Here is a 55340-nt window from a genome sequence, read left to right on the forward strand (position 1 = left end):
TGTTCTTTCATTCTACTAGTATACATTACAGAGTAGAGAAGTATTCGAAAAGGTGCAATAATGTATTCGTGCATTGTGAATTATGAAAAACTTTGTGCAATATTCTGCTTAAATCGTTATATCTCTTCAAAGAATAAACTAACACTTTGAATAATAACACGTGCAACATTCTGTTTATTCTCATACAAATGATAGCAAACTGACCTAGTATGAGATAAACTAAACCATGGGAAAATGAAAATAAGATGCATGGATTAATTACCAGGCCAGTCGCTTTCGAACAAACCTACAATTCAGAAGAAGACATGTTTCTGATTTGTTGAGGCTGATGTAAAATTTTTAAATCCGGACAGACATAGGTCTGTAAAAGCACAGTCAAAGTAGGGGAGGTTTTTTCTTCCTTTGTAGGTATTCAGATGACAAAGGAACGTGACAAATATCATAGGCCCTAAGTCCAATGGCCCCAGACTTCATTCACAAGATGAAATATTGAACTAGAAAAACACTTGTAGAGCGCAGAAATCCAGCTAAACAGCTCATTTACACCCATTATTAGAAACGCATGCTGAAAATCGCCCAATTTCCTGATATAGAAGCCTTTTGTTTACGTCATCAGCTGCTTGGCGAGGCGCCGCTTTGGCGCCTCGCCCGAGCAGAGCGCGTGTACATGCAAATCTCAAATGCTCGCAGCTTGAACTCCCATGTTCATTGACCTTATCTGCAAATGAAAAAATAGAAATAAAAAGGAATCCTTCAAAAACTCATATTATTCACAGATTACTACCGAAATTGAATCATCTGTTCCATGTGTACTTATCGAATTTTCTTGCATTTTCATTCAAATAGGTTCTCATCTTCTTGAGTTATTATGCAAAAAGTAAAACTAACGCCGATGATCACTTAACCGCCTCCTTCCTGGGCGGAGGTAATAAACCCGTCGTCTGCATCAATGCTCAAGTACACACGAACATATCAGAGAAATACAGTAACGCTTAAGTGCTCGAATTGCTGCTGTATCAGATATCGTCGCTCCAACAAGTTTGAAAATATCACCTAGCTCTTTTAACATTGTAAAAAATGATTTATGAGCATAAAAGAGTCATTAAAATGGTAATAATACAAACGTGTTTCTGTTTTAAGCCGGCTGGAGCATTGTTATAACGTCAATATGGAATAAGGTATTCAACCATGTTTGCGCTTTGAAATTAACCTCAGCAAAAGACATGAAGATAATTTGAATAAAAACTAAACTGCAATTTTGACGCCATTGCACTATCGTATACAAAACTTGTACCGTCATAGAGCTATTGTTTCAGCCTAATGGGAGGTATATTTAAGAGCAAAAGGAAGTAGAAAAGACAATTAATGGTGGAGAGATAGCATAAAGCAGTATTCCCTCCTTTCCTAATTCTTCAGGGCAACAGAGATGAGAAAAGGACAATATTCTTGAGTACAATGTCACTGCAAATAATCAAAAATGCAAAGATATGAACAACAAAAACAAGTGTGGTAAACAAGAATGTACAAGGCAAGGAGATGAATTTAACAAGAGACCCCGGCATCTTCGCTATGGCTGCAGTTCTCATCGAGGTACGCATTGTGACTGCAAGCTCCGATGTCGATTTCAGAGCCGGTGCACTGGACGTCGTCGAGCACGGTGGCTTGCGACGAGGAGCCGGCCCCGTAGTAAGCATTCGAGTACGCCGTGCCCCCGCTGTAACCCAGCATTCGGCATACCACGGCCGCGTCGTTGTTGTCCCAGTAATCGTCGCATACCGTGCCCCAAGCCCCCTGGTAGTATATCTCCACCCTACCGTAGGAGCCAGAGGTAAGCCGGATTTGAGTACCTAATCGTTCAGTGAAAAAGAAAAAATTCTCGATGTTAGGCATATCGCATTTATGTATAAAATAATTCGCGCTTACTACATGTTATGGGAAGTCCCCTTTTGTAATACTCGGCTTCCAAGTTGAATTACGATAAAGATTGACGTTAATCAAGTGAAATATTGAAACATAACCTGGATGTCTCATTAAATCTTTTGGAGTCTTATGATTATGGTACATTTAGTACATTATTCGTATCAGGCAAGTACTGGCGATTTACAATTTCTCAGTTATTTCATACAAATGGGATACACAAAACAAACAAACTTACAAACTTTTTGTCATCGATTCAGTAGTTGCAAAGACATACATGCAAATATGTCAGAATGAGTACATAATCAAGTAGGAGACATAACTGCTTCTGGAATACATGTAAGAAGCGAAATGAGATTATAAAGTTTGTTTTTGCTTTATCTAATCCCACAATATAGATTTAAATGCCAGAAGTGAATATTATTCATTTTCCGAAGGACAATTAAACACTGTTCGAATAACTTCCCTACCCTTCCCCATTTCTCTCCACCTCTCTTTCTCCTGGAAAGCAGAGAGGGCGATATTAGACTTCGCCACTCTCGTGACTCTCTCTTTCTCAATTTCTTCTACTGAAGCTTCTTTCCATTTGATTGCCACATGAATTGCCACAATGTCGCAGAGCGAAACAGACCATAGTCGCGCTGAAATATCATAAACTAATACAAGTATAATTGTGACCCTGCACCACAAAACAAACACAAAGTCGCCAGATATGGATTTTTAGTTAACAGCAGATTCTGAAAGAGCAGACTCTAAGCTTTAAAATGATGTATAACTCAATCCAAATTGACTCTCCTAACCTACCTAAATACTGGAAAGAAAGCACACACTCTGGAAAAGTGTAAACTGAGAAAAAAAGGCTCTGAATGGCAGGGTGTATTCAAGCGCTTAATCCTTTGACACCAAGCTGTGCTAGCTGTGCCATGAAATAGACAAAACACAGGATGTAAACCACTGGAGCAACAACAATTAAGAAATTATCAGATTAAGCTGAAATTAAGCCTGTTCTATTAGCACATTCTGCTTATGATTGATGCTAACTTTCAAAGCAGTAGCGTTATGCTTTCAAAAGGTATTAGACTTGAAAGTGAAGAACTTGCAAAGGATTTCAAGACATGAAAAGCGGCCCCTAGGTTACACCTGATCATTCTACTCTTCCCCCAAAAAGGGTCGTAGAAAAACTGCTAAAAACACACTTTCCCATTCATGTTAAGATACCAAATTGAAGAGTAATGTAGAAGAAGGATAACTCTTTCAGAAAATATGAAAAACTTAAGATTGACTTGGTTGAACCATTTCACTTTTTTTGAGTCTTCACTTAAAACCAAGAGGTGCGACTTTTTGTTTGTTTTGTGGTGCACGGTCACAATTATGTAGGCTTACTTGCGCAAGTGACCCCTATGTCCTCGCCGTGTCCGCAGTTTTCGACGAGGTACCCCGCGTGGCCACACTGAGCGAGGTTGCTCTCCGATCCTGTGCAGGCGAGATCGTCCATGACTATGTCGCCCGTCCCAGCGGAAACAAAGCCGTAGGTGCTGTAGCCAGTGAAACCCAGCTGTCGACATACCACGGCCGCGTCGTTGCCGTCGAAGAGGTCGTCACACACGGTGCCCCAGGCGCCATTCCAGTAGACCTCCAGGCGGCCGTTGAGGACGCTAGACCCACCCGCCAGACGTATTGTCACACTTGAAACTTTAAGGAAAATGGGGAAGATCGGAGGCAGCTGATTCCACGTAAATCATTTCTTATTGTTAAAGAGTTTCGAGAGCCTTGTTTAGCTAACGTATAACATAATGTGACTGATTGTACTGTCACATTATCCGTGCAACCATTATCACGGCTGCACAGAGATTTGGTGGGCTTCAATAAAAGTGAAATAACGAATGAAAGGAGTTATTACATAGCTGTTATGAGAAACTACTTTTGTCGCAAAGGAACTAATTACTAAGGAATAAATCTGGATTATTACATCCATTTAGCTGCTCAAAGTTAAACCGACTTCGACCTTCTTCCTTCTTCGATGGAAGCTGTGAAATAATGGTTTAGGCTTTAAAGGTACGCTTTACCTTTGGGAGCAGTGATTTTTTAAAACAGTTTTCGAGATATCTTGTGACCGTGCACCTCAAAACGAACATAAAGTCGCACGCACTGATTTTGCGTGAGGACTGAAAATAAGTGAAATGGGTCAACCTAGCCGAACTTGACTTTTTCATATTTTCTGAAAGAGCGGGTCTTCGTTTACATTATGCTAAAATTTGGTATCATAAAACGGGCAGGAAAGTGTTTTTTTTTTTTTTTTTTTAGCAGTTTATCTTGAACATTTTTGGTAGGATAGTGTGATTACATTGTAGGTGTGTTTTTAGAATCCCTTTTCATTTCTGAAAAACCTTGTCCACACTCTTCACTTTCAACTCTAATAACTTTTGAAAGGATAGCGCTACTGCTTTGAAAGTTAGCATTAATTATGGACATAATGTGTTAATAAGGCTTGTTTAATTTCCATTTAATCTGATAATCCCTTCATTGTTGTTACTCTGGTAGTTTACTTCCTGTTTTTTATGCCATTCATCGCACAGCCAACACGGTTTGGTAAAGATTAAGCGCTTGAATAGACACTGTACTTCAGAGCCTCTTTTCTCGGTTCACACTTTTCCTGAGTTTGTGTATTCTTTCCAATATTTAGATAGGTTAGGAGAGTCCATTTGATTTGAGTTATACATCAACATAAAGCTTAAAGTCTGCTCTTTCAGAATATGGTCATAACTAAAAATTCATGTCTGGCGACTTTTTGTTTGTTTTGAGGTGCAGGGTCACATTTGCAGCATATGTGTATGTCATTTCTTTGACAAAACATCCTATCATGTCAAAAAATTGCAATAAAGCATAAAATATAAAATAAATGTCACTATATTTCTCAATTTCCCATAACCGTAGACGGTTTAGTTTGGAAACATTGTTATAACTATTTTTCCCATTTTGTATAATTCAACAATATTTGACATTATGTTGATTCAAAATTTTACATTGGTTGTTTCTATCCATAACTCTCATTTAGAACTATCTTGAAGCAGTAAAGCTGGGTTTTTGTTTCCTTTGCAAATTACATATCTTGCCTTCGAATTTCGAGGAGAGCGTATATCGGCGACAAAGATGTTTTAATCCTTTATTGCCACCACCCCACCCCCCCCCCCCCCCAACCCCTCATCACTGAGCTGGCATGGGCGGCGTTTACGCTTCAAAAACACTATATACAGTGAAGGGTGAAGCTGTGTAAGAGAAAGCAGCCCCATCTACTTTATGTCTCCCGACCTGATGTACAATCATGATAACTGATATAGGCTTCACTTACCTGTCTCACAGTTCGTACCACCCACTCCGGCTTGGCATGAACACGAATAGTAGTTCACGTGGTCTGTACAAGCTCCACCATGCTGACAGGGGCTGCTTGCACACTCGTTGTTGTCTTAGTCCAGGCTAGGCTCCATAGAAAGTGCACCCAACCTTGTTTTTTGATATATACAATGTTTTTTGATGGTTTCTTGTCAATTCGAGGGTGCTGATTCCAAATCCGATTGATGCCACTCGCGTAACCTTGAGCATTTTCGGCAAAACGCAAAAATCCAAAATGGCCGCCAGATATGCTAATTTGACCATGATAATCCCAGTTATGTCAAGTTTATGACAAATTATTCCACCAATTTTTTTTTTCAATTTTTGTTCCTTGAGTAATTCTACTTGCACATGCAAGAAAATTTTCATTTGAAGAGGTACATTTAGTATTTAAAGCTTATTTTCAATTCAAAATGGCCGCCACTGCTATACTCATGTACTATATGAATGGCAAAAAATATGCATAGCAATAGAAGACGAATTTTCAGTCACATACCTACGCTTATATCAAGTTTTGCATGTGCAATGCAAATCTGACGAGTGCCACTAGCAAAAAACAAGCAAACAAACAAGCAAACAAACAGAAAGTTTATTGTTTTAGGCTTATTATTCTTCTTAATACAAAACTTCAAAATGGATGACACTCATATACCCCTGCACAATATGAACGGCAAAGCGTGTGAAATAAACATTTTTTTTTCTGTCACTCAGGTACACTGTTTACCAATTTGTGTGCTGATTATAAATCAGAAGGTTGTTACTAACAAAAGCTGTTTTATTTTTTGATGCAAACAACCAAATTTGCTACCTCAATCTGAAATTTTCCGTAGGTATTTGGAAAAATCCACCAAAACTGAAATTGACGCCAACATCAAGATCGTTTATCAGGAATTATTAGATAATTATGAACATTTGATACTTACTTGCCTTGAGATGTTCAACATCAAAATATTCACTCTGATTTACTGAATTAAGGTTGAATCCTAGATGATGACACAAATGAAATTTCCAATTAACTGTCCTGTTCTACATTACCGTATCTAAAAGCGATATTATACAAACTTTTCAGTCCCCTCATCTGAGAAAAACATGAGGCAGGGGAAAGTGGAAAAAAAGGGACCACCTCACTTCCTGTTGTCAAATCTCTGAAATGAAAACAATGCCCCAAAGTTTTTAATGTTAACCCAGATGAATTATAAGTAGTAGATGAATTTTACCACCGTTTTTTTCGGAGTGAATGTGTTTGAGTATAGGCCTATGATGTCGGAGGAGACTCTGAGATCTGTACAGTGCTGCCTCATTCTGAAAGCAGTGTTATAACAACTTCACACTGCTTTACTTTAATCTTCAGCATTTGCAGATTCAGGATTGCTCTCGGTAACCAGACCAGCAGTGTTAGGACTCTGAATGATGGCCTCCTTAATGGTGGCTGTAAACTAACTCCACTAGAGCCCTTTTTAACATATATGTGGTGACATTACATTCACTTCACGTAGGAAGTTTGCAGATGATCTTGCCTTTACGTCTCATAGAAAGTCCTTGGATGACATGAGCCGAGTACTGATCCATCTCAAGACAATAGTGGAGTACTTCATCTTCTGGAGACTTTGCCCCAACCTTTATTAGATTATCATCAGACCCATGCCTTCCATCTTAGTAACCATCTTGCCAACGCTATGTTCAAGGTAGCCCTCTGTGGCAAGCCTTCCAAGCATAGGCTAAGGAAGTCCACCCTCCTTCACTGGCACTCGATCACTCTCCCTCACACTGGAAGGAAAGGATGGCAAGTGTCACCAGTGCCGTCAACGCATACCGTGACCTTCCAAACACAATAGCATGGGGGGGGGGGGCATTTCATGAAGCGTTTTGTCTGACAAATTTGTCTGACAAATTTGCTCTCAGCCAATTAGATGCAAGGAGTTTAAAGGCTTATTACAGTTTATCAAAAAGAAAAGATCTGACAAAACACTTCATGAAATGCCCCCTTGAACAACCTGCCATCAATGCGCCTGAAATCCCACAAGCCTAAATTTCCCTCCCGTAACTTGAAAGCTTTGACCCCAAAACAGGTTGGTGCAGATGCTCGTCTGATGTCATCTCTGATACCACCCAAGTTACCTACAACACTGTCTCTGGCCTGGCAACAAAGCCATAGGGCTTCAACGGGTGGTGATCAAGCAAGTCTTCATGTCTTCATCCTGTTTCTATAGCAAATAATCGCCCTCTGACCCCTGAGGAAGTGCTGAACATCACCAGATGTGGTTGCAATTAAAACAATTGCAGGACTAATATGCATTTTTAGCCTGAGAAAATGAGCCTGAACAAATTTGGGGCTGATGTCGCCTGCTGCTAAACATACAATTAAAGGGTTCTTTAAAGACAATAAAAATGACAGTTTTTAGCTTTAAGACAAGACTGAATGAGATCATGATGTCAAAGTGTATATCATCAACACCTGGGAACTGTGAGAGAACTGAAAGAGTTATCTAACATTGCTCCTTGGTTGATGTTTAATGAACAGTTTGTACTGTATTGCGTTTGGACAGTTTCGTTTATGCCTTCAACAGTTTTTGTTGTTGTTTTAATTCAAGAAGAAAATCAGGTTTGGTCGATAATATCAAGGCGGCACTTCTACATTATATCATATCAAAGTGATGGAGGTTATGATCCATTTCGAACTCGCCTCAGGGCTGCTCCCCCCCCCCCTCCCAATTCCTTGCTGGAAAAAAAAATCTACAATGTAAAGGGTTTTTAGTTGTGTCATTAATGTCCGATGTGTTTTTGTCTGCAACCATGTATCTCTGCACTTACTGTATAGGATTTTTCTGTACTTTGTTAATATGGTTTTAGGGGAATGCATATTACATAGAAGCTTTGCTTTCTACCGTCCCCTCCATATTCAACATTATTTGATAAATACCATGTATCTAAGCTCCTTAATATATTGTGTTAGTATTACATTTTTATATTCAACCTGCATGTAGAATATGATGGTATATTGATTCCTTGCGAGACGTTTAGTGAACTTATATTGTTGAGACTTTTGTTGAGACAAAATGAAATATATAAGAAATTGTGTTCAACATCGTAAGGTTTATGAATATTAAATACTCATATATGTAGGCCCCCTATATATTGTAAGTGACACCCAACATATTGCACATGCAACCCTTTATGATAGCGTAGGTACGGGACTGGAAATACAGTAAATTTGTTCTATATTTCCATGCATATGTTTTGCCATTCATATACAGTAGTGCATAAGCATAGGAATGGCGGCCATTTTGAATAAAAAGATGAGCGTTAAATGCTAAATGAACCTATATAAAATGAAAATTCGCTTGCAAATGCAGATGGAGTAACTCTAGGAACAGAAATGTACAAAGTTTGGTGGAATAATTAGTCATATAATGCACATTATTGTGTTTATCATGGCCGAATTAGTATATCTGGCGGCCATTTTGGATTTTTGCATTTTGCCGAAAATGCTCAAGGTTACGCGAGTGGCATCAATCGGATTTGGAATCAGCACCCTCGAATTGACAAGAAACCATCAAAAAACATTGTATATATCAAAAAACAAGGTTGGGTGCCTTCTAGCCTGGACTATCTGTGTATTCAACAAATTGGATATCAGTGTGAATGATTGAAGCGGATTACAACTGGCATTTTATCAAATCAGTGTAACATTACAATGATAACGAAGAAGAAGTTTAGACATGATAACTCTGTTGAACATAACGTCCACACTGTAATCTCCAGGTAATTCTGGCACTTTCTATGATCCTCATCACACCTGACCATTTTTCTGACTGAAAAATCCACTTACTGACTGAATTCTTACCGATTTCTATTATGATCATATATGAGACAACTGCATTGTATCGTTTGACAATTTCCTAAAAAGAGATGAAATAAAAACTCTACTTGTTTCGCAGTGGGTTCCGACATATCCAGCTGCACATGAGCATGTGTATCCGTTGACGCCATCAGCACAGTTCCCGCCATTTTGACACGGACCACTGGAGCACTCGTTGGAGTCTGCATGCACACGCAAAGTTTAAAGGAGAAAATATACAAAAAGACCTGCAAACTGGACCAAAAAAATAAATAAATAAATAAAAAATAGGAATGAATGCTATGCCACACTCCAATAGATCTTTACACTCGTCAGGTGATATTATGACGGTTTAGTCTGTGCGTTTCAACTTGCTCAGTAACCTTTAGCCCTTGACATTGTTTCCGTGATGCGAAAACACTCTGCACTTTTTTTTTTTCGAATTCAATAGTTTCATCATTATCACATGTCAACGTGTTTTCATTGCATTTTGATACTTCAATCTTGAATCATGTTTCAGTTATGTCATGTTCAACACTGTTTATCTTATATATGATTATATTGTTTCGGAAATGAAAAACAAACAAAAACAAACATTTATTTCCATCATCAAAAAAAAAAAAAGAAAAGAAAAAGCGAACATAATCCAAAGAGGTACAATTTTTCGATTTGTCTTTCATTCGTCTGATAAAGGTATTTTTTCTTTCAAATAAAATATAAATTATGTGCGCGAATGATCTCACAAAAAAAAAACAATGCACTTTGCCATGGCAACAAAAATAGTAAATAATCATAACGATGGAAAACAGTGTTCTACTAAAAAGCCAAGCTCGTAAGACGTGGAACACTGGAACAAAACAACAACAGCATCAACTTGTTATATCAATAAAACATATTCATTTTAAGTTCTTCTATAATTATACTATTGTACATTTTCTCATTGATTATGGTGCTGATACTATAAAAAATACTTACTGTGATTTTAGAATGCAAACATTTAAACTATATAACATATCACATTTATCTCATTTATGGCACAGACACTATAGGGCCAGGTATGCCAGGAAAATTGACCAGAAAGGAAGATATACAATCGGCCACACAAAACATAACGACAACAACAACAAAAAGGAAAGGGGAGCAGGGAAGAATGGAGAAGGAAAAGGAGAAGGAAAAAGAGAGGGATGGAAAAGGTCTGTGGACACATAACAAAATTTCAAGGACAAGTGAAACATAATGGGTTTTTCATTAAACAGAATTAACTGGTATATATGGAAAACAAATATTTTCTAAGTTTATACTTAAATGTAATTAACTTCACAGATTCTTTTTAATCGTTATTTAAGGTATTCCAAAATCTGGATCCGGTATAAACAAATGTATTTTGAGTGTATACAGTTCTCACTAAGGAAAGATGAAATTCGTTAGATTGTCTCGTGGGATAGTTATGTACGTGGCTGTTACGGTGAAATAGATAATGAAATATTTCGGGTAGGTGGTTGCAGTTGTAATTAAACATAAATTGACCAAGTTGAAATAAATACAACTCTTTTATTTTCAGGATTTTGCGTTCAAGGAAAAGCTTATCAATATGTGCTCGGATATAAAGGTTAAAAACTAGTCTGAGCGCCATCTTTTGCACACAAAAAAAGTTTGTCTAACAATGTCGAATGTGTAATTGAAGCGGGTTACAACAGGCAATTTATCAAAGCAGTGTAACATTGAAATGACAAGAAAGAAGAAGGTTAGACATGAAAACTTTGTTGAACATAATGTCCACACTGTAAACTCCTGGTAATTCTGGCACTTTCTATGATCTGCGTCACACATGAGCATCTTTTTTTTTTTCTGACTGAAAAATCCATTTACTGACGGGATTCTTACCGATTTATATTATGATTATATATGAGACAAATGCATAGTATCATTTGACAATTTCCTAAAATAAGATGAAATAAAAACTCTACTTGTTTCGCAGTGGGTTCCGACATATCCAGCTGCACATGAGCATGTGTATCCGTTGACGCCATCAGCACAGTTCCCGCCATTTTGACACGGACCACTGGAACACTCGTTGGAGTCTGCATGCACACGCAAAGTTTAAAGGAGAAAATATACAAAAAGACCTGCAAACTGGACCAAAAAAAAGAAATGAATGCTATGCCAGACTCCAATAGATCTTCACACTCCTCAGGTGATATTATGACGGTTTAGTCTGTGCGTTTCAACTTGCTCAGTAACCTTTAGCCCTTGACATTGTTTCCGTGATGCGAAAACACTCTGCACTTTTTTTTTTCGAATTCAATAGTTTCATCATTATCACATGTCAACTTGTTTTCATTGTATTTTGATACTTCAATCTTGACTCATGTTTCAGTTATGTCATGTTCAACACTGTTTATCTTATATATGATTTTATTGTTTCGGAAATAAAAAACAAACAAAAACAAACATTTATTTCCATCGTCAAAAAAAAAAAAAAAAGAAAAGAAAAAGCGAACATAATCCAAAGAGGTACAATTTTTCGATTTGTCTTTCATTCGTCTGATAAAGGTATTTTTTCTTTCAAATAAAATATAAATTATGTGCGCGAATGATCTCACAAAAAAAAACAATGCACTTTGCCATGGCAACAAAAATAGTAAATAATCATAACGATGGAAAACAGTGTTCTACTAAAAAGCCAAGCTCGTAAGACGTGGAACACTGGAACAAAACAACAACAGCATCAACTTGTTATATCAATAAAACATATTCATTTTAAGTTCTTCTATAATTATACTATTGTACATTTTCTCATTGATTATGGTGCTGATACTATAAAAAATACTTACTGTGATTTTAGAATGCAAACATTTAAACTATATAACATATCACATTTATCTCATTTATGGCACAGACACTATAGGGCCAGGTATGCCAGGAAAATTGACCAGAAAGGAAGATATACAATCGGCCACACAAAACATAACGACAACAACAACAAAAAGGAAAGGGGAGCAGGGAAGAATGGAGAAGGAAAAGGAGAAGGAAAAAGAGAGGGATGGAAAAGGTCTGTGGACACATAACAAAATTTCAAGGACAAGTGAAACATAATGGGTTTTTCATTAAACAGAATTAACTGGTATATATGGAAAACAAATATTTTCTAAGTTTATACTTAAATGTAATTAACTTCACAGATTCTTTTTAATCGTTATTTAAGGTATTCCAAAATCTGGATCCGGTATAAACAAATGTATTTTGAGTGTATACAGTTCTCACTAAGGAAAGATGAAATTCGTTAGATTGTCTCGTGGGATAGTTATGTACGTGGCTGTTACGGTGAAATAGATAATGAAATATTTCGGGTAGGTGGTTGCAGTTGTAATTAAACATAAATTGACCAAGTTGAAATAAATACAACTCTTTTATTTTCAGGATTTTGCGTTCAAGGAAAAGCTTATCAATATGTGCTCGGATATAAAGGTTAAAAACTAGTCTGAGCGCCATCTTTTGCACACAAAAAAAGTTTGTCTAACAATGTCGAATGTGTAATTGAAGCGGGTTACAACAGGCAATTTATCAAAGCAGTGTAACATTGAAATGACAAGAAAGAAGAAGGTTAGACATGAAAACTTTGTTGAACATAATGTCCACACTGTAAACTCCTGGTAATTCTGGCACTTTCTATGATCTGCGTCACACATGAGCATCTTTTTTTTTTCTGACTGAAAAATCCATTTACTGACGGGATTCTTACCGATTTATATTATGATTATATATGAGACAAATGCATAGTATCATTTGACAATTTCCTAAAATAAGATGAAATAAAAACTCTACTTGTTTCGCAGTGGGTTCCGACATATCCAGCTGCACATGAGCATGTGTATCCGTTGACGCCATCAGCACAGTTCCCGCCATTTTGACACGGACCACTGGAGCACTCGTTGGAGTCTGCATGCACACGCAAAGTTTAAAGGAGAAAATATACAAAAAGACCTGCAAACTGGACCAAAAAAAAAAGAAAGAATAGGAATGAATGCTATGCCAAACTCCAATAGATCTTCACACTCCTCAGGTGATATTAGGATGGTTTAATCTGTGCGTTTCAACTTGCTCAGTGACCTTTAGCCATTGACCTTGTTTCCGTGATGCGAAAACACTCTTTTTTATCAGGATTTTGTGTTCAAGGAAAAGCTTATCAGTATGTGCTCGGATATAAAGGTTAAAAACTAGTCTAAGCGCCATCTTTTGCACAAAAAAAAAAAGGTTGTCTAATATTGTCGAATGTGTAATTGAAGCGGATTACAACAGGCAATATCAAAGCAGTGTAACATTAAAATGACAAGGAAGAAGAAGGTTAGACATGAAAACTTTGTTGAACACAATGTCCACACTGTAAACTCCAGGTAATTCTGGCACTTTCTATGATCTGCGTCACACATGAGCATTTTTTTTTTCTGACTGAAAAATCCACTTACTGACTGGATTCTTACCGATTTCTATCATGATTATATATAAGGCAACTGCATTGTATCATTTGACAATTTCCTTTAAAAAAATGAAATAAAAACTCTACTTGTTTCGCAATGGGTTCCGACATATCCAGCTGCACATGAGCATGTGTATCCGTTGACGCCATCAGCACAGTTCCCGCCATTTTGACACGGACCACTGGAACACTCGTTGGAGTCTGCATGCACACGCAAAGTTTAAAGGAGAAAATATACAAAAAGACCTGCAAACTGGACCAAAAAAAAGAAATGAATGCTATGCCAGACTCCAATAGATCTTCACACTCCTCAGGTGATATTATGACGGTTTAGTCTGTGCGTTTCAACTTGCTCAGTAACCTTTAGCCCTTGACATTGTTTCCGTGATGCGAAAACACTCTGCACTTTTTTTTTTCGAATTCAATAGTTTCATCATTATCACATGTCAACTTGTTTTCATTGTATTTTGATACTTCAATCTTGACTCATGTTTCAGTTATGTCATGTTCAACACTGTTTATCTTATATATGATTTTATTGTTTCGGAAATAAAAAACAAACAAAAACAAACATTTATTTCCATCGTCAAAAAAAAAAAAAGAAAAGAAAAAGCGAACATAATCCAAAGAGGTACAATTTTTCGATTTGTCTTTCATTCGTCTGATAAAGGTATTTTTTCTTTCAAATAAAATATAAATTATGTGCGCGAATGATCTCACAAAAAAAAACAATGCACTTTGCCATGGCAACAAAAATAGTAAATAATCATAACGATGGAAAACAGTGTTCTACTAAAAAGCCAAGCTCGTAAGACGTGGAACACTGGAACAAAACAACAACAGCATCAACTTGTTATATCAATAAAACATATTCATTTTAAGTTCTTCTATAATTATACTATTGTACATTTTCTCATTGATTATGGTGCTGATACTATAAAAAATACTTACTGTGATTTTAGAATGCAAACATTTAAACTATATAACATATCACATTTATCTCATTTATGGCACAGACACTATAGGGCCAGGTATGCCAGGAAAATTGACCAGAAAGGAAGATATACAATCGGCCACACAAAACATAACGACAACAACAACAAAAAGGAAAGGGGAGCAGGGAAGAATGGAGAAGGAAAAGGAGAAGGAAAAAGAGAGGGATGGAAAAGGTCTGTGGACACATAACAAAATTTCAAGGACAAGTGAAACATAATGGGTTTTTCATTAAACAGAATTAACTGGTATATATGGAAAACAAATATTTTCTAAGTTTATACTTAAATGTAATTAACTTCACAGATTCTTTTTAATCGTTATTTAAGGTATTCCAAAATCTGGATCCGGTATAAACAAATGTATTTTGAGTGTATACAGTTCTCACTAAGGAAAGATGAAATTCGTTAGATTGTCTCGTGGGATAGTTATGTACGTGGCTGTTACGGTGAAATAGATAATGAAATATTTCGGGTAGGTGGTTGCAGTTGTAATTAAACATAAATTGACCAAGTTGAAATAAATACAACTCTTTTATTTTCAGGATTTTGCGTTCAAGGAAAAGCTTATCAATATGTGCTCGGATATAAAGGTTAAAAACTAGTCTGAGCGCCATCTTTTGCACACAAAAAAAGTTTGTCTAACAATGTCGAATGTGTAATTGAAGCGGGTTACAACAGGCAATTTATCAAAGCAGTGTAACATTGAAATGACAAGAAAGAAGAAGGTTAGACATGAAAACTTTGTTGAACATAATGTCCACACTGTAAACTCCTGGTAATTCTGGCACTTTCTATGATCTGCGTCACACATGAGCATCTTTTTTTTTTCTGACTGAAAAATCCATTTACTGACGGGATTCTTACCGATTTATATTATGATTATATATGAGACAAATGCATAGTATCATTTGACAATTTCCTAAAATAAGATGAAATAAAAACTCTACTTGTTTCGCAGTGGGTTCCGACATATCCAGCTGCACATGAGCATGTGTATCCGTTGACGCCATCAGCACAGTTCCCGCCATTTTGACACGGACCACTGGAGCACTCGTTGGAGTCTGCATGCACACGCAAAGTTTAAAGGAGAAAATATACAAAAAGACCTGCAAACTGGACCAAAAAAAAAGAAAGAATAGGAATGAATGCTATGCCAAACTCCAATAGATCTTCACACTCCTCAGGTGATATTAGGATGGTTTAATCTGTGCGTTTCAACTTGCTCAGTGACCTTTAGCCATTGACCTTGTTTCCGTGATGCGAAAACACTCTTTTTTATCAGGATTTTGTGTTCAAGGAAAAGCTTATCAGTATGTGCTCGGATATAAAGGTTAAAAACTAGTCTAAGCGCCATCTTTTGCACAAAAAAAAAAAAGGTTGTCTAATATTGTCGAATGTGTAATTGAAGCGGATTACAACAGGCAATATCAAAGCAGTGTAACATTAAAATGACAAGGAAGAAGAAGGTTAGACATGAAAACTTTGTTGAACACAATGTCCACACTGTAAACTCCAGGTAATTCTGGCACTTTCTATGATCTGCGTCACACATGAGCATTTTTTTTTCTGACTGAAAAATCCACTTACTGACTGGATTCTTACCGATTTCTATCATGATTATATATAAGGCAACTGCATTGTATCATTTGACAATTTCCTTTAAAAAAATGAAATAAAAACTCTACTTGTTTCGCAATGGGTTCCGACATATCCAGCTGCACATGAGCATGTGTATCCGTTGACGCCATCAGCACAGTTCCCGCCATTTTGACACGGACCACTGGAGCACTCGTTGGAGTCTGCATGCACACGCAAAGTTTAAAGGAGAAAATATACAAAAAGACCTGCAAACTGGACCAAAAAAAAAAAAGAAAGAATAGGAATGAATGCTATGCCAAACTCCAATAGATCTTCACACTCCTCAGGTGATATTAGGATGGTTTAATCTGTGCGTTTCAACTTGCTCAGTGACCTTTAGCCATTGACCTAGTTAACACTCTGCACTTTTTTCCCAATTCAATAGTTTATTTATTTCCATCATCAAAAAAAGAAAAAAAGAAAAGAAAAAGGGAATATAATCCAAAGTGGTACAATTTTTCGATTTGTCTTTCATTCGTCTGATAAACGCATTTTTTTCTTTCAAAAACAATATAAATTATATGCGCGAATGATGTCATAAAAAGAAACAATGCACTTTGCCATGGCAACAAAAATAGTAAATAATCATAACGATGGAAAACAGTGATCTACTAAAGAGCCAAGCTTGTAAGACGTGGAACACTGGAACAAAACAACAACAGCACTAATTTGTTATACCAATAAAACATATTCATTTTAAGTTCTTCTACAATTATACTATTGTACATTTTCTCATTGATATATGGTGCTGATACCATAAACAATACTTACTGTGATTTTAGAATGCAAACATTTGAACTATATAACATATCACATTTATCTCATTTATGGCACAGACACTATAGGGCCAGGTATGCCAGGAAAATTGACCAGAAAGGAAGATATACAATCGGCCACACAAAACATAACGACAACAACAACAACAATTGCAACACAAAACACAGAAATAACAGAAATTGAGGAAATACACACAGACAGCTACTGGACAACGAAGAACGAGGAAAGGGGAGCAGGGAAGAATGGAGAAGGAAAAGGAGAAGGAAAAAGAGAGGGATGGAAAAGGTCTGTGGACACATAACAAAATCTCAAGGACAAGTGAAACATAACGGGTTTTTCATTAAACAGAATTAACTGATATATATGGAAAACAAATATTTTCTAAGTTTATACTTAAATGTAATTAACTTCACAGATTCTTTTTAATCGTTATTTAAGGTATTCCAAAATCTGGGTCCGGTATAAACAAATGTATTTTGAGTGTATACAGTTCTCACTAAGGAAAGATGAAATTCGTTAGATTGTCTCGTGGGATAGTTATGTACGTGGCTGTTACGGTGAAATAGAATATGAAATATTTCGGGTAGGTGGTTGCAGTTGTAATTAAACATAAATTGACCAAGTTGAAATAAATACAACTCTTTTATTTTCAGGATTTTGCGTTCAAGGAAAAGCTTATCAATATGTGCTCGGATATAAAGGTTAAAAACTAGTCTGAGCGCCATCCTTTGCAAAAAAATAAGTTTGTCTAACAATGTCGAATGTGTAATTGAAGCGGGTTACAACAGGCAATTTATCAAAGCAGTGTAACATTGAAATGACAAGAAAGAAGAAGGTTAGACATGAAAACTTTGTTGAACATAATGTCCACACTGTAAACTCCTGGTAATTCTGGCACTTTCTATGATCTGCGTCACACATGAGCATCTTTTTTTTTTCTGACTGAAAAATCCATTTACTGACGGGATTCTTACCGATTTATATTATGATTATATATGAGACAAATGCATAGTATCATTTGACAATTTCCTAAAAAAAAGATGAAATAAAAACTCTACTTGTTTCGCAATGGGTTCCGACATATCCAGCTGCACATGAGCATGTGTATCCGTTGACGCCATCAGCACAGTTCCCGCCATTTTGACACGGACCACTGGAGCACTCGTTGGAGTCTGCATGCACACGCAAAGTTTAAAGGAGAAAATATACAAAAAGACCTGCAAACTGGACCAAAAAAAAGAAAGAATAGGAATGAATGCTATGCCAGACTCCAATAGATCTTCACACTCCTCAGGTGATATTAGGATGGTTTAATCTGTGCGTTTCAACTTGCTCAGTGACCTTTAGCCATTGACCTTGTTTCCGTGATGCGAAAACACTCTTTTTTATCAGGATTTTGTGTTCAAGGAAAAGCTTATCAGTATGTGCTCGGATATAAAGGTTAAAAACTAGTCTAAGCGCCATCTTTTGCACAAAAAAAAAGGTTGTCTAATATTGTCGAATGTGTAATTGAAGCGGATTACAACAGGCAATATCAAAGCAGTGTAACATTGAAATGACAAGGAAGAAGAAGGTTAGACATGAAAACTTTGTTGAACATAATGTCCACACTGTAAACTCCAGGTAATTCTGGCACTTTCTATGATCTGCGTCACACATGAGCATTTTTTTTTCTGACTGAAAAATCCACTTACTGACTGGATTCTTACCGATTTCTATCATGATTATATATAAGGCAACTGCATTGTATCATTTGACAATTTCCTTTAAAAAAATGAAATAAAAACTCTACTTGTTTCGCAATGGGTTCCGACATATCCAGCTGCACATGAGCATGTGTATCCGTTGACGCCATCAGCACAGTTCCCGCCATTTTGACACGGACCACTGGAACACTCGTTGGAGTCTGCATGCACACGCAAAGTTTAAAGGAGAAAATATACAAAAAGACCTGCAAACTGGACCAAAAAAAAGAAAGAATAGGAATGAATGCTATGCCAGACTCCAATAGATCTTCACACTCCTCAGGTGATATTAGGATGGTTTAATCTGTGCGTTTCAACTTGCTCAGTGACCTTTAGCCATTGACCTTGTTTCCGTGATGCGAAAACACTCTTTTTTATCAGGATTTTGTGTTCAAGGAAAAGCTTATCAGTATGTGCTCGGATATAAAGGTTAAAAACTAGTCTAAGCGCCATCTTTTGCACAAAAAAAAAAGGTTGTCTAATATTGTCGAATGTGTAATTGAAGCGGATTACAACAGGCAATATCAAAGCAGTGTAACATTGAAATGACAAGGAAGAAGAAGGTTAGACATGAAAACTTTGTTGAACATAATGTCCACACTGTAAACTCCAGGTAATTCTGGCACTTTCTATGATCTGCGTCACACATGAGCATTTTTTTTTCTGACTGAAAAATCCACTTACTGACTGGATTCTTACCGATTTCTATCATGATTATATATAAGGCAACTGCATTGTATCATTTGACAATTTCCTTTAAAAAAATGAAATAAAAACTCTACTTGTTTCGCAATGGGTTCCGACATATCCAGCTGCACATGAGCATGTGTATCCGTTGACGCCATCAGCACAGTTCCCGCCATTTTGACACGGACCACTGGAACACTCGTTGGAGTCTGCATGCACACGCAAAGTTTAAAGGAGAAAATATACAAAAAGACCTGCAAACTGGACCAAAAAAAAGAAAGAATAGGAATGAATGCTATGCCAGACTCCAATAGATCTTCACACTCCTCAGGTGATATTAGGATGGTTTTATCTGTGCGTTTCAACTTGCTCAGTGGCCTTTAGCCATTGACATTGTTTCCGTGATGCGAAAACACTCTGCACTTTTTTTTTTAATTCAATAGTTTATTTATTTCCATCATCAAAAAAAGAAAAGAAAAAGGGAACATGATCCAAAGTGGTACAATTTTTCTATTTGTCTTTCATTTGTCTGATAAAGGCATTTTTTTCAAATACAATATAAAGTATATGCGCGAATGATCTCACAAAAAGAAACAATGCACTTTGCCATGGCAACAAAAATAGTAAATAATCATAACGATGGAAAACAGTGATCTACTAAAAAGCCAAGCTTGTAAGACGTGGAACACTGGAACAAAACAACAACAGCACCAATTTGTTATTCCATTAAAACATATTTTAAATTCTTCTATAATTATACTATTGTACATTTTCTCATTGATATATGATGCTGATACTACAAACAATACTTACTATGATTTTAGAATGCAAATATATGTACTATACAGCATATCACATTTATCACATTTATGGCACAGACACTATAGGGCCAGGTATGCCAGGAAAATTGACCAGAAAGGAAGATATACAATCGTCCACACAAAACATAACGACAACAACAACAACAATAGCAACACAAAACAAAGAAATAACAGAAATTGAGAAAATGCACTCAGACAGCTACTGGACAACGAAGAACGAGGAAAGAGCAGGGAAGACTGGAGAAGGAAAAGGAGAAGGAAAAGGAGAGGGATGGAAAAGGTCTGTGGACACATAACAAAATCTCAAGGACAAGTGAAACATAACGGGGTTTTCATTAAACAGAGTTAACTGGTATATATGGAAAACAAATATTTTTTTACTTAAATATAATTAACTTCACAGATTCTTTTTAATCATTATCTAAGTTATTCCAAAATCTGGGTCCGGTATAAACAAATGTATTTCGAGTGTGTGCAGTTCTCACTAAGGGGAGATTGAAATTCTTTAGATTGTCTCGTGGGATAGTTACGTGGCTGTTACGGTGAAATAAAGAATGAAATATTTTGGGTAGGTGGTTGCAGTTGTGATTAAACATAAATTGACCAAGTTGAAATAAATACAACTCTTTTATTTTCAGGATTTTGTGTTCAAGGAACACCTTATCAGTATGTGCTCGGATATAAAGGTTAAAAACAATTCTGAGCGCCATCTTTTGCACAAAAAAAAAGTTTGTCTAACAATGTCGAATATGTATTCCCCCAAGCAAGAATTCCGTAATTGAAATACGGCACTACCAAACTTGAATAAAGCGTCATCAAAGCAGAAGAAGGAAGATGATATTGCAATCTACTCATTATGCCTATGTTAAGTGAAATTACATTACAAATATTACTTATATGACACTTCCATGATAACTTATTATCAACACAAACACCTAAAAATTTAATAGACGAAACCTCTTTTAGGGGAGTAGGGGAATTACTGAAAAACATATACTTTGTCTTTTCAATTTTCAGTGACAATTGATTTGTACATATCCATTGTGAGACATTCTTTAACTCATAATTCACTGTACTAATGAAAATATTAGGGTCAGGGTGGGAACAAAAAAGAATTGGAATCATCCGGAAATGATATAAAAGAGAGTCTAACTGAAGATCTAAAAAAATCATTAATCACTTGCAAAGGAAGGCACATAATATCCTTAATTCATATTTTGCATTCTACACCAAAGGAAACAGTATATCATAAATTATATAATTCTACATTAATATGAAACTCTAGAATGAAATTTCACGGTGTAAACTGGTAGGATTGGCATTCGTGTGTTCATTTACACGACAGAAAGAGCTGCATCAAATAATGAGCATTATGATCACTGCAAAAATGTTTTCACCCTAGCCACAAACTAATATAGAGATCTTGGCAAGGCTGATACGTTGCAAAGCACATGATGAAAGCATATAGTCTTAGGGCAGCTAGGGCAAAGAAATCTTTGTACTTTTCACAATGTCATTACGGTTTCATATACTATTGTTAAAAAAATAATAGTAATTAAATAAATGAATCAGAAAGTCAAGGAGCCATTACAGCACGACTAAAGCGCACAGACAAGGCAGTGGACAAAAACACAAATCTAAAGGATGAAAGGACAGATCACGTTTCGAACAAAAATAGACATAACACATTTTTAGTTCATTCACCAAAATGACAACGAAAGATCGCACGAAATAATTTCATGTGATCTTTTGTTGTCATTTTAGTTTATTCAATCAAAATGAACTAAAAAATGTGTTTAATGCCCCAGTCACATATAAACACGGATGCTCAAGGATCTACACGGTGATCCGGGGAGATCCGGGATATTGGTATGCCTGTACACACGGTATCAACACGGCAGCTACACGGATAAGGCCGGAAGAGCGCGGCGTCTACACGGACAAACAGTGCATCTGCACGGATCAACACGGCAGCTACACGGACCACCCCGGATTGCTCTGCCAACACGGCAATCCCCGGATGACGCCGGATGTTTTTGACCTCCAAAAGTGGCCGTGTTGGCCTCCCCGGATCAGATCCGGGGTGGTCCGGGATGATCCGGGATGTCTATGTGACTGGGGCATTATGTATATTATTTGTACCGGTGCAGCCGAATGTATTCGTATGTAATTCTCCTGTTTGTCTGGTCGTATAGTTACGGGGATTTTTTTTTAAATCTTTAACGAACGTAATCATCATTTATCCTTCTACCTCTTTTTTATATTTTTATATTCTTTCCTCTTTCATATGTTCTCATAAACGTTATTCCTTATACTTTGAAATCAAGCAATTTTATGATGTTGTTGTTGTAATCATCAAACTTTTGGTGTCTATGTAAGCATTTCTATATTCAACTTCATCTCAATCTGCTACAGAACAAAATTCAAGAAAGAAACATGCCGATGTCTACATCATATTTAAGACTAAATAATGCCATGGAATATGCTATGACAAACGTGGTAGACTTTTCCTGAAAATTCCTGTTTAAAAGATGTGATCAAGACTACGATTTTTCACTTTCCTGCCCTCACTTCCACTGACCCTACCGATTCAGCAAAAATAATAAATAATCTCGTGGTTTCGTTGCCCACCTTACTTGGCGGGGCCACTCTAATGTTAAGAATGTTTCCATGACTCCAATGAATATGTTGCATTATAATCTCGATAATGCCACTGGGAAAATAGTTAATTGACTTATGAGCTTCATAAGAACAAGACCCAACCAGTCGTATGAATCTAAACTTTTTCACTGTAACTGACCATACTAAATTACACACATGTGTATCTGCCTCATCATTATCTTCAGTTGCATTTGGGCACTTGCACTTATAGAAGTGTTCAACAAGAATACACTCAGTAAAGGGAACTTTCACTGTTTCACTCAACACTTCACGTCCACAAAAGTAGATTGGTCATACTCGTGCCACATGTTGTTCCTTCGAATCCCGCTGCGCATGAGCACGTGAATAAATTGAAACCGTCAGTGCAAACGCCACCATTATGGCACGGGTTGCTGTCGCACTCGTTCACTTTGAAGTGAATGGAATTAAATTTATTTACTTATTTTACCACGGTAAAAAGCCTGCTATCAGTTGTAAGCTGTTTTTCAGCAAGGCCGTGAAATGATAACAAAACATAGAAATCATACAATGAAGAGAATACACATAAAAAACACAAAATAATCATTACAAACGAACGCCAGAAAAAAAAGGAAAAAAGTCACAGAGTATACATTGTGTAAGTACAGACAAACAAAAAGAGGGAAAAATCAAACATGTGACAAGTTATTGGGAGATGGTAATTACATAAGCATTGTCTACTTTGATAAATTTGATATAATCAGTAGAATAATTGGCAAAGGAGATGTGCGAAATTGCTCTTGAGAATGCAGTAATTGAAGTTAAAGATCTTGTTTCTGTTGGTAATGTATTGAATAATCTCGATGCCGAATATAGAGTGTTATTTTAAAGAATTTTTTCACTTCTGCAGAGAGAAAGGGAAAACAGATAAGGCTACTTCATATTTTCAGTCTACAGAGATGAATTACATATAGACAAGAAACACACACACACACACACACACACACTCACACACACACAAACACACTCACACACACACACACACACACACACACACACACAGGCCCCTACATATCCTAATGATGAATGAACCATAAACGAGAAAGACGCTTGTGTTAATATTAGTTTGAGGTTCATAAGGAGAATGCTCTCAAGTCATAGAAAATACCAATTTGAAGGAAAAGAATAGCGTCTCCATGAACAGTATGTTATTGTTATTCCCCTAAGGTTTCATATTCACAAAAGGCTGGTTGGTTGTCATGATAATAACAGCGATAATAATGGTAATATTAATAATCATGACACATACACACACACATACACACACACACACACACACATATATATATATATATATATATATATATATATATATATATATATATAATGTATAAAAGGACATTTATGTAAATGATAAAAATATAATGGTATAATTCATAGAATAGAGTCTTGCCCTTTGTTTTTTTTTTTCAAGTCCTATTCCTGTGCCTGTTGCTGTTTTCTTTCTTTTCATCTTTTTATCATGTAATCGAAAATTGATATTGATAAAGGAAGGGAAAGAAGTAAGGAAGTTGATTATATCAATAAATGAATTAACTTTCACAATTGACAATCACCAAACGTCCAGAATAAGGACTTTTCAGGGCAGTAATCTGGAGCTCAAAGGTTAAAGAAATATTGCAATGCTTTAGAATTTAACTTGATTTGAACGGAAAGAAATGCATGCGTTTGCAGATGTTTGGATTTCTTCAAGTAAGATATTCCATATTTTGAATTCTTATCTGCGTGATACATGTATCATAGTTGAACTCACTCTACCTCTTGTGTAATATAACTTGAATTGTGTCACCAGTTTTGTACAACTAAATACGCCAACCTTACAGAATAATCATACAAACAGAACAAATGAATAGATAAGATAAATGACATGAATAAGTTCCCTTGTTTACCATTCGATTCCTACTAACAAACAAGAATAACTTTTTCTTTTCCAACTAGCTTTTTATACTTTTGTTGTTGTTTTTTCGTGCCTTTGTTAGGATGTCCCCGCCAGTGGGGCAACAATTTAATTCTTACCTCTTTGGCAGTGTAAGCCCACATATCCAGGCAGGCATGAACAGGTGTACATGTTAATGGCTTCATGACAAGTTCCTCCATGTTGACATGGGTTGCTGGCACACTCCAAGATTTCTGAAAGTAATATGAATATTGCAGTGTCAACATTATAGCTGTGAATAAGTTATGATACAAAAGAAACCACCAGCAATTACTAAATTTTGACGTCATAATCATTATACTGATTAGCATCATTATTCATTTATTATTTCATCAAAAGATACAAAACTAAAACTTCACCAAAAAAAAAAAGAAATGGTGGCGAAAAATAAGGCGAACTTAGTGTCCTTGACTAGCGCCTCCTATGCCACGTCAAAAACTAGCGACCCTACAAAATTTACAGCAGATCAAAGAATTGCTTCTTCAAAAAAAAAAATAACAGTGATGCAACATCAATGGACTTTGTACAATGAGAGAACGGTGGGAGTCGTATATAAGGGGGAAAGATCACACGACAGATTAAAATATGACTATACAAAATGATGCGGTAGCAAGTGCATTGGCAAAACGGAAACGGGACATAGAAAAGGAATCACCGCAAACCATCATTGAGGAGAATATGAGCCAATATACGTGTAAGGCCTATTCAAATAATGGAATCTGGAAGTATTCGATGACCAGTACATGTAGCATGCATTCAATATTTCATTTTTACCTATTTTCTGCGCCCATTGAACTCCACCCCATCACTGCACCATTCTCTATCTATCCATTTATCTACACGTATCTCTCACAAAAAAGAGCAAAAGATAGAGATAGAGAGAGAGAGAGAGAGAGAGAGAAAGAGAGAAGACTTGCTTGTCTTCTTAATCAAAGCGTCGGTAGTGTCACCTTTAAAAAGAAATGTTGTCTATGAAAAAAAAAAACAATTGACACATAATTTGACAAAATAGTTTGTATTTGAAATGTGCAGATCTATCGACTGACGTTAGCATTTTCACGGAGAAAACGATAGTTGTAATATTTGGACTGAAAATTTCCATTAAATATCACAATGATCTTTAGCGTATAGGCATTCCAGGGCATAAACGTCTAGTTACATCCTTTCCTACTACATGATATGAGATCGGCAGCAGGAATTATAGGATTAACAGAAGATACCTTTTCTGCCCTGACATCGGATACAAACAATACAAATTACCCTCAAAGTCCCTTAAAATGACACTTTCATTCATTCATTTGTTGGTTCCCCACGGCTCAGCGAATATTGCCTGCATCAGATTGTAACATAGTAATATTAGTCTGAACTTGTCAATTTTTTGGTACTTAATGATTACTCTTTATAACGATGTTGTTTAGCGACATAGATATTTTTCACACTCACATGAATTATTCACATTGCCATATGCATTTTCTTATTCAAACTGATCTCACAATGTGATGGTGAAATGTATGCTTTGTATTTTGTTGAACGTTTTGTTGATGTCGGATGGAAACAAAATGAAACTGAACTGAACTAAACTGAACGGTAGAGAAAAAAAAAAATAGCATGTCGAAGTCTAGACACCACATATCACTTTCACTGCATCCTTTACCGACGGAGCGGAAAAAAGTATACAACAATTAGCTATATTCCCTGGAACAACAACCAGAATTGTAAGGGAGACTTTTGCACTACTATGAGAAGCCCTTGACCAGATCTCCTGGTGAATTTATAACATGGTCTCAACATCAATTTGGCAAACTCCATGCCATGGTTAAATTTGGAACATTGGATGCTACAAAATTAATTCACTAATCTCTGACCCATGGAATCAATTAATAAACGCACCTGCTGGGAAGGACTTTAATCGCGCAATTCTGGCTACCAGCAAATCACTGGCTACGAAACGAATGCCTCTGGTTGTCGACTCGCGAGAGTTGGAATTGTAAAAATCACTATTACCGTAAATGATAGAGAACCGGGTACATGGACATGATCATGATCGTGATCATGGACATTAAAACGCAGCCACACCAGTACCCTCATTTCACACAATAAACAATGCACAGGTAGGCATTGCTTTGAAAACAACAAAAAGTGCATAGAGCATAATATAGAAAGAATTGTTGTCTTTGACTTGCTTACTGTTTGCTTGTTTTTGTTTCTATTACTTGTGCTTGCTTTAATCTGTTTACCTGTTTCACAGTGCGTGTCTTCATATCCACGTACGCATGCGCAGATATATCGATTCACTGCGTCGATACACGTCGCACCGTTTTGACATGGCTGACTATTGCATTCATCAACATCTGTATAAACGAGGATAAAGAGATGGGTGTCAGGTCACATGAACAGGGAAAGTGAAATCATTAGATAGGCTAAGATAAAACAATTATGTGAGAATGAATGAATACGATTCATTACGTATAAACGCATAACTTGTGACATACGATTTTCCTCATTGTCGGCACACGAGGATGATTGGATTCATAACTGCACACACTATTGTTGAGTTTTTTTTTTTTAATTCTGTGAAGGCCTAATCGACTATTACACACATTCACACACACACACACACACACACACACACACACATTGTCATATATGATTATATGTTTATATATCACAGAGAGAGAGAGAGAGAGAGAGAGGAGGAGGAGAGAGAGACAAAGGGGTGAGAAAGAACATTGACCATATTGAGTCAAAATTTTATCCTCTAGGGATTGGTTGGAAGAGCATCAAGTGATTATGAGTATTTCAGCTATATCAGAGCGTTGGCATGTTTGAAACTCTATAAAGTACTATTTGCACACTGACGTCACTCCTTTGACGACATTTTGCAAATAGTGTACTATATTCAAAATTAGTAGTCGGTGAGTTGTCACAATATTGGAGTGTTCTTAAAATTGTCTGTAGATTTTGATTTTTTTATGCCTCTTCCCCCTTTTTGGGGTGTTGGACACGAATCCACCCTGTTGCCATTTTTCTAAATGACGTCATTCTTCAGCCATTACCATTGCAACGAATTATTCTCTTTAAAGAACATAACATCATAAAAACATGCCGTAAACACCATAATATGTCAATACAAACATATATCTTTAATCAAATTGAAAATAACAGTTCTTATAAAAGTCATGGTTACCTCATAGCAATTAAAGTTTCCATGGTAAACACTATTTTTAAAGAAAATAATGACATTCTTATGCAAAAAGCAAGAGAACATGACCAGATCGAGTGGAATATTTACTAATTACTAGCATGATTATCAGCATTTTTTCTCTATGTTCATTTTACTTCATTTTCGTTGCTATAGCAACAGCATGACAAAAGCTGTCTTTCAATGAAAAAAATAGGTATTTCAATTAAAAGGAAAGCAAAAAAAAAAAGTCAGTAAATTTCTGTTGAGTCAGATTTTTGTGCCATTTCCCCTATTTTGGGAGTGCCGAACACGAATCCACCTGTAGCCATATTTTTTAATGACATCTTTAGCCGTTGCCATTGCAACAAATTATTTTCTGTAAAAGAACATGTATTCTTCATTAAACATTATAAAAACAAACTGCAATTTTCAACAGATTCAATATTAACATAATCTTATGGTTAAATTAAAAATCACAATTTCCGAATCTCACAGCTACCCCAAAGTAACGACGGTTGCCATGGTAACAACTATTTTTAAAAGAAAGTAACAATTTTTGTTGCTATAGAAAAAAGCTGCTTTTTAAAGAAAAAAAGTTGATCAGTAGAATATAATAAACAAAAACAAATACTTTGCCTTATTTCGAGTTTCTGGTTAAAACTGTAGGCCTCGGTGTCTGCAAAAGAACTATTCACTTCGGGGCTGCGTCCCTCGCCCTTCAGTAAATAGTTCTTTTGGATTCACCTTTGCCTACAGTTTTAACCAGAAACCGTCAAGGCAAAGTATACACAGCGAAAAAAAAAAGTAGCATTTTTTTTTCAAATTCATCTTTCTCGTAGGTCATTTGGCTGTTTTATGTACCACATGAAAGGAAATTTAATTGGCTATCAAACTAGTAGGTTCATAAAAAAGCAAACTTTACATATGAGTGAACACATTTGTTTTCCTCTTCCAAGGCACAAAAGTCAAAATTGCATAATGGACAAGTTGTTATTCAAGCGCATGCGCTCTTCCTTGTAACAGTGAGAACAGCGGACAAATTCAATACAATAAGAAATGCAAATTAATTTGCCAAAATCAATCTATGATATCTACTTGTCTCTGTAACCCCTCCTCCCCCCCCCCCCAAAAAAAAAGATATAGAAAAGTAAAATTAATAGAGGAAAATTAATAATCTTCAACTAAATCCATACTCAAAAGACATAAGAGAAGAAGCAATGGCAACAATGATGGTCGAAATTTGAAATGTTAATCCAAACTAACAACACTTTAGATAATTTGGTTATTGAATTCGTCTCATGTATTCTTAAATTCATTAATTATAATTATCAATCAAAAGTTTGAGCTGTTAGAAAATTTGTATGTTTCCTTCAGTTCCACCACAATGTTTTTATTTGAGAAAATGAAGAGAAACAATGGAACGAAATCTTATTTCTGATATTTCTTTTATGTTTCTCATCGCGTTAAATTGGTATTGTGTTATCACTGCTATCTTGAAGGGCATTTGCAAATAAATGTCAAAATGTCAATTTCGTCGATGGTTGTGACACGGGAAACAGAAGTGAAACGTACAAAAATCATGAAAAGAAACCTTTTTTTAAAAAATCAAATCATTTTTTTTGCATCACTTTCAAACAAAATATAACGGTACATTTATGATTATACAACTGTATTTGCAACAGTTTCACGACTATGCTAAAGATGTGTAAGCCAGCGTTTTGTGCACTTAGTGAGATACTGTGGATATGAACACTGATAAATTTACAGCTCTTAAATAAAGAACTTCGATAATCTATGGGGAAGATTACTGTATTCTTTTGATGAAAGATAATTCAAATTATTTGTATGATTTCCTTAGTCACCGGATTTTCCGAATAGTTCCTCAGAGTCTATGATTAATTATTTACGTCGGCGATGTGGACTTATACATCAACTGTCAGGCTCAATGACGTGCCAACAGCGCGGGATGTAGGGGTTGGGGATGGTTTGGATCGGGCGTGGTGGATTCTAAAGCCAAGGCTCACCAGGTGTCGCGCAGTACATCATTTGACGCCTTTGCTCTTCTTCTGGCAGCTGTCTTACACGGTACCCCGCCGGTACGCGCTTCGGGAGAAGTTGGACGTGTTTCCCGCTGGGCCTGTGGTATTGACTCGGACAAATGATCTTCGACCCTCTAGGACAGACATCTGGTATTGCAATCGACGATCCTGTGATGAGATATGATAAATTTTGTAAGAGTTTCATTGAATAACAGAATTTCTGTCCCAGGTACTCGGAACGGCCGGGGTACCAGGCGAGACTATTCAACCAAGTGAGCACATGATGCCTATTTCTGGACTCCGATACCATAGTGTGAAACCAAGAATCATGGAGAATTCATGTACTTTGATATCTCAAAGGATAAACAAAGCTACCAAAAGTTGATCATCTGATTTTTAAATCTTTTTATCGGCATTGAACTTTACATGTAGTCATGTTGATTAAGCATGCACCCTTTGAGTAATAAACACCATGTTAGAGAGACATCATAATTCATCATATTCCCTAACTCTGAACTTTGAAAGTGATTATGTCGGAATGTCGCTCTCTCACTGTTTTTTTTTTTTAAATATACTAATCGAATGTCTGGGATCATTTATCGATTTTCAAGGTAGTGACCCTTTTAATGTCTGGGAAGTTGCCCATATTGACATGACCATGGGTCTTACATGGATCATAGTATTTCAATCTAAAGGGAGGGAGAAATTTAAAGCCAAAACATAGTTCTGGTAAGCCGGCAAAATTGTCAAATTTCGCCCCAAAATGTATATGTATTATCTACGAAATGTGTGGAATGACGCTGTAATGGCAAGATATTCGACGGGAAAAGACGAAAATCTGAAATATGAACCAAAAATGTTCGCATCTCAGAACTTCCCCGATCGGGGTCAGGCTAACTCGGACTCGGGAACAACTCGGCATCATTTTGACGGCGGGGCCGAGTTGTCCCTCTGAATTATACAGTGTTGTACTATGGGAGCGCTTCTCGTTCTGGCTGCATGGTCGTAGTTATTGGCCGAGTTGAAACAACGCGCGCATCAAAGAACCTCTTTGCTGCCCCCCCCCCCCCCTCCCCCCAAGGAAAAACGCAGTATCTGACATTTTTGTCAATTTTCACTTTTTTTGCATAAATATAGTCAGTGGGCAATCCTTGTTAATATGACATATTCAGATTTTTGAAAAAAAAAATGTTTGGAAAGCTACTTTTCCATAACTGCCAAACGCAGTATCTACACTTAACTTGCACTTTCCCCAAGGAAAAACGCAGTATCTATACGTGATGAATATTTCCAAAAGGAAAAACGCAGTATCTACAAAGCTAGTCTTAATTACCAGACACTGTTATTTATATATGTAAATACTTTGCCGGTTGTTCTGTAATTTGAACGTAAATTACTTTCTTTAGATATACTTGCTCAATAATAAAACATAATGTTCAAAATATCTAAACGAAACAATAATGATTAGTAAATATCTTGATGAATTCGTGATCCTTATATAAAACACAGTGTGTGATTAAGACTAACCGGGTGCGCATTAAAACAGTACAGCACAACACTGACAGCTTGCAGCTAGTATAGCTGCACTGAGCATGCAGTCAGCACAGGGCCCGGCTAGTCAGCATACAGTGTGAGGGTGTACTACTAACGTTACTTTGGATTAAAACAAAATGTTGTCGCGGGAAAAATTACTCGTGAGCCTAGCCCTCAAGAAAAATTTATAAAACTATTTCCATATTGAAAGAATGAAGCTGATCGTTTGTCACACGAAGCGAGGTAAACACAAATGCATGTTTGTCACACGAAGCGAGGTAGACACAAATGCATACATTTGTGTTTACCTCGCTTCGTGTGGCAAACGATCAGCTTTATTCTTTCTTATTCTATCACGATGATGAACATCTTCCGTACATTTCAATATTAACTTGTTGTGAACTAACTTTGTTAGGCCTAGACCCTAGTCAAAATTCCTCGGGCTCCGAATCCGAAAGTTTCGGCGAAAGGCAATAGATCTAGACTAGTTGTTCTAGACCCATTATTTGTGTTGTGTTGGACAAACGTCAGGTTATGTAACATGTTAGACCCTATAGTCTAAGACTTGTCTAGACAGTAACGTTTGAGTCTTGCGTCTCTTTTCTAACGTTAGACTTAACGTTAATCAGAACTTTCAGGGTCCGTATTCCGAAAGTCTAAAGAAAGATCTAGTGTAGGAGTCAGGACTATAATATGCCTAATGATAGGGAAGGCCTGCTTATGAAACTAAGTTAAGTCTAAAACTAAAACTTAACCACTTAAGTGTTAGAATCCTAAGTCTAGTGAAGTGTCAATGTTCTATTATCTACTCCATACCATACTGTCTTAACATTAAATAACTGACAATAGATTATGTGAATAATAGGTAAATGGACAAAATAGAGACAGTTAAGAATAATTCATATTTTAATTCTTATCTAGACCCTAGTGAGACTGGGTTGCGTAAAATGCATGCATGATCCCATGCTGCATGCTACAACGTACAAGTAAAGAAAGTTGGATCTACATTACAAATTTAGAACTAACGTTACATGACAAAAAAAAAAAAAAAAACTTTGGTTCGATCCAGAAGGAATAGGCCTAGAGAGCGGATGTAACTTCGATCTAGACCTAGATGTATTTTTTCTAATTAAAGAGTCCTGTCTCGTGTAGGGCTTAGACTAAACCTTCTAGGCTATCTCTTTTTTTTTCTGTCCATGCCGTCAAACCCCCGCTTGAGACGAGACCCCACTGGCAAACGAAGCTGATAGGGTGCTATACCCCCCGCCCCCCCCCCCCCTAACGAGGCCTCGTTTGAGAGGTGGGAGGATATGTATTTGCCCATTGCAAAATAACTTTGTGCTCAGGCAAACCTTGGCAAACCTGGAGGCCAAGCCAGGGTTTAATGACTGCAACAGCTGTCATATTACGTAAGAGCATGATAAGGATATCTGCCTGTGGCAGACCATTCAAAGTGAACTCAATTTTCTCTATTCTTTCTAAAGTTTTAAATTTTATATTCTATTGAGAAATTCTATAGTCATCCGTTTTGAATTTCGAACGAAAAAATTTGACCCATAAATAACGAAAATACAGGAATAAGAAGGAGAGCATTGTAGAAGTTTGTCGACACACACACGCACCATGGAGCTACATAGCCCATGCCAAAACCAAAACAATCTTCTCCTCTTGCTGGTGCCCCCCCCCCCCCCCCCCCCCCCTGTGGCGGTGACTGATGCTTAGATTAGGCCAGGGTCAAGAAACAGGTGTTTTATATCTTTGGTTTTTAAGTCCTTGATTGCCAAGATATACACTGGCATTATCTACAGGGGTGTAGCTTCTTCAAACGAGAGATTTGCCTAATGAGTATCGTGCATGTAGGCCTATACCCTGAGGCTGTAGACTCGTGTAGCCTGCTACGTAGCTAGCCTAGAATAAACAATAGAGGTCTATATAAAAACTAGTCTAGATGGCTCTAGGTCCAGACATCCGATTTAAATTTATTTTGGTCTAGACAGACTCTAGCCTAGACTGTACAGATCTAGATCTAGATGCTAGTTAGCGGCTAGGGCATGTAGCACCACATTACAGCCCTGGCAAGCTTCATATTAAACACGTAACGGTACAGCTAGATCGGTCCGGGAATGTTTTACTTATTAGGTTTGAGCTGCGCTGCAATCTGAAAAAGCAAAAAGTTCCAAGAACGATCTGTTATTTGTTAATGTTATGAAGGCTGCTCTGTAATCAGGGCATAAATGGGGGATGGAGGATGCATCCCCCAGGGCCTAAGGTTGAGAATGGTCCATCATGAATACTTGTACAATGATGTATGCGTGCATACACAATTACGGCAGAAGATTAATCCTAGTCATTCCGCTGTAGATACTGCGTTTTTCCTTAAGGAAATCAGTCAATTGCATGGGGTTTCCCCAAAGTATCTACATTTTCATCAATAACTTAAAAACAAAACAAAAACACAAAATGATATTTTCCAGGAAAATTGGTAGCTAGATAGACTAAAATTCCACAATGAAGGAATTTTTGAAATGAGTATATTTTCCAGGGGCTTTGGCAAAAATGTAAAATGGTGAATATCTCGGTTGTTGAGAAATAGAGCTGGATGTAGATACTGCGTTTTTCCTTGGGGGGGGGGGGGGGCGGTTTGGCGCGCATGCAAAATTAATGTTCGGCTATCAAGCACCTATGTATAGAATATGGCGATCACGAACTGCGTATAAATTATCAGAAATAGGGCCGAGTTGTCACTGAGAGCGAGGTAACTTGGATCCTTCTGGAATAAAAGTCGGTATACCGACTTTTACTTTTGATCTCAAAATACTCCGAAACAAGTCATCATCCCGGCAAATCGCGTCAATATATATGAAATATGAAATGGTGCCAGACGGGTTTTCAAACCCTTACCAAAACTATGTTTTCACTTTAAGATATCAACGCAGAAGACACACACATACACGCACATGCAGTGAGAAACGACAGCAAAAAATTATAACCACAAGAAAACTTGACGTCGCCTTTTCAATGGATCTTATTAATAATCTTTTCAGGTATTAGTAGAGGCTACTATGTAATCCCGTGAGAGTTTTGTGCCAAAATAGATTTTCGTGTTGTTGTTGCTAACCTTGTCAATTTGGGGTTGCTGTATCCCCCCAAAAAACTTTGGCTCCATATTTTTCAACCACGTCTTCAACCACCATTTTGAATTTCAAAATGGCCGCCATAGCAAACTGTATTTTGACCCATATCTCATAAAGTGAGTATTGTAGAAGTTTCAAATATGGTGCCAAATGCATGGTTGTGATGTCAGACACTCTAATGCATCTTTTATTGATATTGTGGATTGTTTTGGTGCAATTTGTAGGCTGCCATATTGAAATTCAAAATAGCTGCCAAAGCTATCAATACCCATATCTCAGGTTGCAGTTATTGTAGAAGCTTCAAATTTTCAAGAATGCGCATGTTTGTAGCAACCAACATTCCAGTACAGCTGTTTCCTAATTGTAGATCATTAGATAGGTCACCAATCTTGAAATTCAAGATGGCCGCCATAGAAAAACATATAATACTGTGGTAAACACTTTAGATGAATTTGTCAAAATTGTCCTAGTTAGACCGAATTCATTTCCAGGTCAATTTCAACCAGGACAATCTCCCGCTTTATCCTCTTAGAGTCTTGATATAACACATCCAGAAAACAAACCTCGGAAACATCCACAACCTAATTTGTGGCTCCACTACTTGGGAATATTATGGTACATTGTAGTTATTTCGAAAGGGTAATCATAAACTGTGCAACTAGATGCTTTGAGCTTCCTACACCAACGGTAGCCACAGAATTCAATGTTATATTCATATGGAAAGAAATACAAAAGTCATTGTTTCTGGAAGAATTTAGAACCAATTCTCCCCTGTGTACATCCCTATAGGTAAGTGCTGTGACTTTAAAACACATGCAGGGAATGAGCCTAGAAGGCATTAAATACAGTTTGTAAGTGACTATCCCATGAATTTTAGAGTACGGCTAATATTGCTTGTTTCAACTCTACAACCAAATCATCAAAATGGGCCATTAAGTCACTCAGACATACTTGTTAGAAGGTACTTTTGACAGTCATAATTTTGTTTTGACACCAGAATCACATGATTTCCCATTCACAAATTTTCTAGAACCCAAACGCATTGCTTTTAAAGGAATGTTTCCCATGGCAGTCATTTTGCATTACCTGCAGTAAGCAGTCCCACCTACGCAATTATTGAAGTGATTGACTTACACATGAGTGCTCCAACATGCTTGAGTTTGCAGTTTAGATATCTTACAGAGCCAAAGTTGGTTGAATTACCATAAATTATACTACTCTGGTGCCCATCTTGAGTTTCAAGAGTGGCGGTCAATACGAATAATCCATTATTACAAAATGTATGTGTGCGTTTGTGTGTTTTTAAAGAATGTATACTGTATGCCACCATGAAAATTGATATACCTAAAAGTTACTTATACCCAGAGATATTGATAGAAAAGCAGCCATTTTGAATGTTAAGATGCCAGTCAATGAAAATGATCTGCAATTTCAGGAAGGGAAAAAGCGCACATATGAATGTTAAACATCTTGCGCCCGGTTTATGCCTGAAATGTGAACTTGCTGTATTACTTACAACATGAAATATGGGTCAGAATATGCATTCTGGTATGGCGGCCATGGTATTTTGGATTTGAAGATGGCCACCCGTAACATCAACATGAACCATCATTTCAGAGAGAGAAAAAAAAAAAGATGTGTCAGAATATCTGATAGCATACGCATGCCATTTGCCCTAAAATTAGAACCTTACACAATGCATACGATATGAGATATAGGACCTATTACATTTGCTATGGTGGCCATTTTGAATTTCAATATGCCCTCCTACTGAAATGATCCATCATCAAAAAAATGTATATCATTTATTATCATGTCTAACATATCATAAGCATGTCTTTTTTTTTTGCTCCAAAGTTAAACCTTCTATAAAGCTTACAAACCTGAGATATGGGTAAAAATACATTTAGCTCTGGCGGCCATTTTGAATTTCAAGATGGCAGTCTACAAATTATATCATAACAATCCATAATATCAGAAAATGGTCTATCAGAACGTCTGACATCATAAACATGCTTTTTGCATCAAATTTAAACCTCCTACGATGCTCACATTATGAGTATTGGGTCGAAATACAGTTCGCTATGGCGGCCATATTCAAATTCAAAATGGCTGATGAGGACGTGGTCGGAAAAAATGGAACCATTTTTTTTCGATTCAGCACCCCCAAATTGATCAAAAATAAACTAAAAATCAATTTTAGCTCGAAAATCTCACGGGATCCAATATTTCGACAAAGCAGACTGTACTATATGCAAACGTATAAGGGAGTGTATAGTTTGGGTTTAGACCTAACTTCAGGTTTCTAATACTTTCTGGTGGGCTAATGAGAAACCTCTCATGAAATATGAAAGAGCATGTAATTCCAAGAGGGATTCAGTGTTTCTTCGATGAAAATCGGTTTTGAAATATCTGAGATATCAAAAAAAATCCTAATAAAAAGCGGGACCCACCGTTTATTAGGATCGCTTTGTTTTACTTTGTTTTTGGATGTCTCAGTGATTCCAAAACCGATTTTCACTTAATAAACTTTGAAATTTCTCTTAATATGATATGCTCTGTACTATTTAATAAGTGGTTTCTTGGTATATAACAAAAGGTTAAAAGCCCAATTCTCATTTTCACCGATACTGTACAATCCATTTAATCATTGAACGATGTATCTAAAATAATTTCAAGCCTAAAATTGATGTTATTGCTACATCGTATGTGTCTATATATTCACATACGCCCACACGCACACACAAATATGCAAACACACACTTGCACACACCCACCCACACACACACACACACACACACATACACGCACAATACAAGGGAATCACTGAAGCACAATGGCTAACTAGATCATGTGTTGACTTCCAACGTTTCACTGGATTTAGCATTCTAATCAAAACAAGCAAACTGACATAAATACATTCTGTTTGTTGTCTGTTTGTGTGTCTTGCGTGTTGACCTACAGTTGTACTATAGCGATGCCCTTGAATTAACTTTATAACATAATATCTCTGTCGCACTTTTTCCATACGATCTTGCAGTTACAAAACATGGAACTCGACCTATAATAAACTAAACGCCAGATGAAATGATTGAACTTACCTTGAATACCTCTGATGGTCCAGAAAAATACTACTGCAAAGATCGGGAACTGTTGAAAGGATGAAATAGAAAAACATGACTGAAAACGGGATCGCTGAATAGAGCTCTACCCAAAAAGTAATTGGTCGTGACGTGTTTTGTTTTGCTCGTATATATATATATATATATATATATATATATATATATATAAACAGGGGACTGAAAGCTGATAGTGTTCCATTAAACTCTTAAGTCCCATTATTGGAGCTGTACACTCAGCAATTACTTCGTTGAATATGCGATCTTTTTCTGTCGATTCTAAATATTACAGGGAAAGCTTTGCTTCTGTATAAAAGGGAACATGGTTTTCTTACGTTTCATTGCTTTTTAAATCCCCTACTCTATAATGAAGTTCTGGGATGCATGTAACCAATCGATATCGAAACAAAACAAGAAACGGTACTTGTTCATTATTAGATATGAATGTGTACTCCATATAAATCGTAACATAATACATTCTAATTTTTATCCGCACTGCCGTACATTGTCGTAATGATACACAAGGACATTGATCATTTTCATCGCCAGAGGCAAGAGAAAGCATCAATGAAAAAAAATATATAATGATTATTGCTATTACTGTATTTCGCCTCGTATGATATGCATGTCATTCATGATTGCAATTATTTTTTTTCCTCAAATGAAGATCCAACGTGGAAAAAGCAAATACAAATGACTCTAAATCAAAGTGAACACAACAACTGGACTGCATAATCACAAGATATGACATGGCATTGTTCGTGCTATTGAGATGAACGTTATACACTAAATCGTGATTATGACTGCTCTTACTAAAAGGGAAAATTGTGAAACAAAGAGGCCAACAAAAGCTTAGATATCGCGTCGATCACTTTTTCAGGGTTATGTGAATGCACTTTGGGCAAACTCACCTGAGATGACAAAGGATGACAAATATAAATCTGTTTGAAGCGCGAATTCGATAAAGGAGAGCGTTTTCACTCTCTTGAAAAAGCGATCATCGTTTTGCCTCAAATTAGTTTCATTGTTTCGACTCATCTGTTTTTTGAAAGAGTGCTTCACTATCGATTTTTTGTTTAAACAAAATCAAAAGTAGGTTGGATAAATGAACGTACAGATCGTGAATATAAATGGGATTATCTATTCTATTTTCTTTCTTTTTGGTCCCCATTGTAGCTGTCATGGGGTCTTTGACTTTTTTTAACACACATGAAGAGACCTTAAACTCTAATTTCCATTATATACGAGTGGCATCCAAACTTGACCAACTGTATGACATTCATTCCCGTACGGATCATCGAGTTAATGTATCCATGATGTAAAGTTGAAAATCTCCACCTGCGAGGGTAAAAGCTACTATTATTTTTTTTTTCTGTATTGCAATTTCTTGTGGGTTTGGTGAAGAAGGGTTACAACTCGACCTGCTCGATCATTATTGATTTAAGGATGTATTTGTTACTATTCCTGTTAATGTTAATCCGTAACAATTTGGCGATTATCGCATCAATAACAGCTATAGGACCAGTATATGATTGACCGTTGCGATACTCCCGCCATGTGTAAGGAAAAGCTGCACGGGTATACCTGAAGAGGACAGGTATACAATTTACGCATTCACCAGAGTTTTAAGCCAATTTCTTTTGATTTGTTGTTGTTGCTGGTTTTTTTTTTCTTTTGGTCATCAGATTGGAGTATGACCAGATTAATGCGCAGAATTCGACAATGCATTTTCTATACCCTTCAAATATCCGCATGGAATTTGCGAAGATTGAATTCTAAAGTAAAACGCATCATTTCCAAGGTGTGGTCAAGAGGTCATTTTCCCCCTCACGGGGAAGCATTACGTCAGTGGAGTGGCTTGTGCTGTTACCAGGACGATTATCCGTCTTATCTATGTAGACGGGCAATTCAAAAATAACAAGAGATTAGACAAAAAAGAAGACGTACTGATTACTTCCAGAGTTTGACAAGGCAATCTTTTTATAGGCAAACAATTTAGCGATGAGTTTAACTTTGATATTAACGGAGTATAAGAATTTTTGTTGTTGCGATCTACTCTCTTTTGATTTGTAGCGATTCAGTTTAATTCAATTGAATTCAACTCAACTCACCTTATTCATAATCATAAAAAAACAGAAATGTGTACAGTTCACAGAAAAAGCTAATGTGAACACTGTATGACAATGTGAGACGTAATCTCCGGTTACAGATATTGCGTTTACACACAAAAAAGTGCTGCACGTATACAAGTACATTCTTATAAGTGAAAAATGAAATGCAAAATGCCGTTCGCAAAAAAAAAAACATAGATAAAAAGGATAGCCAACATTGAAGTAAAACTGGATTAGATTTGTCATTTCTGAAAAGATCGAATAATTGTTGTCTGTTCATTACTCAGAATGCCACACTATTGATACAGCATTTGTGTTGAAAGAGATGTGGTCTCTATAGAAAGTGCGTTAAAGTATGGTGAACGAGACAGTAAAATCAAGAAAATCATATAAAAGAAGGTGTCAAAGCAGAGGGAAATGTCTCCTAAAACAGAATTTTAATGTGACTTATTAAAAGATATTCGCGCTACTGAGAAATCGCGAGTTAAAACTGACTGATTTACTTCACCGATTTTCGCTCCGGAACAGCCATCTTTTTCGAGCCCTAAAATATGACGTCACGAAATGAACAAAACCCTTTACGAGTGCAGCGGGACATTGAGGCCGCTATTCATAAAGCATGTATTTCTTCGTGAGTGGATGCAATATCTGGCCTGTCTTTAGTCGCATCTGCTTTCTCGGCTGAGACATTAAAACGTCCAATTTTTACCTTATATTGTACGGAAAAACTTTGAGTTTGACATCGAGAGTGAATTGAGTGATGACAGTGACAATGACACTGATAGTGACAGTGGCAAAGTTGGGGTGGTAGAAGAAGCAAGGGAGAGGCGACGGATATGGAAGGCCGCTGCGGACACAACTCGTATGGGGCATACGTAACGGCCCTCCATAGACGGAACCCACTGTGTGGATGGAGTGCGTACCACAGCGCATCAGAGCAGGGCTGATTCGTTCATTTCGTGACGTCACAATTTGGTCACCAAAATTCGCCGTCAGATCGGGTTCAGGTGATCTAAAAAGGGTCTCAAAACACCATCTCTCCATCTTTCTAGAGACGCTTTTACCTTCTGAAAGTTAATTATTCATATTCCTAGACACTTCAGCTTTCCAGAAATGTATAAATCACCTTGTTTTTGAATATCGTCCTTTTTTCTCGCTCACCATTCTTTTAAGGCCGTGTCACCTTTCCGGGCAAGCCTTGCGTGCGACTTGCAAAGAACAATTTTTACCACCCGGAGGTCCCAGCAGATGACCCGCACATGACAGTACCTAGCACGTATCTCACCCGTAGGCGCCCGGAGGTGCGCACGCAAATCTTTTTACCCGCAACCATGTTTAGGCCCTGTCGCACCTTTCCGGGCAAGCTACGCGGGCTTGTTGCGTGAAGGGATTTTCCAGCATACCGGATAATTCCTGAGGGCGGACAAGGATTTGGGCGAGTCAGTGGATGCGTCTAACTTGCTGGACGCGTTCTACTTAAATTCTACTTGCGGGTATACTGTGTGACCTGTGTACCAGGCGCGTGGGGGCTGACAACTCAGTGAAGGAATTCCTCTGCAGGAATGGCAGAAGTCCCACAGAATGTCATTATCTTGGCTGCATACTGGGACTGTGAAGTACCTGCGTGGGAGTTGCTTGCGAGGTGCTGCCGCTAAAGGCCTCCTACTGGCGTTCTGCCTGGACCTCTCCAGGCATCCTCGCGACTCACCCGGAAAAAGTTTTGGTCATGCTCATAACATGGCTGCGGTTAAATCGAACTTGCGTGCGCACCTCCGGGCAACTACAGGCGAGATACGCGATAAGTACTGTCAGGTCCGAGGCGTTGGAGTTGCCTGCGAGACCAACTGCGGAGAGCTCCAGGTAGTAAAGTTGTTTCCCCGCAAGTCAAGCCGCAAAACTTCCCCAGATACGGGATGACAAGGCCTTGAGCATGCTCAAAACTTGTTTCGAGTGAGTCGCGGGGGTTCGCTCACAGAGGTACACGCAGAACACCAGTAGGAGACCCTTACCGGCAGCACCTCGCAGGCAACTCCAACGCAGGTACTTCTCAGTACCGGTAAAACGCTCGTAACAGAAAACGGATCGGTTTCAAAGCTCTCACGCAGGTCACAAGGAATACACGCAAGTAGAAGGTTAGTAGCACGCGTCTAGTCGGTAAGAAACAAGTGCGAAACTTGCAAACATTCCTGTCCGCCCGCGGAAAATTCTCCTGCGTGCTGGAAAATCCCTCCTCGCAACAAGCTCGCGTAGCTTGCCCGGAAAGGTGTGCTATGGTCTTTAACTAAGTGTACGTAACACCGTTAATGACAAAAATAATACATACATTTTCCATTGCGCTTTACACTATATATGTCATACCCTCACAATTTTCCATTGATCGTGTAAAAAAAAAAATGACAAAAAGTCAATGTTTCTGTCATTGAAATCTGACACATGAGGTTATCACCTGGGTGAATAACTTCAGAACAGTGATCAGTTAGATTTGAGCCTCAGACATAATTGCGTTTGAATGAAAAACTGGAAATTTCACATTTTTATGCATAAACTATACGGTAAGTTGCGAGGGATGACATGCGCACTTTGCCATTTGCATATTCACATTGACTGTTCAAGAACTGTTTCCTCCCACAATAGTGAAATTTCAAAATGTCATACCTTCTTTATTTTTCAGCTGATTTCGATCATATGCCGTTGAACTCGTAATATTTTTTATCTTTCTTATCACACTAACTTATATTTGGACTGGATTTCCCCTAGTACGTAACACGGTTCAATAATAATGATACATAATACAAACAAACATACATACATACATACATACATTTCCCATTCTGACTGAATGCTCAAGGCGCTTAACATCAAAGCAAAAAGGCTGAAAATACATATACCATAAAAGAAGAAGAAGAAGACCAAAAAAGAAGACGTGGAAGTCTGTCCTCAAAACGCACTGTCAAACAAATAGGATTTTAGGTTACTCCTAAAAGACGTTATGGAGATTGAGTCTTTCAGCACACGTGGAAGTGAATTCCAAAGTGTTGGTCAAGCATGAGCGACAGCTCGTTCGCACCAAGATTTCCGAAGAGGCGTCATCTCCACTGGACCACCGAGCTTCCGCCTGACAGCAAGTGTTGGTTCTAATCCTTTATACCAGCAAGCGCTGGTTCTAATCCTAAAACACTAATCAATTCAGTGCTTTTTTGCGTCGATGTAGTGCAATTTGTCAATCAGTTAACATGCATATCTTTTGTTTCAATTATAAGTATCATATTACAACCACCAGAGGATTAGTGTATGCAGCTGTGCCTAGTACACAGAATACGTTATAGTGAGTTTTTGGTGCATTATTCAAATTTTAACGGCTAACAACCTTCAAATATCACAGAAATGTTATAGCCTTACAATAGTCTTGTCATTCTGGTGGAATATAATTATCATGTTCTGTGCTATCTTGGAAGGAATGCAAAAGAGGATGGCCCATCTTTAAAATAAAACATCTTACATCGTAGCTACATTTTGCAGAAATCCCTATTCACTTTCGTTAAAAGTATTGTTTACCTTTGGAAGCAGTGATTAAAAAATGTTCGAGCTATCATATTTGATGAATATGTGTAGGTCAGTTGTATCCCCAAACATCCTATCATGTAAAAATTTTGCAATAAAGCCTAAAATATAACGAGATATCTCTATTTTTCTCAACAAAACATAACTTTAAACAGACTAGTCTAGAAATTTTGTATCATAAATACTGTTCACATTTTTTATATTCATCAATACTTAACATTAATCAGACTGATTGATTTTTTTTTTAATATATGGTTGTTTCTATCCCTAATTCACATTTTAGAACTATTTTGATGCACTTAAGCTGAGTTTTCGCTTCATCTGCAAATGGTATTAAAATGACGCCTTGAAGTGGTCACAGAGAAATGTGGATCGTTGTAAAAGCATATCATGGGTCTGATTCTTCCAAGTTTAGCACTTTGATGCTCTTGGAACTGAACACAATGGACAGAACTATATAGGAGGGTAGGAATACCTGACATGCTCCCCCCCCCCCCAAATCCTCGTCTCTCTTTGACCACTGAAGCAAATTGAATGGGGTTTTCTGTAAAAAGTGGGCAATAGGTTATGGTCTCGCACCCTGAAATCATATTTGAATTGATTCATTATATTTAAGTTATTGGTGCGGGGGGTCCCGTTGTAATTTCTTTTTCTGGGACATACAGTAGATCACAGTTTATATGAAAAAAAAAAACCCAGAAAACCTCTTTTGAAAGACCAGGGGAATCTCAAAATTGATTTTAGATACAACATTAAAAACAAACACAATGAAAAGAACAATACGGCATAATAACAAGATATTTCATTTGGCAGTTGTGATATAGGTTAAAGAAGGGAGATTCGAGACAAAAATGGTGCTACATCATAGTGATAATTTGGTAAAGAACGGTGTGAAAGTGAACAAATAACAAAACGGTTATGATAAAACGTTGATATACTTTTGCTCTCTAATCAACTTTATCTTAGAGATCGCTGTCATCCTTTCAGTAATTAGTTTCTTTTATTTGATTTCCATAAGCGATAGATACTCGCTCTACCCCCATTTTTTAACTACTGCCACATGTTTGATTTAACGAGATACTGTCAATAACTTTTTTTTTTTCTTAATTGTCAAATAACGGTTACTTACCAACATATTTGATATTCAGGTATTCCTTGATTTTCGGTGTTTTCAGACTCAGTCATCAGCCATTGCGATACCTAAACAGGCAAGGAGGTGGCAATTTGGCGTTCCTGTCGTGCATATAAAAGTTGCAAATGCAATTCGTTGATGGCACGGGAAAGCTCTTAATGTCGCCGTGTTAAAAATAGTGATAATAAAACTGACATGGCTACTTTCAGCGACCGACAGATGCATTCACTGGTGAAACGAACCGGCGGATTTCAGTCGACTGAGCGAGCACTTATTTGCGCACGGATGAAGAGCTCGACGCTTACACATTGAATAAACTATCGTCTGCGCAGGGTGTCCAGGAATCGTGGGCATCAGATTGGGAAATCCCGGGCGTGTGACCATACAGTCTAATAGCGAAAAGTCGGTGTGAAATAATAATTCATAACTTAGTTGCAAGCGACCCAATGAGAGTTGGATCCACTAATGAACGAACCCATCATCGTAAAATCAGCTTTATAAAGGACGTGGATTAGATTCTACTCTTCGCTTCTCCCACGGACACAAAGAGTATAGACCCAGGGAAACTGTATCAGTTCTGGCTGGTGAATGAAGACTAAAATCATTGGTCTGTTTGTTGTAAAAGATTCCGCCCGTCGCATCTTCCATTGTGACAAAGAGCGGGGAGGACGGGAGGTTGAGTTGTTACCACTTCCATTATCATGTCAAAAAATAATGACAGACAATCATTAATAAATGGTATTACATCCTCTCCGTCAAACACAAACATAACACAGATTTTACACCATATCATTAGCTGTGTTTGTGTTGACATGAAAATTTGTTCGTATCGACCCTGAAGAAGATGTGCGTCGAAAATTTAATTTGAATGAATGGCACTATTATTGGACTAAAATACTCTCTAAAAAAAATCGAGTGAAAATTTTCACTCTTAAAAGAGTGAATACAAAAAAGAGTGAATTTCGAGTGAAATTGGAGTGGATTTTGAGTGAAAATGCTCATTTTCACTCATTTTGGAGTGACGTCAGGGATCACTCGAAGATTTTGGAGTGATCCCTGCTACGTCACTCCAAAATGAGTGAAAATGAACATTTTCACTCAAAATTCACTCCAATTTCACTCGAAATTCACTCTTTTTTGTATTCACTCTTTTAAGAGTGAATATTTTCACTCGATTTTTTTAGAGAGTACATTTCTATCCTACTTCATAATCTTACATATATATATATATATATATATATACATATATACATATATACATATATATATGTGTGTGTGTGTGCACGTGAGTGAGCATACATTATTTGATAGACAAAAAGTACAATTCGAAACTACAAAAAAACACATAAATTTGAAAGTCTATAAAGTGCAATGTGCTCTTTTTGATCGATTCAATGGGATAATTTCGTCAAGCAAGAAATAAATAGATAATGTTAAATGGCCTATAAATGATTTAGACTAAAATCTCAGAACACCATCATGGCGTAAAAGCCATCAAAATATGTCTGGGACATTTCCAAGAAATAAGAAAGCAGGCGAATAGGGCATTAAGCCATCAGCCATACGAAAACTAACATCAGTTCAAGGTACCACATTGTCAATTTGCCACTCTTTGTTCACTGAGCTGTGCGGTTATATAATCAAAACATCAAAGTGTCCTATATCTTAGTATTTGCAAACCCTGAACTCTACAGAAGTAAAGAGGAAGGTCTACTCATACTCAGATTTTCGGGTTCAGTGCCTAAAACGAATTTAAGCAATTAACAGCTTTGTCAACTCAAGTTGTCTTTTTCAGACCATCTCATCTCGCTGATATATATATATATATATATATTCACTTAACCACGATTTCATTTACACATTGAGTATTACATTCTGTATCGCCTCCTTAAGCCCAACCCCGCGTCCCCGCCACAGGGGGTGGAAACAGGTAATGCTGGCCAACGAGGCTCTTGTGAAGCTACGACGGGCCTAGCTAGCCGATAGCAGATAAAAATTGCTCGATTCAAACAAAGGAGACATAAACGGACTGAACAAAACTGAAAACGGACTGGATATGAAAATGGACAGCGATTTTCGGATATCAAACTGGTTGGTCCATTCATGGAACATCTATGGCTTGAGTGACAAGAGCCTGAATAAGTGGAATTTATAACCCAAGATCTCAATCATAGGGTTAGCAGACACCAGAAGGAAAGGAATACTAGGGACAAAGAAAATTGACTCTAACGTCGTTCTCATCTGGAGTGGAGTGAGCAAAGACAAGAGAGCAGTTTTACACGGTGTTAGTTTTATCCTGCATCACAATATAGGGAAAGACGTTCTGAACACCGAGAACATCTCAGAGCGAATCGTCAAATAAGAATGAGAGAAGGATAGAAGATCGTGAATTATGTACAGATCTATGCACCTTGTAATGATACATACTCAGATGAAGAAAAGGATAAATTCTTTCGAAATCTCTCAGACATTAGAAACAAGAATCATGACAGTGAAGACCTCTATATATCACGGGAGACTTCAACGTCAGAGTAGGTGAGAGAAGAATTCCATGGACACCACATCTTGGCCCGAACAGTGACCATCGAACCCCCTGCAACTACAATGACAACCATGTGCGGGAACTGTGTGCATAGCATGAACTTCTGATCGCCAACACCTTCTTCCAACATCGACCCAGCCAAATCTATACCTGCTAAATTTAAAGTGGAATGACAAAAACGTAAGGTCTCAGATTGACTTTATCCTAACAAAAACCGAAACGAGAAACAGCAATACGGATGCCAGGACCATTCCAAACGCAATCCTGGACACAGATCACAGACCAGTCATTTTGAAACACACAGCATAGAAGAAGAGGATACCAGGTAAACGAAAACAGGCAGAGAGAATTTACATGAGGTAGTTCCAAAATACTGAACAACAGGACCACAACATCAACATGGTAGGCCAAAAGCGGAACGAGGTGGACCCCACAAATATGAATGTTGAAGAGGCCTGAAGCACCTTCAAAACAGCTCTTCTGGACAACTTGAAGGAGGCATGCGGCAATAGAAAGGCTGGAAAGGGGACAGCATGGTGGAACGAGGACGTCACGGAGGCAATGAAAGAAAAGAAGAGACCGTTTAAGAACTGGCTGAAGTCAAAGCAGGACGATGACTACGTGACGTTCAGACTCACAAGAAGAAACAGCAAGCAAGTGGTAAAAGCAGCAAAGGAGGCCTCGTGGAAAAAGTATGGTAAAGAGCTCAGCGAATTGTGTAAACACTCCCTGGGAGAGCTTTACAAAAGCGTGAGAGCCATGCGGGTAGGCCTACGACATGAACCCTTCGACCACACTACTGTGACCATGATGCATATGGGCAACCTCTGCAGGAAGAGGATGAGATCATGCAGAGATGGAAGGATTACTTGAAATACCTCCTAAACCCATCAGGAGTGATTGACACACAATCAGAATTCACTCCCAACCACCCAGATCACTCCAACCCACCATGTGATATTGGAGACTGAAGTAAGAAGGGTCATCAAGAAGAGCCCTAAAGGAAAAGCAGGAGGCGTAGATGATATAACAACAGAAGCTATCCTCGCCTGCGGAGAGACAGAAGTTGAGTGGATTAAAACCATCTTCAAAAAGGCTTGGGAGAAAAGGAGAGTTCCAGAAGACTGGCAGAATGCTATTGTGGTACCTATATGATAGAAAAGGGGAAATAAGGATTGCAGCACCTACAGGGGCATATCACTCCTCAGCCATGTAGGAAAGATGTATGCAAAAATCTTGGAGGAACGCACCAAAGCAAATGCAGAATATGTCCTAAGCGACGCTCAGCGTGGCTTTAGGAAAGGGAGAGGTTGTACCGTCGCCACTAAATTTACCCCATAATTTCGTTTTATGCATACAAAGACGACACTCATGACTGATTTGCTTTGAATGGTGTGCTAACCATTGGCAGAGCAAATGACACTCCCGTCTTCGTCGTGTCTGCAGTTGTGTTCGCCGATATCAGAATGTTAGCAAGAGCCAACGTTGTCTTCACTTCACTTACATAATCACATGGTCCAGCTGGATATTTCCACAGCCCTGGCCAAAGTGAACGCAGCACGGGGCTTTGGCGGCACCTCCGAGGCCGAGCGTTCTGCGGACGACATTGGCGTCATCCATTCCCCAGGATTCGTCACAGACCGTGCCCCATTCGCCGTTGTGGAGAATCCCAACCCGTCCTTCCATCTCATTAGTCCAATCAGCCAGACGAACTTCTAGTTCCTGTCCTGATTGGAGGAATAACACGAATTGCCATACTAATGTGGGACTCGCGATTGAGTGCAAGTTCACCTCTGTATGCATTTCTCATAAACTGGCGAAATCGTTAATGCAGCTTCATGGATGTTGATGACATGTTAACTGTAATTTTTTTTTTTTTTTTTTTTTTTTTAGTGGAAAATGAGAAATGGAATTCCATGGTGATTCGAACCCGAGACCTCCGGATTGCAAGCCCGGTGCTTTACCATCTGAGCTATAGAAAACCCTAGTACAGTGTTCTGGTCCCAGATACCCTAAATTATCAATACCCGTGTGGTCAGAAGCTATAGCAGGGTGTGTGTGTGTGTGTGTGTGTGTGTGTTTGGCACACAGGGGCGGATCCAGGAATTCTGTAAAGGGGGGGGGGGGGGGGCGTGACTAATATTGCTGGTGCCACTTCCGGGTTTCATTTCATTGTTTTTCTTTTTATTTCTTTTGTTTTTTACGAAAATTAAAGGGGGGGGGGCGTGCGCCGGTTGCGCCCCCCTCTGGATCCGCCACTGGCACACACCACACACTTGAACCTGACATAAACTGGAAGGATAAATCAATTTGCGGATAAATGCGCGGGATCACCGAAGTCATGCAGCTTTTTTAGTATGTAACAAGCGGTAAAGGAAGGAAGTGGCCAGAAGTTGATATAATATATTAGTGGATATATTAGCAAAGAAAATGGGATTCCACCGGAATTCGAACCCGAGACCTCCGGACTGCTAGCTCTACCCTCTGAGCTATAGAAAGCCCAGTACATTGTTCGTCCCAGAAACCCTTAATTCTCAATGCTCGAATGGTCAGAAGCTATAGCAGCTTTGAACATATTTCTTATTGCGCAAACGATAGATGCAATGTTTGAAATCAATATCAAGTGATATACCCCTCCCGAGATGTTATATCTCCAAAAGTGTTAACACGGAAAAGAGCGAAAAACATAATTTACCTCAGTGCAGCTTGTATTGCACGTTCCAAGTAACATGAAAAATCGCGATAAGATAGTTGTGATACAGCGTACAGTGCAGGTAATATCTGAAATATTTTGAGATACTGATCAAATAACTACAATTCACAATAAACAAATTACCCTGGAATTTCTACTCACGGTTGATACATAACAACGCCCACATCTTCACCATGCGTGCAATTTATCGATTCCATATTGACATGCCTACACCTTGCCAAGTAATCTTCCATCCCATCACACTCCACAATGTCGAGTAGAATTCGTCCAGATCCATGACCAAAGGTACCGCAGCAAGGAGCTCTCCAGGCTTCCTGGAAACCCAGTATTCTGCAGACAACGTATTAGCATCTTCTAAGCTCCAGGATTCGTTAGAAAAACCATGCCCATTCCTCTTCGTACAGAATCTCAACTCATCCTTCTCTCTTGCTTTTTTCATTGACAAGGCGGACTCTATGTGCAGGGAGAAGGAGAGATTAAACAAAAACAAAAAAACAACAAAAGTTAGTTTTGAAAAGGAAGATCAAACGTACAGACGGCCGCCGGACGTTGCATGATAACCTTTGGCTCAGGTGAGCTGATTGAGGGTATTGCCAAATACATTCTGCAACAATGTATGTACATGTTCTACTAGAGTATAGCAGTGAGGCTGTGCAAAGAACCCATCATTTTCCACGATTTCCATCTAATTAAACGCGATTATCTACTAATGAAATTAAAAAAGAAAACCTGGGAAATTGTAACTCATTGTAACTTATTGTGCATTATTTATATCATCAAAGTGTTTAAGCTATAAGACAACTCCAAAAAACAAACAAACATGGAGCATCTTAATTCTGCTGGCGAAAAAAAAAGAAACGACAACAAAGAGACGAAAACAAATGTTTTGGAGCATTTCTTTATCGCTTTATACAATTCAGTTCAATTCGAATTGAACTCAATTCAATTAATTTCTTTCATTCTCATTTTTCTCCCGATAAAACATTTATCAGAGGCATATGTTAACGTTTATAACTAGCCTTGGTCTGGCTCATCTTGCATTGCGATCTCATTTCAAAAAGTTAAGAAGAAGCAGGAGAGTTATTACTACGGAAATGTGTTGGTCAGTTCTAGGGGCATACCTTCTTGACTTGTTGAAGTTTTGATTCCACGTGTACCGATCTACACGTTTTGTCCTTGGTTATTGTTATCCTAAATAGAATATTCTAAGCGGTGCCCCCCCCCCCCGTCTCTCTCTCCCCCTCTCCCTCTCCCTCCCTCCATAAAATAACCAAAAGTTTAATTCGTATGCGGAGATCGGGAAGGGCCCCAAGTGATAAGAAAAATGTGACAGGAGGGGCTGCCGTCTTTTTATATTTAATATTTACATATTTCAAATGAAAAAAACAAAGAAGAAATGTCAAATTCGATGAGTCATCTTCAATTCAATTAAATTCAAACTTTATTTCATTTTTCGAAAAGAACATAAACATTCAATCTTCTAAGGAGCTTATCTGTTATATAGTGCGTATCAAAAGACAGTTATCCAACTTTGGGGGGCTACTATTTTATAAATTGTCAGCTATGGAGGGCGCAATTTAGATGCGAGGAAAGGGAGACTTTTCCTCTTAATGTTGAAAATTCTCATGCAAGACTGAGCACACGAACTTTAAAGGCAATAATGACAAATTGCACTTTTCCCAAGTTAGGTATCAATGGAACAAGGAAGAGTTCCCCTTTCCCCACATCCAACATTGCGCTGATAATTATAAAATAGTAGCCCTCCTGAGTTGGATTACCTTTTTGTATATACACACTGTATAAAAAGGCTTTGATGTCCTTGAAAGTGACCCTGGCATTGACGTAATCAGATATTAACTATATTCCATGATCACGCGACCATAACTCTGTAGAGATGTATCATACTCAGATGTTGGTAAAGAATGCAATCGGTGATCCTGGTATCATTAGCTCAGTATACCATACAATTTATTTTCTACAAACGTCTGATTTTTATTGGAATGACAAAACAGGATTTGATGCTCGAGCCCTTGAGGACACAGTAACCGCCTGTCAAGCAAACAAGCGCGTAATCACTTTGTGATCTCTTGTCACAATCAATTAATAACCTTACCGACGCAACAGCGTTGCCTTCAGCAATGTCTAGTTTATATTTACTCATTTGTTATTTTGTAAATTGACATTGCCCTGCAATTACGTATTTGTTTTCTACTCACCCCCTCCCCCTCCACCACGTATTTGGAGTCTACCTGTTGACACAATCACAATGATTTTGTAAATGTGACCGTGCATCACAAAACGAACACAAAGTCGCAGCCCTGATTAGGACCTCAAAAAGGTGAAACAGGTCAACCAAGTCAATCTTGAGTTTTCATACTTTCTGAAAGAGCTATTCTTTGTCTACATAATTCTAAAGTTTGGGGTCAAAAAACAAAATTTGAAAGTGTGTTTTCAGCAGTTTTTCTAAAATCTTTTTTTCGTAGAGTATTGCGATTAGGTATGTCTTTAGAGGTCCCTTTTCATTTCCTCTAACAACACACCCTTCCATTTCAACTCTAATAACTTTTGAATGGATAAAGCTACCACCTTGAAAGTTGGCATTATTTACAGACAGAATGTGTTAGTTAAGCATCTTTAATTTCAGTTTAATCTGATATCTCTTCATTGTTGTTGCTACGGTAGTTTACATCATGTTTTTTGTCCCATTCATCGCACAGCCAGTACGGTTTCTAAAGATTAAGCGCTTGAATAGACTCTTTACTTGAGAGCCTCTTTTCTCAGTTCACACATTTTCAAAGTGTGTGCTTTCTTTCCAATATTTAGATAGGTTAGGAGAGTCCATTTGAATTGAGTCATACATTTTTTGTTTGTTTGAAGCTTAGAATCTGCTCTTTCAATATCTGCCCTTAACTACAAATCCACGTCTGGCGACTTTTTGTTGGTTTTGTGATGCAGGATCACAAATGATTCCTTTTTTGGGACGGCTAAATGTAGAAATAGATCAAGTTTTGTGGACATTATTGATAAAGCTGAGGATATTTCAAGTGATTCCATTTTTGGCCGGCTAAATCTAAAAATAAGTCAAGAAGTTTAAGGACAGATTAAACTGTGGAATTTGCCCTCCATATTAGTCGAGTACATATGAACGATAAACTTGCCTCTGCATGCACAGGCTTACCATACATGATCCGTAAGTGACAGGAGGGAAATGAACAACAATTGCTTTCTAATACAACAGTAGAATCACGTCATTCATGTACAAGTTATAGATACGCATCATGTTCTGATTTTGTGCTTATCTGGGGAGCATTTTATCAAGCGTTCTGTCAGTTTTGTTTTTCAAAAAAAGTGTTTTAAGCTACTGGATTGGCTGAGAGCAAATTCGTTAAAGAAAAACAACAGCAACAACTGACAAAACAATTGGTGAAACGCCCCCTGATGGGTTGCACAGTGAACGTAACTCAGCCCCACCTATATTCTATTAGACGAGCAGTAATACATAGCTGGAGGTCAAGCATGTAATAGAATTAGCGAGAAAATAATTATTGAATAATCGCAGCTCCCGACATGTTGTGACCATAATTTTGTTTCTGTGTTCTACATCATTTCAGAGCCAGTTCAAGTTGTAACCACTGGGCTTAATTGCGTAGTGCAGTTTCAATGATAATACATTGTGCACAGTTTTTCATGTAAAAAGCGAATATATTTCAAAGCAGCACGGTCCCATCATTCTTTCAAGACAAAAGTCACATAAGCTTTTAGAGCATTATGAACAGAGGGGAAAGAAATTGCAATGATACCAGTGAAAAACACTGGGAAACATACATAGCTATTTGTGCCCGCTTATGCATGTGAGTGTCGTATGTGTATGAGTGTATAATGTTATTTATTGCGTTCACCATGTACACTTAAAAAAAAAAAATGGAAAGGCTTAGCAGGATTACATTTATCGTGTTTATGTTCGCGTGTAGGTGTACAGTATCTGCAAAGAGCCGGCAGTCTTTTGATATCAACTGCAACTTCTGCGCAAGGCCACTTTGAAAAGGGCGCTTTACTATACACATCGAAAAAAACAATCACCCACATAATTATTCCATTTTACGAATCTTGTGAATAGAATACATATGACTTCAAAATAGTTTAAGACTTTAGAGGTGTAATAATTTCTCATCTCCGTCTCTAAGTCTATATCAAAGGGACTGTTCAGTACTGGTTGAGCTGGGGATTCATGTTTTGAACATTCCTAAGTGAGATGATGAAAAGCCTCTTATAAAATATGGAAGAGCATGTAATTTCAAGAAGGATTCAACGTTTATTTGATGAAAATTGGTTTTCAAATGGCTGAGATATCAAAAAAGTGCTAATAATAAAAGGCGACATGCCCCAACATTATTAGTATCTCTTTGTTTCACCTTGGGATATCTCAACCATTTCAAAACCGATTTTCATCGAATAAACTTTTGATACCCCTCAGAATTGCATGCTCTTCGACATCTCATAGAGTGGTTTCTGAATATCTCACAAAACTTTAAAAGCGAAATCTTCACCTCGACCAGAACTGTACACACCCTTTAAACTTGTTAGGTACTGATTCCAAACTACTTCTCGGTGCTCTTGTTTGTCTTCTTGTTTATTATAAATAAATGCATATATGTATGAAATAGATAACTATACACACACGCACACACACACACACACACACACACATATATATATATATATATATATATATATATACATATATACAGGCCTACATATACGGGTAATATATATATATATATATATATATATATATATATATGTAATTATTATGTACATGTAAAAAAAAAAATGCGTTAAATGTCTGCAGCTAGCCTTTTGATGTCAGGAGTGTGAAATTTTCTTCCTAAGATGGTGTTTACTTTTTTCCCGTTTACAGTGATTTTGCTAATATTTTCACGTACAGTTATGTATTGAGTAATGTTCGGGTTTTTTCAGTTTCGTTAACCCGAAATGTGAGGAAGATGCGTACTGAAACGAACCTTGGAATTACGAACTTTCGGAATAACGAACCTCAATAATGTAATTTGTCTTTTTTGATTAAACAAACAATCGGATTAAGGAAGAGGTCCCATTTACATTTGCTTAAGTGTTTAATCTTTTCATCTCAAAATTCATGTTGCATATCATCTCATTATCTTAAAAGCGCATGGAATGTAAACCGTATGAGATGTAGAATATGGGATAAGAAATTAGATTAAAAACATCGAGAACAGAGATCTTTATTAATTTCATTCTTTAATCTTTTCATAATTATTGCTACAATAATCAGTGTGAAAACTCTTGAAATTGTTGATCTTATCCTCTGCAACTAAATGTATCATAGCTGTCAT

The 55340-nt window shown here is 37.5% G+C and overlaps 1 protein-coding gene across 1 annotated transcript; it reads right to left on the reverse strand.

Annotated features, from left to right (window-relative positions):
- Window positions 1–1542: 1542 nt before the first annotated feature.
- On the reverse strand, window positions 1543–27255 carry LOC139712273 (uncharacterized; the record flags this gene model as incomplete). Its single annotated transcript, XM_071624112.1, has 14 exons — window positions 1543–1847; window positions 3301–3609; window positions 9235–9348; window positions 11113–11226; window positions 12971–13084; window positions 13710–13823; window positions 15565–15678; window positions 16303–16416; window positions 18091–18204; window positions 18825–18938; window positions 19560–19673; window positions 23244–23354; window positions 24981–25094; window positions 27138–27255. Coding segments are annotated over 14 exons (1983 nt in total), but the record flags the coding sequence as incomplete, so codon positions are not given.
- Window positions 27256–55340: the final 28085 nt, after the last annotated feature.

This window comes from Diadema antillarum, unplaced genomic scaffold, assembly GCF_040938485.1.
Source record: "Diadema antillarum isolate AM-2024a unplaced genomic scaffold, OU_Dant_1.0 seq00001784_RagTag, whole genome shotgun sequence".
In the NCBI taxonomy this organism is placed as follows: domain Eukaryota; kingdom Metazoa; phylum Echinodermata; class Echinoidea; order Diadematoida; family Diadematidae; genus Diadema; species Diadema antillarum.